This window comes from Strix uralensis, chromosome 1, assembly GCF_047716275.1.
Source record: "Strix uralensis isolate ZFMK-TIS-50842 chromosome 1, bStrUra1, whole genome shotgun sequence".
NCBI classification, from domain to species: Eukaryota; Metazoa; Chordata; class Aves; order Strigiformes; family Strigidae; genus Strix; species Strix uralensis.
Window position 1 is genome coordinate 13,348,447 of NC_133972.1, and position 71,509 is coordinate 13,419,955.

The 71,509-nt window shown below is 42.4% G+C and overlaps 3 protein-coding genes and 1 long non-coding RNA gene across 9 annotated transcripts; 2 read left to right on the forward strand and 2 right to left on the reverse strand.

The window, feature by feature from the left end:
* Window positions 1-25,825: 25,825 nt before the first annotated feature.
* On the reverse strand, window positions 25,826-30,550 carry C1H7orf25 (chromosome 1 C7orf25 homolog). 6 transcript variants are annotated; one of them, XM_074889265.1, is made up of 2 exons: window positions 29,716-30,550; window positions 25,826-27,390 (listed from the first exon to the last, which is right to left on the reverse strand). In XM_074889265.1, coding segments are annotated over exons 1-2 (1,284 nt in total). In that variant the 5' UTR covers window positions 29,718-30,550; the 3' UTR covers window positions 25,826-26,108. The 6 variants fall into 6 exon arrangements, with proteins under 6 accessions (XP_074745366.1, XP_074745453.1, XP_074745630.1 ...); XM_074889352.1 differs by lacking the exon at window positions 29,716-30,550 and adding an exon at window positions 29,505-29,702; XM_074889529.1 differs by lacking the exon at window positions 29,716-30,550 and adding an exon at window positions 29,334-29,459.
* Window positions 30,551-33,411: 2,861 nt separating this feature from the next.
* On the reverse strand, window positions 33,412-39,908 carry PSMA2 (proteasome 20S subunit alpha 2). The gene is made up of 8 exons (XM_074889807.1): window positions 39,796-39,908; window positions 37,410-37,486; window positions 36,643-36,775; window positions 36,103-36,225; window positions 35,611-35,692; window positions 34,415-34,488; window positions 33,910-33,967; window positions 33,412-33,827 (listed from the first exon to the last, which is right to left on the reverse strand). Exons 1-8 carry the CDS (start codon window positions 39,834-39,836, stop codon window positions 33,711-33,713), a joined length of 705 nt encoding a protein of 234 aa, XP_074745908.1. The 5' UTR covers window positions 39,837-39,908; the 3' UTR covers window positions 33,412-33,710.
* Window positions 39,909-40,098: 190 nt separating this feature from the next.
* MRPL32 (mitochondrial ribosomal protein L32) lies at window positions 40,099-42,619 on the forward strand. Its single transcript, XM_074889931.1, has 3 exons — window positions 40,099-40,268; window positions 41,195-41,376; window positions 41,993-42,619. The coding sequence occupies exons 1-3, from the start codon at window positions 40,142-40,144 to the stop codon at window positions 42,245-42,247; spliced, it is 564 nt and encodes a 187-aa protein (XP_074746032.1). The 5' UTR covers window positions 40,099-40,141; the 3' UTR covers window positions 42,248-42,619.
* A 6,087-nt stretch (window positions 42,620-48,706) lies between these two features.
* LOC141953023 (uncharacterized) lies at window positions 48,707-53,555 on the forward strand. Its single transcript, XR_012631835.1, has 3 exons — window positions 48,707-48,794; window positions 50,422-50,518; window positions 52,252-53,555. It is a non-coding gene; the product is annotated as an uncharacterized LOC141953023 (long non-coding RNA).
* The last annotated feature ends 17,954 nt before the right edge of the window (window positions 53,556-71,509 follow it).

Below are 71,509 nucleotides of genomic sequence, written 5' to 3' on the forward strand. Positions count from 1 at the left end.
TAATAATGTGGAAGGAGAAAAGTTGTGCTGTATACTAAATTCCTATTACTTAGCTGTGCCAGGAGAAAGATCACAGCAAATTTGACCAGGATTTTAAGAACATGGCTCTTGATTCTGAGAGAATAATTAAACAAAGAAATAAAAAGCCCTACTGTTTTCTTACCACAGTGCTGCAAATAAAGAAATAAGTTCGTTTTCAGACTCATATAACTTGGTGGTGTTACAACAGACTGTTTTTGAGAAACCAAAAAAAAAGTTTCTAGTCTCTCCCAGTGCACTCTATCTTTAGTAAGGCTTTGTGTTCATCTTTCATTGGAGCAGAGTGGCATAACACTACCAACCTTCACTAGGGCTTTGGGCTGCAGTCCTCCTGTGTTTAAGAGTATCGGTCTGCCTGGGATATGTGGACCCTACAGCAACGACAACTTTAACCATTTTACAAGTTCTGTGACACACGGTATTTAAAAAAAAATCCTATTAAAAACATTAGAACAAACTAAACAGACATCAGTCACGTGTTTAACTGTCTCTCAGAGAAAATCAGAGAGGACAGTCTGCATTTGCTTTCCCTCAGGATGTCTGAATCAATTTGTATCTCAGGTCAGCCTGTTTGCTGGCAATGCCTGGTAATACACGCCTTGCAATAGGAGTCAAGGCAATTCTTAATATTCAGTAGTCCTCTCTGCTGGTAACTCTGAGTTCTGAACAAACTGAGTTTGTGACAAGAAATAAGGTTTTCAAAAATAATACCCATCTCACATCACCTCTCTGGGAAGCTATTGTGCTGCTTTCCTCCTGCCCTTCCCCACAAATGGCCAAGGCACTGACATGGGAAAATCCATATTCATTAGACTGTTACCATTCAGGGGGTTTATCATAATTATTCCTGAGAGAAACACAGGAGCTCCATTCCATCACACCCATAAAAACCTCAGTCAAGAATACAGTATGAAGGGTTTGCTGGCAAAAAGTTTTAGGCTGGCAAAAAGGCCCCATTAGCTGCAAGAAGAGCTGTTGAGCTGTCCCTTATTCCTCGCAAGGTTCTCATTAGCTGTGAGAACAAGTGCCAGGGATAGGTTGTTATTGCTTCCTAATCTCTTCACATATCCTCCTACTTCCCTACAGCTATGAGTGGTGATGTCCATTCCCACACCTGCCCCCGAGTGGGCCCTCACTTGTTCCTGTGCTGTCCTTGTAACACCTACTTCCTTCGTTTCTTCTGTTGTACCCTCCTACGACAACCCTTACCAATAGCTCCTAATTTCCCATGCTCCTCTCCTCCACTCCCACCATCATCACCATCACCACCTCCTGGTCCCCACTACTTTGTGGCTATGTCTTCTCTTTTGCTTAGAGACCCCTTTCTGCTCTTGCCCTATTTACTTCAGCAGGGTAGAGCAGGGCACTGGGACAACAGAAAGCTGGACATCTGGGAAGACTTGCCATCTAATATACCCAGCATCATCAAAAGACACATCAAGTACCATCTACTACCATCTGTGTCCACAGCACAAGGGCTGTCATGGCCCCAGAGCATCATAGCAATGTCATTGCTTCAACTTTGTCACAAACATAGTGACCTGGAAAGTTTTTTCTAATTATTTTATTAAATGTGACAAAAACAGTAGCCAATTTGTAGGTTTTTTTCCTTATTCAAAATAGATGTCAATGCCACAGGAGCTGAAGAGTTGCTTCAAATTATTCACAAGAGGAAACAAAACTGGCTCTCACTTACTGCAATCCTATGGCCAGCAACATAGCTGCTATTTTATAGTCCAGGAGTAAACCTCGGACACAGGTGGAACACAGAAACTGATGGGAACAACCCTGACCCTGCAAAATGATAGAGTGCAAGGATATCAGGACACTGGCGAACAGGAGGCCAATTTAATGGGGATATGGGAATCAAATGGGGTCAGAGGTGGAAACAGTAAGAAGCCAGCACAATAGCTGCAAGTTGGAAAGTGTATATGAGGCTTGAGTTTAACCCAGAGAGCATCCACCCCGAAAAAAAAAAAAAAACCAACCAAACAAACAACATTAAAAACAAGGCACAACATGTGTTTTACTACATCTTTGGATTTTTGAAGGTCTGAGTCATGATCTCTGGATACAGAAAATTAGTACTCCTACACTCATGTACTACACATGCCATCCTTACTAGACCAGGTATCCACATGTTACCAGGTATCATGAAAATGTTTTAGTTAACAGATTCTTTTGTGATTGCAGGAGTAGTAGGTCAGCATCAACCTGACTTTCCCTACCATCTTTCATTAGACCTCAGCCAACACAGAACTCACTTAGCAATTCACCTCCAACACAGCAAAGAAAACTGAAAGACAAAAAGCTATGGACTATTGTATCATCTCCAGAACTGGGGAAATAAAGGCACACAAAAATGCAATGGGATTTGTTAAGATTCTTAAGAGAGATTCTTCAGCTCATGGTTTTGGAAACTTGAAACAAAGAATGTCCATGGACAAAATCCAGGCACGGGAGAAAGATCCAGAGTCACAAAACACAACATTTTGGAGACACATGCATTTTCCACTTCAGACATCAGCATTAGAAAACACTGGGCAGAAATCTCAATAGCAGGGTAGAACATGGAAATGTGCTTCCATTTCCCTCAGAGGAGTACATCTAATTCTGAAGATAAGGACTAGCTCTCTCATCCCTGCTGTGATCTTAATTTTGCAAAACCCTTCTACTGCTTGCAACAATTGAACTAGTTTCCAAAAAAAATGCATGCTCTCTCTCTTTCTTACAGTTGATGTATTGGTACAGTTGACTAATGGATGAATCCAGCATTCAACACCAGACCTGATCCCAGAAGAGGTGCCTAGCCTCTCTCATGGGGTATGAGAAGTTTCCCTTCCTGAACTGCCCTTTGCTCATATTTGTGTACATTCAGAACAAGTTCAGCCAGGGACGTCAGCACACTCTATAGAATCACAGAATCACAGAATCATCTAGGTTGGAAGGGACCTTGAAGATCATCTAGTCCAACCGTTAACCTAGCACTGACAGATCCCAACTCCACCAGATCCCTCAGCGCTATGTCAACCCGCCTCTTGCACACCTCCAGGGATGGGGACTCCACCACCTCCCTGGGCAGCCCATTCTAATGCCTAACTACCCATCCTGTAGTAGCTGAATAAGATTGGACTTATTGTTTTCAACCCTTGCCTGGTTGGCAAGGCTGGTGGTGCCATACTTTAATTCCCACTATAATGGAGACAAAGCAAAATTTCCTAGGCAAGGTGTTAAATGGAGAAGGTTCACCAGAATATTAATCACCTTAGTCACCCTTAATTCCCTTAAGGTGGCCTGCATCAATCCTACTGACCACACAAAATCTTGAGACTCGGTCTCTGAAACTTCCTAGCCATGCTGCTGCTTTCTGCCACCCTGCTGAAGCCCCTTTGGGACACCCAGGCCAGCCCATCTCCTCTAAGCTATGTTTCAATATCCCTGGTCACCTCACAGAGTCAGGCTTTGAGGTGGGAGTATGACTTAGCACTTAGAACAGAGATATTCACTCTTTACCATCTCTTTTATTTCCCCCATAGGCAGTTATCTACTCATTTCAGTAGAAAACTTTTTTCCTAATGAGCGAAATGGGGAAGTCACTTCAACAATACATGGTATAGTCAATAACAAAGCAGAAAACCTCTCCAACTTCCATTTTTCATCAGCATCTCTGTGTTTTGTGCCTTTCAGCTTTAAAACCAGCTTGTGGGAATGCTTCTGAACATCTGTTATACATCTGGACATCGATCATACACATAAAATTACATTCAAATATTACTGTAGACATTGCATAGTCAACTACTCCATCTTTAGGCAGTGTCAGATCTATGATTTTCCTGTGCAGTGTTTATACAGGTTGTCTGAGCCACAGGATGATATTACATAAGTCCCCTGCTTCATCCAGGGCCCATGACGGACTGCTGAACTAGAGAATGGCTATTTTACCATTATTATTCAGTTTGTGGTGTTAAAAGCACACCTTTCCCCCTGCTGATCTAAGCATAGAATTATGAATCCTAACAGGCTTTTCTACAGTACTCATCACTTCTTTGTGGGAGTCCTCCGGCACATCGTGAACTTACCTAAAATACTTGTAACGTGCGCGTTCATCTCTCAATTCCACAGCTGAAGAAATAGGAAGGTGTTGAAAATGTACAAGTTATTACAGAGATCCAGAGTTGTGAGTACTGGATACAAAGCACAGAGCCCTTTCATTTCAAGCGCTTCTTTAAATGCACTTTCTGTGCACTCGAGGGCTTTCTGTGGATCAGCCCTCAAAGGTACCTTTGGTAGAGGCAAGGAAAGACCCTTAGTTTTCAAGATAGATTTAGCTGCGCAGTCATGACACCAAATCTTTGTCTTCCTCATGTATGAAATTAAACAAATTTCATACAGGTTGCAAACAACAAAATTATTATTCACCCCCTTCCTTCCCATCATGCAGCAAATGAGGTCGATATCCCACAGTAAAAATAACACGTGTCATGTATTTCAACGATAGCATTACAATCAGGAGTCAAAGTAAAGTTGCAAGGATAAATTCTGACATCTCATATCTTTTAACTTTGCAAACATGTTAATGCTCTATGAACACAGGTTTTTCTTTATAAGTTTCCTACAAAATGAGCCAGCCAAAAATGCCAAAGCTTCCTTATGTGGCATCATACCAGCGCCTATAAAAGCATAAAATTCAGATGCCCTATAAGTCACTCTCACTTGAGCTACCCAAGGGAGAGAGCAGCAGTAAGGAATCACCTCCTGCTAGTGCTACAGGAGAATGAGAATGTGAGTTCCTCTGCCATTTCCAAAAGTCGAAGGCAGGAGTTCTAGGTTCTGCCCTGGGGGCTAATATAAGAGTTCACAGACCTCCTACCTGGGGTCTCCTACCACCCAGTTCAGCTCTTCCACAGGGTTACCTCCAACCTGTCCCTGTCTCACTCTTTTCTGAGACAGGGATACAGATTATTTTTCTGGAGGTGAAGGTCTTTTCTTTGCCAACCCATACCCTTTCTTTGATATTTTTCACAATTCTGATTCAAATTTCTCCTCCAAACGCTCAGCCAATTGCTATGAGTTCACTTCCCTGGACCTCCAGCAGGTGAAATCAAAAGATGGAGACAAGAGACACATCAGTGAATCTCTGACTTGAGAACAGAGTGAAGTTCAACTGATTCACGTTGCTCAATACTGCCCACATAACCATGAGATAGTCTTTCAAAAGGAGAGTGACAGCAAAGATAAAGCCTGGGATTTGGGCCCCTTCTGGAGAGTGAAACAGGGAATGAACTGGAGACCAAAAAAACGCAGTCAAAACAGATTCTAATAAACCTGAAAGGGGATGGACAGAAAGTCTCCACTGCTGTGGATAAATCAGATGCTTACAAATCAGATAAGAACTACAAGCACACCAGGATATCTTTTTTTAGATATTTATTTCAGAATTTGTCTCCAGAAAGCCCCTAAAAACTGTTTCCCAGATACAAGGCCTCTTATCCACATGGAGCTGCTGTTTGTGAAAGGCAACTCTATACAAGCAGCATGTCTGTGGTGTTGAATGCAAACCAACAAGAGCAAGAAAACAGTCTTATTCTGAAACCTACCCCTCGCTCATATTTGCTTGATGGAGCGTGTGATTTGACAGTACAGCTACAGCAACTTCATGGCTGGCTGCTGCCTCTTTTGGCAGATACAGTCCTACCTGCTCCCACCATCTCACTGGCACTGGCAGTCTTCTGTCTGTTTAGCTCCCTGAACAGTTTCAATAGAGGATCAGACAGCCTTGCACTAAGGCAAGAGTAGAAACACACCTGTGATGATGGGAAACAGGGGAAACAGGACTGCACCATTTGGGAGCACCTTCTTGTTGCATCTGTTTGCAAACAAACAATCAGACCAAACCCTGAGTTCCATTACAGTGCCTGAGTGCTTGTCCTATATTTTGTGAAACCAATAATGTAGGATTACTTCAAACTATATTTTATAGAGATGGGGCTTTTAGAGCTCTACTAGTATGCAAACTGTTTAAACTAATTAAAACCCCTTGGAAGTCCTACATCCAAACCTTCAGTTCCACTTCCTAAATGGTTACCAAGCTTACCCTCTCCAAAGGTCAGCACAGTATCAGAAATAAGGAAAAAAAAAAATCCTTGTTTGTTCTATGTATACAGTGGACTTCACTGAGAAATGCTGGAACAACCTTATTGTTGGCAAATTTTCTACAGAAAAAGCCTTTTTTATGTAATACAAAAAAAGGCTGAAGGGATGGTGCCATAATTCCCACCATATGATATTGTAGAGAAAGTGACATTCGTAAAGCATTTGTTCATACACATGAATTAACAGTGCCCATAATGTCCTGTTTGCCTGACTTAAGTGTCCTTTTCTGTTAAAATACTGGTGCCATTAACACATAATCAGGACTTGTCAAGGAGTCAGATCCTGAAGCCCTTATTCCCCTTTCTTTTTTTCACATTCAGGGATGTTTCCCAATGAATTTTCCAAGTTCCAAGAATTTTGTTTCAGCATAATTGCAGCAAATCACAGAATCATAGAATGGTTTGGGTTGAAAGAGACTTTAAAGACCATCTAGTTCCAACCCCTCTCCCATGGACAGGGACACCTTCCACTAGCCCAGGTTGCCCAAAGCCCCGTCCAACCTGACCTTGAACACTGCCAGGGAGGGGGCAGCCACAGCTTCTCTGGGAAACCTGTGCCAGTGTCTCACCACCCTCACAGGAAAGTTGCTTCCTTATATCTAATCTAAATCTACCCTCTTCCAGTTTAAAGCCATTACTCCTCGTCCTATCCCTACACCCCCTGATCAAGAGTCCCTCCCCAGCTTTCCTGTAGCCCCTTTAAGTACTGGAAGGCCGCTATAAGGTGTCCCCAGAGCCTTCTCTTCTCCAGGCTGAACAACCCCAACTCTCTCAGCCTGTCCTCACAGGGAAGGTGCTCCAGCCCTCTGGTCATCTTCCAGGTCCGTATCTTTACGTTGGGGACCCCAGAGCTGGACACAGCACTGCAGGGGGGGTCTCACAAGAGCGAAGTTGAAGAAGAGGATCCCCTCCCTTGACCTGCTGGCCACACTTCTCTTGATGCAGCCCAGGACACGGTTGGCTTTCTGGGCTGCGAGCACACATTGCTGGCTCACAGTCAGTTTTCCATCACCAACACCTCCAAGTCCTTCTCCACAGGGCTGCTCTCAATCCACTCCTCGCCCAGCCTGTATTTGTGCTTGGGATTGCCCCAACCCATGTGCAGGACCTTGCACTTGGCCTTGTTGAACTTCATGAGGTTTGCACGGTCCCACCTCTCCAGCCTGTCCAGGTCCCTCTGGATGGCACATCCCTTCCCTCCAGCGTGTCGACCGCACCACACAGCTTGGTATTGTCAGTGAACTTACTGAGGGTGCGCTCAATCCCACTGTCCATGTCACCAACAAAGATGTTAAACAGCGCCGGTCCCAACACCAACCCCTGAGGAACACCACTTGTCACTGCTCTCCACTTGGACACTGAGCCCTTGTCCGCAACTCTTTGAGTGAGGCCATCCAGCCAATTCCTTATCCACCGAATGGTCCATCCATCAAATCCTTGTCTCTCCAATTCAGAGACAAGGATGTTGTGCAGGACGGTGTTGAATGGTTTGCACAAGTCCAGGTAGATGACATCAGTTGCCCTTCTCTTATCCACCAGCTCTGTAACCCTGTTGTAGAAGGCCGCCAAATTTGTCAGGCAGGATTTGCCCTTAGTGAAGCCATGTTGGCTGTCACCAATCACCTCCTTATTTTCCATGTGCCCCAGCATAGTTTTCAGGAAGATCCACTCCATGATCTTGCCAGGCACAGAGGTGAGACTGACTGGCCTAGAGTCCCCTGGGTCTTCCTTTACTGTGTAACAAATTGCCCTATAGCCATATTAGGAAAAGATTCAGTAAAACTAGATTAATATCCATGTTTTGGCCCAAAAAGAACAGGTCTGAGTATGGACAAGAAAGTATTCCTGTAGAGTTGCAAGGAAAAAAATAAAAATAAATCTAAGAGTTTAGCCAATTAAACATTTACGTGACAAATCTGACTTCATGGGGGACTCCAGGTCTCCCACTGATGTCAGTGAAGCAGGCAAAGCTACTAGGCTGGGACCTTCCAGAAGCAAATGCTGTGCACAATTTTTGCGTCAGTATTCATTTGTTCTACAAATTTATTGAAAGTGGCTGGAGTTTTACATTTCCTCTGGTACTTCTGAGAAAGAAAAAAGGGATTCATAGTTTTCCAGCAGAGACAGGATTCACAGGTTTTTAAGCATGTAAAGTAATTCATGCTTTCCAAAAAATGGTAGAAGTCAGGGAAACACATAAACTGTACTCCACATCTAAGTGCAAGCTACAGCTAGCTACAGTATTTAGCTCCTAATCAAGAGGTCTCTAACAAATCATAACAGATGTAGCCAGGACTGCCAAGTTTGAACCTAAGCGTCAGAGCTGAGCCATGACACATTGACTCATCGTGTTACCTAAAGGATCATCCTTATAAACAGCTTTAGACTGTCTTTTATGTACATGTGGCCAAGTGTAACGGAGTGTCAGTAGAGCAAATGCAAACAGCACGGTCTTCCATTAAAGCAATCACATACCCAGACGCAAAACCCAGGACTCTGAGACCTCATGCGAATCTGAGAGTCCCTGGGGAATTTGGGTTTGATGAGAAATACATATAAATATTATAATCTGTGACAGATATAATCTTGCTCCAATATTTTCCACTTTATTTAAAAGGAAAGCTGCCTATTTTGTTCAGCCCCACAGTCTGGAAGTTACAAAGATAAAAGGACCTCTCAGCATGAGCAAACTGCAAAACGTATTCGAAAATAAATTTGTAATGACAATTGGCATTAAAGAATTTATTTTCAAATACATTTTGCAGCCTTTACATGCTGAGGGGTGCTTTTATCTTTTGAACTGGATGCTGCTAGGCTGAGCAGAGACGAAGAGTTTCCTCTTAACTCTTTCAGCACCGCACAAGCAGCAGAATCCATCAGGATTTTCTTATAAAGTACTTACCCCTGCATTAGACAAACATTGCATTACAGGGGCTCAGTTTCTAGTCCCAAGAAAAGAAGCAGATAACCACAGTTCTCCTAGCTGATCATCTGACACGTACTTTTAAGTCCAAGAGTATTTCTTTCTTAATAAAGTCCCTTAATGCTTTTTCTCAACAGGAATCCTGATGGCTGTGCTAACAGTGCCTTTCTGGTTAGCCACAAATCACAACAGCTTTACCTACTAAGTATCAGGCACACTGCGTAGACCAGAATTTCCCGTCTCCCCGGTGGGAGTCAGCACCTTGCGTTACAAATAGCTCCTTTGTTGACAAGGGAAAGGCAAGCTCTGCTTCCATTTCTGGCATCCATTCTGCTTTGTGCGCCTCGATCTTCATTGCAACTCAGTTGCTTTTAAGGTCATAAAATAAACCCAGATCGCTGCTGAACACTGTGGTCCGTCCTCCACACCTCTGCCTTCCTACAGTCATTACTATCCTTTCACTTTGGGCGCAGCTGCACAATGAGCCAGGACGGGAAGCAAATCCAGCAGAAATCAACCTTTTTGTTTTGAGTCCTTTTTCAGCAAATAGTTCCCCTGGCTTGTCTGGCTGCACAGCCAGACAAATGTCACAGAGGGAAAAGTTAGAGAGTGGGAACAAGAAGCCAGGCATAGGCATGTGCTGGAGAGCTATTCGCAGCATTGTGAATTTATGTTGGATTTAAAAAGTAACCGCATAACCACAGACTAAAATACAGGTATAATAGAAGCTTTAGGCTCAAATTCTAAGAGCCTAAAGAAAGTTGGGATGTTGAGGAATATACATTACTGAGGAGCACGAACCACCTAGAGGCTGCGCCGCGGTGCAAACCTCCCCAGTATTTCCATTCCTGGCCTCACGCTGTTAAATAGGGAAACTGGATGTAACCAAACAATGAAGAACATGAAGGGCCTAGCGAGACAGACCCCGCTCAATGTCACTGCAGTTTAGATCAGGCTGTAAAATGTACTCCTGCCTCTGTGAAAACACCATTTCTCTTCCTCTGTGGGCAAAATGAGGAGAAAGGGAATCATCCAAAGACAGGATGTAAGCAGTAAAAATTACAAGAGGAAGAAATTCCAAAATACTCATTTTTGCCCAGCTTGCTCTGTCTCAGGGAGGGGCGGGTGGGGGGGGAAGTCAGAAGAGGTATTTTGGATCACTCTATACAGACCCCAGTTATCCCCATCAGATCACATACTCCGTTTCAAACACCTACCATGTCTCATCTTAAAAAAAAACATTTGTTCTTTTGCTTCACTATTCCCCTCTGAACGCTCTTGCAAACTCCTTTTCCAATCTAAATGTACGTAAAGCTTTTTGTCCCTGTGCCAACGCCTGAAACAGCTCTTCAACTGCAGCATTTACCCTCCTGACGTGTTCATGAGTAGCAAAACAGGTCACTCCCTGCCCTGTATTTGTTAGCCTGAACAAGCCAACCTCTCCTAGTCCCTTCTCACAAGATGGCCCCTTCAGCCCCGTGATTTACCAGGACAATCAGGAAACTGAGGGAGCTGGTCTAGGGAGGCTGTAAGTCAGCAGCAGGTTATCTGAGTGCTGAGGCAGAAAGGCTCTTCCAGGGAGCCAACAGGGCGCAGGCTGGCAGGAAACCATGCGAGCTGCCCAGCCCCTCTCCCTGGTTTCTATCAAATGTTTTGACACTGTAGCACAGCAACGTTGAATGTTTCAGTGCTGGCAAATTAATATTTTCCAGCAGGAAAGTATTCCACCCAAAAAACTCAACTGGCTCCACAAAAATTTAAAGATGTCTTAATCCCAAAGGGAAGTCAGATAAGAGGGAGTGAATTTTATGAGCTCTACAACCCACCTCTCTACTGATGGTAGGCAAATAGTGATAGAAGCATTTAAAGAATCAAGACTGACACAACCAATAAGTACATTTAAGGCAGGAACAAGCAACAGCAATCCCACTGAAAACCTTACGACCAGCCAGACCAAAGCCAGAGTGAAACAGATAGATCTCAACACTGTACAGAACCTATTATTGCCTTAGCATGGTCTTTTTGGTAAACATCCCAAAAGAGATGATCATTGACTTCTTTACTGAAACACCCCTCCTCTTTCCAAATAAAAAAGTCTTTCTTGAAATATAGTACAAATCAGGGCAGTGATTTGAAGATGAATGACCTGCTCTTACATCTGGTGCTGATATGCTGATAGTGGCAAATGTTTAAAGTAACCCTGTTCTTCCAACAGGCTCGCTATGGACTAACAAGGTTTCACAAAACACATGTTGAATATGTGCAAGCTATCCCTTTGACTGGTTAAACATCTTTCACACCCATCCAGTCCTGCATTCACAACAGCACTTACCATAACTGCAAACTGAGCAGGATCCATGGGTATCTAAGCCCACATGTAAGAGCATAATCAAGACGCTAAAGAAAGCTCTTGCTTGATCCAACAGCTGCTGTGCTCAAGGGCTGTTGAGGTGGGAAACTTATCAAGAGTGATACAAATGATGAAGTCAGGAAGTTGGAGCAAAGAACATATGAAAAAGGTATTCCCGGGAAGCCAAAAATGCTGGATGAACCCAATTTGCTGGTGAGGTATTTACCTCAAGAAATGTATTCTAGAAGGGGAGGAAGATGACCTGTTTCCTCATGTAAGATTAAAAAAGGCAGAAAATATGATCTCTGGCACTCCTCACAGCTGCTCTTATTGAAGTCAATAACATGTCTTCCACTAGCATTTCTTCCTAAAAAAAGGTAAACGAATTCATAATAGAGCATGCATCCCTGGTACAAGAAAGATCTTCCTGTACATGAAATCTGATTCTATTATGCTACTCACAAACCATTTTTAAAGCTTACAGTACATTTCTGAGCAACATTTCTGTTTGTTCCTCTCAGGAGCGGAAGTGATATTCTTGCAGGCAATGTTGTTGTGTTCTGTTAATGTTGCCAGCACTTGGTGTGCCACACAAAAGCTTAAAAATTATCAATAGCTACAGAAACTTGAAACATTTTGAAAAAGTGATAGAAGAAAATAACAAAATCATTTTGCACTGCATCTTTCACATTCAACTGAGATGTGTCCTCTGTGGCTCCTCCAGAAGAGCTGAGGTGCCTCTGCTAAGCATTTTCTCAGAACCTGCTGGAATTAGGATACTACAGTGAACACCCTTTACAGAGCAGGAGAGCTCTGGTATCCGTGCTGCTATGGCACTTGTTTTTCCATAGATCCTTCCCTACACGAAGCACTCCATTTCAGAAAAGCTCCCAAAGGCAGTGGGAAGCCATGACATTATGGGGTCAAATATGCTGTTTGGTAAGCCAAAGATTTCACAGTTGAGTAGGGTCACATTATCTCTGAGTAAGCATTTTTGCCCTCTGGCAGAAAGCTGAGAGCCTGAAGCTTTACAGATAAGAAAATACTTCTATCCACTCCATCCTGGCAAAGTTCAGGTGAGCTCCTTCCCTTCTGACCTCTCTCAGATGACTCTCTGTGGAAGGGAAACTAAAGCTGTCTTATGAAACAGTGACAAACGTGCATTTTAGGAGAAAAGGCTGAATGGACATGATGCTGTTGGGACATGAAAGGATGGGGGACAAGAATACAAAGTAGAGCATGGAAATTATTGTGTTGATAAAAGCAGGAAAAATACCCAAGCCTGCATCTCCTACTAAACACACTACCAAATCGATGCCTCAGCTAACCCCATTTGTCTGTCTTTCTCCAGCAGAATACCGCTGCAAATTGCACATCTGCTCTGCTAGCTCACACTCTTCTGCCTGCTCCCAAATGCCAGTCCCTGGCACTGTCGGTAACTACGGACAAGGCTGGGGTAGCCTGAGAGCTTCCACTAAAACAGGGAGGCTCAGGGGGGAGTCCCGAGGGCACTTCTGAGCTGTAACCCTGCAATCCACAGCTCTGGTGTTGCCGAGCCCACTAGTGCCAGGCCCTGCACAGGGGCTCTTCTGAGACAGCGTTATTGTGTGTGGCCTAAAACTGCCACCGCCAGCTCTATTTGGACTAATTACTACCAATTCATCCTCAGATGGACAAAGAAAAGAGTAACTACAACCATTTCAATTTGTCTTTCCAGTGAGTTATGGAATAACCAGATGAGCTCAGCTGAGGTGACCAAGGACCTCACTGCCACGACTCTGTTCTTGGCCATGTGCTCCCACTGCTTCCCTACATCAGCTCCAGTACTCATCTGACCTCTACCGAGGGGCTTTAATTCTTCAGTCTAGCAGGAAAAGAAAGTTTTCCGCCACATCAGCAAGTTGAATCAGCTCCCCAGGAGGCAGTTGAGCACCACTGGTAACAGAAAAGAAAGCACAGAGGCACAGAACAGAAGGGGAGAGGGAATCAAGACTGTCCTTTTGGGTGGCATCTCTGATTTGTTAGTTAAGCTGGTTGAATCATCTTTTATTATTTTCCCCAGGTTCAACCCATGGAAGTCACAACCCAATCCAATTTAATATGTAACAAATCACACCTCTCAAAATTAAATAAGAGCTTCTGTAAAGGCTTTTATATCAGTTCAGATGTAAGAAATCAAATTTACGTTGCCAAAACTAGAATACCGCCCCAATAAAGGGCAGGAAAAGTAAAGAATCACATGCTCAGTCTTTTACTTTTCTTCACTCCTTCAGTTGTTACAATTAACAGGAAGTCAAAGTGAAGTGCTCAAGCAACGGGGAAGCTTTCTACAGAGGAATCAAGGGCTACACAGCTTCATATTGCTCCCAGTTTACCATGTTCTTCTAAACTGAAAGACTGAGCAGAAAAGGCAAGGTATAAACCATCTTCTCTGTCCTTACAGCTTTCGAGGAGCTGCCTCGTATTTATCTACAGTATTTTCATTACATTCATCTAATAACGTAACATTAGGTTACATTGCCTAATCACTAGGTGTTTCATTACCTTGTTGTTAAATAGATAGCACACAACTCTCTTTGGAAGTTGCACAAACCACACCTAGGAGATGACCGTTTAAAGTAAAAGAGAATCAGATCATTCTCTTCTACATACTGAAGGGGCTTAAAGCTGCCTTGCTTGAGCAGTTGGATATTCTCCTTACACAGTGGGTTGATTTAGCCAGCCAAACACCAAAGCCAGCTCTGAAATGTCTTTACAAATGAAGACACATAAAACAGGTGACTTCTCACAGCTTTTCTGCAAAGATCAACTCTCCACCTTGCTACTGGCCATGAATCACGGGTTAATTTCTCAACCATTTCATTCATTTTTCCATCATTAGCTCATGGAAATCACTGTTAACAGATTTTAATAAGGCAAAAAATGTAACAGCATTCCAAAAGCATTTAATGCTACTGGAGACAATGAGACAAACCAAATAACGACTCCAATGCCCAGAAACAAACATGGGATTTGGGCCTTCCCAAACACCTCATGAATGACAGCTAGAAAGAAGGGCTCTCTGTGGGCAAACTGTCCAATAACAGCTTACTACGTGGTCTCTTTACCCTTCCTGTGATAAAAGTGGACCTCAACTTTGCACAGGGCTCAAGTGAGGAGAGCAGAACCTGCTTCAACTTTGCCATTCCTAAATTATTCTACATTGAAGTGTAGACATGGCCTACAAAGAAAACACACCCAAAACACCAATTCCTTCTGACCTACCACAGGTATCTTAACTTTCCATAACATCTTTCTTTCTCTCATGACCTCCTTCAACTCCTCTTTATGGTTTCCCCCCCTCCCTGCCGTCTTTGGAAAAATGTAGATAAATTCTTTATTTTGTGACATCCCTGAGAAGCAGTAGGTTATCATTCATTCAGTCTTGTAGTCTTGTCTGTGCCCCAGCTGTGAAGTGATAAAAAGTTATTCACCTTTATAAATTACATTGGACTTCTGGGGAAAAAAGTGGCTGAGTCCCAAGTAGTGCTGAAAGTCTGGCCTGAATCACAAAACATTATTTCAAACAGTTATATTTAGAGCTTCTGATATGTAACAGCCTATCCTTATCTATATGCAAACGATCCTGACTTTATATTTTTTCCCAGATTCTCCAGAAAAGGTCAAGATTTGCCTACTGACAAACCAAAACAAAAAAGACAATTAGCTCCATGAAGCTCGGCTGGAACATTAAGCACTAAGTACAGTCCACAAATCTCTCCTTCTTCCTGTGGAATTTGACTCTGAAGAAACAGAAACTTTGACTTTCCTTTTCTCCCAAGCTCATCTCCATGAAAAATAAGAAAACTCTTCGCAAAATATAAATAAAGTACCTGAAGGGACACTACCACAGATCCTTTTCCCAAAACATAAATAGTTATGTCTGACACAAGATGCCCTAGAGCACTTACAACTCTCAGCTCACAAGAAAAGAATGAAACAGCCTTAGCATCCTTCACCTTTCCAGAAAATCTGGTCTTTGCTGCTAACAAAAAAATATCTTGTTTTTAAACAGACAGTAGTTTCTGTCTGTTGTGCAATCTAATCTCACAGGTCTTTAGCACTGAGTCTACTTCTGTAAATTAAACAATTTCCCAAATGACCTCCTTTGGTAAGATCACAAAGCTAAAAATTATTCTGCCTAAAAAGTATTCTGCAACAACTTAAAAAAAGCAAACCAAAAACCCAAACACAACAGTATAAGAATTTGCTTATTGTTCAAACAGCAATGAAAATAACCAGCTACATTTGGTTTTAAGTGTTCTGCAGCTGTTTCAGATACCCAAATTAGGATCAACAGGTTTTCCTCCTACACTAGTCCAACAAAGGATACTAGTCAGTATGTTTGACATAACCCAGTCTGACCAAGGATCCATCTAGCCTAGTGCCCTGTTTGCAAAGGTGGCCATAAGCTGATGCCCAAAGAAAAGCAAGAATTTAGAAGTCTTTATATTATATGCACATAAACACATGTAATATGTCAGCCTCTCTCAGTTTCTAGCTACTTATGAAGGTTATCAAAAGCCAGGCTTGACAGTGGTACCCAATGGGAGGGTGAGACAACAAGCTTAAGCTGAAACAAGGGAAGTTCAGGCTGAATATAAGGAAACACTTTTTCACCATGAGGACTATAAAGCACTGGAGCAGGTTGCCCAGAGAGGTTGTGCAGGCTCTGTCCTTGCAGGCTTTCAAAACCAGAGTGAATGAAGCTCTGAGTAAACTGGTCTGAGCTAGATGACTCTGCTTTCAGCAGGATATTGGACTAAAGACCTCCCAAGACCCCTTCCAAGCTGAATTCTCCTATGATTCTATTTTTCATAAGAGGACCTCTTGGGCTGCATGTTGCTTCCATGTATTTAGTTATTCTCAGTTTTGCTTTTATATGCAGCCTTCTCTTGAGCCTGTGTAAACTTCTGACAACTAGTTCCTCCGCCATCTGACAAACAACATCCCTTGCTCTGATCCTAGCTCCACTGAGCTTCATTTCATGGCCCCAGCTTGCTTTCAGGTGAAAGAAATTTAAAAACCATCAACTGAGGAAGAAAAGAAATACATTTTTTAAAAAATATTTTAGTATCATTTATTCACAATATTCTTAGCACATGAAACCCCTTTTAATAAATACCCTGCACTACACTTCCCAGTTTGGAGGTGAGGGGGAAGGGAGGCTACATATCACAACTTGCTTTGGTTACTGTTACTTGCTGTCAGAACCTCTCAGCACTGTGCCTGCCTGCACAGCACACCTTTGGAATACTTGCACTGGATTGTTAAAATGCCAAATAAGATTCACCTCCAGCCCTTGCACAGGCAGAGAATCGCTTGTCTCACACCTACTGGAGCTCCAAGTGCCAGTCTCAGTCAAGGCACCTGGACCCAATGGGTACAGAGAATGAGTGAAGTCGTCCCTCCACAGAGATGGTGTCAGACAGCACCATCACAACCTATCCCACTGCAGGGATTAACAAACAGCTTCAGTCACTATCAGGTTTCTATCAGGTATCCTTCAAAACTCTAATGCAGTTAAGGCAGAGTTCACTTTTATTCTCCTGACTAGATGCTCTGTGGATACTTGCACAGGTTTCCATTTTCTGCACGAGTGAGCCGAAAGCTGTGTATGAATGGTCTGTACAAATGTGCCTGGTATGCTGCAACCTTCTGCATTTCAACAGTGAGACCAAACCTCTTCCACCACCCCACAGAGGAAGGTGGTGATCCATCTCTGCAGTACTAAAGTCATATTTGCTTCTCCCTAACAGTCCAACGTCAGTGCATGATCTGGGCAACTGAGACTCAAGAGACCACAGGGCTAAGAGGAACCACTGGATAATCACACCTAGGGGTTTTTTAATCCATCAGGTTTTTAAATATCACTCAGTTCCTTCATAGTAAGTCCAGTGATTAGTAACTACATGATTAATTTTGTTTTGGCATCGAGCCACAGCCTGGTTATGCCTCTGGTGCTTTAGGACTTAGCTTTTTTTTTTTTTTTTCCTATGAAACTACAAACCATAAGTCACTGCTGTATCCTTCTTTTTGATAAAATAAACAGATTTGCTGTATGAAAGGATTTCTCCCTTTATAGGGAGGGATCTTTTCCAGCAGTAAACATTTATGGTTTATTTCTTTACCCTCTCTGACTTGGTTATATTCTATAATGGATGTTAATATTTGGTCTGAGGGCCACATTCAGGAATTTGGGGAAGGGAACAGTTGGAGAAAGACTGTTTTATAGGATGCAGCCTCCATTGCTTAAGTATGTTTTTTATTCCCTTACCCTGTACACATAACTTGCCTTGTTGGCTGGGGCCTGTTGAAAAAAAATGTAGCTAAATGCAATAAACCTGTAACACACCTTTGTCATCACCGTTATTTATTCTTCAGGAAGCTCATCTTATTTTTTGATTCTTTCAGCAATGTTAGCAGTATTTACTTTCAGATCACTGAAGATGTGGAATAGTGAAAGGTTCTGTACTAATTCTAAAAAAAAAAACCAAAACCACAAAACTCCAAACGGTAAGAGCTCCTACTCAAAATTTATCCCTTGATTACTACTTCTTCAGATTTCTCCTTCACACTTCTTAATAATATGACTAGCAGCAGTGAAAAACCAGTGAATCTAACTTTGTTTCCAGACGAACAACTAACCTGCAACCCTGTCTTAAAATGCTCGAACTCACTGCTTCCAGTTAAGAAAGTGTAACAATGACACAAGCAGAAGAGATCTGAGAAGAGCAAGATGGGCAACTGTTCAGTGAGCCTCACGAGAAGGGAACATAAATACTTCAGAAACAAATTTGAGATCCACTGAGAGACTAACATGACAATTCCTCTTTCCTTGCACGGAGTAACAGAATCTGCGGCATATTTGTTTGCTCTTCCTTCACAAATAGCAAGTCCGCCACTTCATGAAAACAACTGTGTATTAGAAAAACATTTTCAAGAATGAAAAACAAGAGTTCTTAGTCTATACTGAGGAATCTTGCTCATTGCTCAATGCAGATACTTATCTGCAGTTTTCTGATCTGTGCATCATGCTGTTACCTTTTACAGGCAAGTCGGTGACAAATTCTTCCATTCACATTTGGAAAAAAGATGTTACACATCAACCTTCAATTGAAACTAGTAACACAGGAGAAATCTACTACAGCACCATGTAGGTGTTCATGAGCATGAGCTTTTCTTTTTCACTTCAAGAAGAAAATAAAATCCTTCTATTGCACCATAGAAAGCTTGATTAGAAGACTAATGCCTCAGGCAAACCCTAGAGGTAGAAGCAACTTGAAAGAAACACTGTGCTGAAAAACTAAGTTGATGCAATATTAAAGAAGTGAAATCAGGGAAACGAGAAAAAAAAAAAAAAATCTTAGAGAGCCAGGTTCTGAATTCCTTTATGTTGATTTGGCATTAACCTCATTCTGCTAATTATTGCAGAATTGCTAGTTATAGCAATTACAACTCACTCATACAAATGTAATATACAGAATCAGGCCCACAGTTCTCTATCTGCCTCACAGAGAGCTGAACATACAGACCTGCCCCAGCAGACCTTCAAACATAACTAACCTAGTTACATTTGCCACAAACTCCGAGTGTCTTCCCATGACCCACTTCCCTGGTTAGTGGTGAGCGGTGATGGGGAAGGTCATGGGGAACTGCATCCATGCAAACAAAGCATCTTTTCTGCATCAGAAATGGGCCTTGGTACAACGATTGTGCTTTGCTGATTAAACCACACAAAGGAGCTGGCTCCTCTCCGGAGATTTGTCTGGTCCTGTCCAAACCTTTCGAATGCATCGCTCTGGGGCTGAGACATTGCCTGAGATATCACAGGCTAGATACATGCATGCACAAACACACAAGTTTTCAACAAAGAAAAAGGAAGGCTTCCCAATGAAATGCTCATCCAGCCTTGACCAAAACATCACAGTTCTTTCACACTGTTATTATTTTCTTACAACACAGAGGACAGCTGCACATTTTTCTGTCACACCTCACCTTTCACCTGTTACCGTGAGGCACGTTCAATTTGTCAAGTGTCATATCAAAGGATTTTTGAAGATCCTCATTCAAAACCAACAGGATCAATTGCCTTGAGAAACCAGCATTGTCAGAGGCACGCAGTGACACCACTATCGGTGCTAGTGCAGTCTGGGGCCACCACTGTCCCACCTCTCTGCCCCCAACGCCCTTTACTGCTTGTGGTAAAGGTTATCTCTTTTTTTGCCCTGTAGCAAGGGGCAGGAACTGATTGATTACAGTCCCCCACAGGTCCTAAATTCATTTTGAGAATGTAATTCGGATGTTGTTTTTGAAAGATGTTATTTTCAGGAAGATGCCAAAGCGCACAGAGGTATGAGCTTGCCTTTAAATACCCAGGGCTTTCTGTCCGCTACGTACTTCAAGTTTCGCTCCAAACGCTCGTGCTTAACGAGGTGTTTAGGAACCATGCTGAAAAACATGACAATCCTTTCAGCACTGCTGGCTCTGATTCTGGTTGATCTGCTAAAGGCACAAGGTGAGTCAAAAACACATTGGCAAATCAATCTTTGTCAATTTGAAATAAGATTCATGTTACAGAGTGTACTTATTCCCAGATTATTTTTTTTTCCCCTCTCAAACTCCTGCTTGGGCTCTCTGATCCATAAAAGCAACTATGTACATGTTTAGATAGCCCTAGAAGTAACTTGGCTTTTCAAACCATCCTCCTCATCCATGTCAATTCCTTTTATTTTATTTGGAGGTACCCCTGTTACCCCTGTGCTTGAGGCAACGAGTGTGGAGCAAAGCGGAGATGCCAGCATGCAACCAAGCACAGAGCTTCCCCTGGACTACAGCAGAGACCCACACAAGGAGGAAGGCACAGAGCAAGTGGGGAACACTGGAGTGCAAGAAGGTGAACAGGTCACTTGGGAGCTGAGCGGAGAGCCAAGCACTGAATCTACCCCTAAGCCGAGTGTGGAGCCGAGCAAAGAACCAACCCAGGAGTCAACCACAGAAATATCTGGTAAGACCCATTTGGCCGTTGGTTGTCCACGTTATTGTCATCTCAGTTTTGTTACTCCAGTGCTCCTACCTTTCCTGCACTAATGGGGCAAGATGTAAAAATACTGCTTTTCCTTGTAGTCTATTTCTGGCAGGGTATCTGGCATGCCAGAGACCTAGTCACCTTCTGCTCCTCTCCTCCTTCCAAACACATAAATAATTTGCTAGTAACAGAGAGGAAGGTGAGAGTCCTTAAGATGATTTGTGTTATTATGGGTGAGCACATTTTACAGCTGTATGTGAAGTAAGGAGGTTGCACCTCCCCTCTCAATGAAAGAGCCTTCTCTTGTGGATTTTATAATGTCCATTGTTAATGTGGGAAAAAAAAAGCCACCAAAAACCAACCAAAAACCAAAAGCAGATCTATATGGTGGAGTTTCATTGTTATGAAGGCCTATGGTCTGCCTGAGTGACATGCCACTCTGGTGAATCTCATCTCCATAAAGATAGACCAAATTATCCCCTACAGAAGAAAAACCTGAAGAGGAGTCAGAAATTCAGTGACTCAAACCAGCAGAGGGTCTGTCATATCATCCATCCATAGAGAGCTCTCACCTGAAAGGAGGTTGTGTGATACATCACCCAAAGATCTCATCTTGAACAGTGTTAGAACTTAAAGGCCCTTTGTCCCTTAGAGCTATCAGCACTTCTCCAGAGCTCACAGCAGGGCACAGAGCATGGAAGGGGATGTATCACAGAATTACTTTTCCCCCATCCTCACCAATTCCTGCCACGCTTCCAGTCTGGCTGGAGAGACAATCTGACACTGACTGAACCTTCCATATTCCTTTACTCTTGTTCACATCAGCTGCCTCATCCTTTGAGAGTGTTTTCCCTTGAAAACATTGCCTTTGAAATGTTTTTGCTTTGTTTCTCCCACTTACTACAACAGCATTTAGAACTATGTCTGTGCTAGGAAAACTGGAAATTATAGTATCATATCCAGTGTGGTTTCACAAAGTGGTTTCTCAAAATGGAGCAACCCCTGAAATCAGTCAGCACTACTACCACCAACAGAACATGGAAGCACTACGGTAGAATTTCCTGAGCTCGCTGTAAGCTATCATCTTCACCACTGTTACCCCCAGGGCAGACCCCAAATGCTTCAGTAAATGGAGGTGATGAACCTCAGCAAAAAGATGCTATCAAGCACTCACATTACTCACTGCTCTAGCTGCTGGATTTTGGTACCTACACTGCAGTTTAAACTTCTGTGCCCTGTACCTCCATGTTTCTCATTACCACAGTAAGCTGCTTTATCATGCTCTCAGCCTCATTAATGAATAAAGGGACACAGCTTCATTATCAGATGTTGCTAATTCCTTTGGTTTTCTTTTGTTTGGGTGGGGGTTTTTTTGTTGGTTTTGTTGTTTTGGTTTTTGGGGGGTTTGGGGGGGTATTTTTTTTTTTTTTTAAGAGAGTAGTGTCTTATGGAAGACTTTATAAGTGAGGATCTTTTAAATGGACAGAAGGATCTTCTGAACAATGAAGGCTTGAGGAGGGTTGGTATTTTTTGTTTACTTGTTCTTTACAATAGTTTACGTAGGAACAATCTTAATTTCCATGGTGTTCATAGGAAACAATTTGCAAAGCCCCAAAGTCGCAATTCCAAGCAGTTCTGTCACTCAGTGTAGTAGTTTTACATTCACTCTCTTTGTTTTTACTCCAGAATAAACTGCAACATTAAATCCTGATGAAGAAGCAACAGCCCTATGTACCTACAGAGTTGAAAAGAACACACGTGCAGAGCCTGCAGCAAGCTGGATGGCGGATCAGTTCCTAAAACTACAGCTTGCAGGAAAACTGTAACCATAGCCTTTAGTTCAAGAATCCCATCTAATTCTTGCTTACTTTACCAGGTTAATTAGATAACAGGTGACCTGTGCTGTTTTGCTTGCATAATAACCTGAAGTAAAGAATTTTATTGCAACAACGTGCTTTGTCATTATTATAAATAATTTCCTTGCTCCACTTAAACAAAAAAGATTTTAGGATATTTTTTCCTAGGTGGCCTCTCAAACTTACTTCACACAACTGATGCTTGTGTTTTCTTGTTTTATAACTGTTGTGACCAAGCCTACGTTCAGTGTTCAGGGACTAGGAACAGGGCTGTGGAATTATTTTCAGACAGGCTCCAGAAGACTTCAGCAGACTACTGTAAGTCTGCTGAAGGCATCATCAGAGGACGGGGACAGTTTGAAACACAAACCACTATTTAGCCCATTAACCTACCAAAGAATAACACTTTTACACAGTTGTGGCTGCAACACGCAAAACTACCTCTGAGTGTTTTCATGACTTGCAGGTACAACAACAGACAAGTCATTTACCTTCAAATTTTGTCAGCCAGAACAACAGTAAGTAAAGGAGGACACACAGCTGTGTCCAAAAATAAGTTTGCTTTTGACAGAACTGTAGAAGACAAATTAGAAACATTAGAAACAACTTAACTTACCTATTTATTTCTTGTATAATATCCAAGTGCTTTCTACTGCCTGGCATCAATCACAGAATTCCTTGTTTGGTATTCTTACTGTTGGAGCAAAGAGAGCATGCTGAGCACTGCACAGCACGGAGATGCTGGCTCTCCTCGCAGACTGTGGAACCACACAGAGATAATGTAAAAGAAATTAAAAGTGCCAGAAGAACAAGGTTCTCCAAAACAGTTTAGGAATCCATCTTTGCCAAGGAACTTAATGCTGAAAAATTTCATGAAAAAAATAACCAAACAAAATCCATTGCAGCAAGCGAGATGTCTCCATGTCCTCAAGTGCCTGGTGCAGTGCAGACAAAGCAGTTGTGTGATATTGCAAGAAAGAGTAAGCAGTCTTGGATCTCCACTTTTTTCAACGTAATTTCAAACATAATTTGGTATCTTCTAATTACTCATTTGTAAAGTCATAAATAAGGGAAGTCCAACATCTAATGCCCCATTTGTAAAACTAAGTAGAAGCTATCCAAATGCACTAAACCAGAACACTGGTTTATATATGTAGATCACCAATATCTTGGAAGGCAATACAAAGGCCACCAAATATTGCAATCAAAACACATTTTGGTTCCAAGCCACCATTCAGTTTCAGGTTCTATCTTATAAAGCAGTTCTTACAGTCTGTCAGCACTGCACTGCTGCTCAACCAATAAACCAGAAAAACACTGAAGGTAAAAATAGTTTTTTAAAAAAAAACAACAAAACTAACAAAAAAAAAATCCCAGAACAGCCACAGTCTGAGCTTGTTATTGCACCATGCAACAGGGACACACAAAATAACAATAAAAAACCCTCAAGTTGCACAGAGGCACACAGATAATTTCTAGTTTCATATTCCTAAAATATTGTTATATGATTGGTAGAAATTGTAAGAGAAAGAAAATGGGTTCAATAACAAATTCTGTGTTGGGCAAAAATGACTGGTAATGAAGAAAATCACCACACGATGGCTCTAGATACAGAGGCTTTGAAAGGGAGTCGAGTTTCATGTTCATACAAAACTATCACTACAAAACAAGTCAGCTAGCTCTGCAGCAGGAGCAAAGAAATATAGCAAACAGAGCTCACCCACTTCTAACCTAGGCAATACAGAGGTTGTTTGCTTTTCATGACCTTCTCTGGGTCACTGACCATATAAGAATGCTGCGTTTCATTGCGTTGGTCTTCCTTTCCCTTCAGAACTTTTAGGAAAATTAAAAGGATACAGTGGGGGATGTATCCTGCCATGAGGTTTCATTACACCGCGTCAGACTGTAGGAACAAGCTAGATGTTTTGTTAGAACAACTCACCAAGGGAGAACTGTGAAACTGGCAGGTAGAAGAGTGGATGCTGAAGCGACAAAACCCAAAACCCAGTTCCACCCATCTTAACTGAACTCCATGAACGACCTCAGTGACCAGCAGAAACAAGGGGCCAGCGGAGAGCAGACTGCTCTCTGCATAGTTAAAAGTTACAGGTAAAGATGTGCAGCACGTGGATACTGGTGATACTTAACTCCTAACAGGTTACTCCACAGGCATAGTAAGAACAGAGCAGAGCAAGAGTCGTACCTACAAAACGTATGCTTTTTGCTCCTTGGAGTTAAGCTTACCCAGCTGGAAGGGGTGTGCAGAGTGGTTTTGCTGGCATGCCAGTATCTTTAGACCAGTGCTGGAGTATACCAGAGTACTGGAGACAGAAAGAAATAGGTAGAGACTAAGGCTAAGGGCAGCACTGCAGCTACTTTGCACTGTAGGAAGAAATTTAGAGTGGAGTGGCAAGAGGCAAGAGAATGTTCTTTGCCTGAACTACAAGCTGCATAATAATGCTTTCTTGTTGAACAACAGCCTATAAAATATTCAGTGGGTATCTCTTTCACTGACCTGATAAAACGTACAGCTTAGGGCCGAGAGGTTCATTCTGACATGCCAAAATTTTCCGCTAGGAACCTGATGCAAATTAATACCAAACAGCAAGTGCTGTCATTACAGCACACAGAAAAACGTTAGAAAGACTTCTAAAACAGCAACTCTCTCCTGGAAAAGAAAAAAAAAAAAAAGAAGAAATTGTTGTTTATTCTACACTTTGAGTAAAACCAGCAGCTACACCACCAGTGAAAAAGCTTCTCTCTACTATATGGCAAAGTAGCATTTAACAACATACCCCACAAACCTCTTCCCCCTGCCCGCCCAACACTCAGGACCTCAGTGAGGCTTTGTTTCAGGTAATCAAGCCACAAAACTAAATTCAAGTTCACCATGAGTCCTCAGCAGAGAACTTGATAGTATCAAAAACTACCTGGGTGCTGGCTCAGTTTAGGAGGATTCTAGTATCCAAAGCCTTAAGCTGGGTTTTGTACCCAGCAAGACTTTGTACTTGGGCAAAAGCTAAGAGAAAATGGAAGATTTGCCTCCTTGGTCTGCTACCACTGGCTGTCCAGTTTGGCCCAAGATCACAACATATTAGTGCCACTAAACTCCAATTTCAACTGATTTTTTCTGGGAATTTTAAAGCTGTTGCCCAACTCAGTCTAACATGATATACATACAGAGGATCCCTTCAGTAAAAGGAGGAAGGCTTACGTCTGTTTTTATTCATGGGTACTAATCACGCCTTCAGGAAGCAGCATACACACAAAAAGGCACAGGTCTCTACACAAGGTACCTCTGAACCGACAAACAATTCAGTTGGATAGGATAGGGGAAAGAAAGATTTAAGTTCCACACCAGTCAAGCCTGAAGTCCACCTAAGGTGCCGAAGTTAATCTCTCTGAAAAGGACAAAAACGACAAGGGCACAAAGACAGCTGTGCTTTAACTGAACTTTTTAATAGGGATGGATACAATTAATATACTGTATGATAGTTAATTATCACTGAAATCTTATTACCTTAGTGAATAAATTAACAGTCAGCTGAACAACAAAAGCAAGAACTAAGTAAAGATATTGCAAATTCCTTGAGGAACCCTTCCACTGCTACAGTTACCATTTTCACTGATACACACCCAAAACTGTGTTATGACGACTCATTTCTCCAAATGCCTCCACTGCAGCACCTGCAATATTTCAATGACTAACTCATTTAATGACTTATAGTCCATCAGGTGGGCAGCTCTTTGGTAAAGGTGTGGCAACAGATTCTTTGCTTTCTGTCAACGCTCGCGGCTGATGGACAAAAACACTGAACTTGACACCTTGGTTAGCCGCTGCCCTCACAAAACCACTATTTGCAGTCATGGTGACGGCTTTTAAAGTGTCTCCTGTCCCAAAAATGGTAAGAGAACGGCTGTTGATTTTTGAACTAGCCACTAGTCCTAAGGCACGGTCAGACGGCTGATCTGGCACCACATGAATTCTTTGAACAAGTAACGCAGCTCGCTCTTTCTCTCCCGGTCCTCCCAGCGTTTCCAAGATGGACTGAAAATCTCTCACAGCAGATTGACAGGCAAAAAGCTCCTTCCCCTCCATGAACTCCTCCAGCTGAGGCAGGACTCTCTCCCTCCTTTCCTGAGCTGCTTGCTCTGTTAGCACTTTTTCTTTGAAGATGAAGTAGCAGCCACCGTAGCTCAGAGCAGAGACGTAAGTTATCAAGGTAGTGATGTCCAGGTTAACTCTATTGCACACGTTTACTTTGATCTGGGTAGGAAAAGCAATGCTGGCCACTAAATTCTCCCGGTCAACTCTGGTCACCTGCAGGAGTTCAGGGCCTTCTTCATCTGATTCACTGGCACTAAGGCGCCGGTTCTCGGTAGATGGCTCCGCCAGCGAGTTCACAGCCACGATGTCTCCTCGCACAGATATTCCCATCTCCTTGAGCCTCTCTGCCATAGGACTGGACACGCTGTTGTAGAACGCAAAGATGATGTGGGGGTTGCTGTACTCCACCGGCTGCTGACGGCTGGCTTGCAGGAAGTCCTCTGCCTGCTCAATGACGCTTTTGTCACCATACTGGCCTCTCCCCAGCCAGATGTTATGCAGGGCCTCAGCCTTCCGGCCGATGGCCTTCACCCACGTGTGACCTCCGTTTGCAACAACGTCTACCACCAGCGTCTGCTTGTCTCCAAACCTGTCCTCGTAAGCAAAGACACGGAGGACACTGACAACATCCTCCAGGTTCTCTGCTGACTGAATAATGGCTTGGAGATGGGTAAGGTTTGTACTTTGCAGATGGGATTCTTTAATGGCCACCTTCCCTGCCTCCACCTTGTGTAAGAAGTTTAGCTCAGCCCTCAGTTTCCCACATAGTTTTGCCCCGCCTTCTATTTTCCTCTTCTGGGACTTGGAAAGGGCTTCCGCTCTCTTGATCAATTCTTTGGCAACAGCAATTCTTTCACAAAGCAGCGACTGCACAGACATGTTGGAAACATTATTCCTATCAAGTGAAAGCAAAAGAGAAGATTGTTATTAAATGGTCAGGAATAGAGACAGTCAAAAAAGGTCTTTGCAGCAGTATACATTGGAGTTTGCAGTAGACTTAGTGCAACAGCTACCAGTATTGTAAAGTGCAAGCATCAAGAGCCTCACCGCAAGTCCCACCAAAGAGTTCAATTCCTTTCCTTCGCCTCTGGAGACGCAACCTATGGCCTCAGAAGATCTCAGTTCTCAGCAAGGGAGAACAGCAGTGTTCAAGTCTCCACACACACCTTGCAAGTTTGTGGTTTTTTCCCCTGACATGCGAGCCCTTCACTGAGCTAGTCACTTAGAGAGATCTCAACTCTCACAGTGTATTTTTAGAAGTTGTCGTCCAGAACAAAATTAGAAATCGTGTTAATGCCATAAGCAAATCTCCCTCTCACCACCACGGTTACCATTAAAATATAAAAGCTACCCACCATGCTTACAGACATCCACAAAAACTGTGAAGTCTGGCTCCCAGCAAGTATTTTAACACAGGAAGCCCGATGTATTTTACAATTATGGGTAGCACAACTCTGTCCTTTCCAGCTTCCAACTTATACTGCACAACTCAGTAAACGAGGCCCTAACAATCCCCTGGCAAAGCTTCAACGTTACACAGCATCATGACAAACTATGATTCATAATTCTAGAGCCAGGAGGATCTGGAAATCTCTGTTTTCTAGTTCCACCAGAGATTTACTGTGTTGCATCTGGTAAGACTATTCCTTTAGTATATAGATGCTTTCCCCAAGGAAAGTATGATAGGAATTGCTTAATAGAATGCAGGCTGGCTTTGAAAAATGTAAGATTCACTACCACAGCAAACAATACCATTTTTTATGACACACAGTAAATAGCCATTATGAATAGAGAAATTAATCCATTTTGACTCCAACTACAAGTATAAACACGTGCTCCTGTAATTTTTACTTAAGCTGCATGTTGAAGCAAACTGCTATTAAAGGGAAGACAAATGCAGCTTCAGCTGAAAATGAGCAACAGGATACAGCCTGGCTCCTACAAGAGGCTCTGCCAGTGCTCCTGTGGAGCCTGGCTTCATCAAGCAGTTGAAGTCACACTTGCACTATGCACAAGTTTAAATGCAGTTACTATTAATTGCTCCTGGCTCGGACAATACTCAACATCACAAAACCCTTCCCCGTTTTCTCCACCAAAAGGCAGAATGTCCTCCAACACGACCTGCTGACTCTCTTCAGGGCTAGGCCAGTGAAATCAGCCCTTCCTCCCAACAGTACTCACCATTGCCACAAGTTTATTCTTATATGTAAAGCAGTGAGTGAAACCTGACAGTTACTACTTCAGCACCTCTCACCACAGCAGCTTCAACTTCTACAGATATAAAAAGTCCTCAAGATGAAGCTTACTTCAAGCTTTTCAGTGTGAAAGTAAGCCCACAAGCCGAACTACTTTTTCATCACATCAACCGCGAGTAACAGGCGGCCCCACTATCAACCACAAAGGCGTCAGAAGAATAACTACTCCTTAAATTGAGGTGGGGAAAAAAAAATAAGACCCTTCACACAAAAGTTTGCTGGTACAAGTTGCCCCGGGAGGCCGCTCGCTGAGGCGTAGGCGCCTCGCCCCAGCACAGCCTTAGGCCCAACACTTGAGAGGGCCCCCCAGGGCCCGCCCTCCCTCAGCAGCCGCGCACAGGCGCCGCTTTGCCCCGCTCCGCTGCTGTCAGAGCCCGCGGCGGGGAGCGGCCGCCTCCCCCTCTCCCGTCTGCGGCCCGGCCCGGCCCTGGCCGCCCGCTCCGCGATCACGTGAGAGCGGCGCCGGGGAGGCCGCGGCGCCATCTTGGGTGAGGGCAAGGTGCCCTGCGCTTGCCCCAGCCCCTCTCGGCGGCGCCGGCGGGGAGCCGGCCGCGCCCGCTCGCCTCTCCCTCAGCCCACACACCTTCCCCGGAGCGGGGCAGCGGGACGCGGGCGGCGGCGGGACGCGGGCCCTTTCTCCCCTTGCCGACCCCGGTCACTATCGGAGCACGACAAGCCCGGGCCCGCCTCGCCTCTCCGGGCGCTGCCGGGCCGCTCTCCCTCCCCACCGCCTTCCCCCGCAGCCCGTACTCACCCCCCGGCGGCACCAGCCTTCTCCCCGGGCGGCGGCAGGACGCGGCCCGGGCCGGCACCTCCCCCGGGGCCGCCGGGCGGGGACAACCGCCCCACCCGCCTCGCCGAGCCGGCGGCCCCAGCCCTCCCGTCCTGGCTCTGCTCCCCGGCCGGCCTCAACTAAGTACGTGTTTTATCCCGAAAAGCCTTTATTTAAGGAGCAAAGACCTTACATTAGATCAGACAGGCCAGAGGCGAGTCACAAGGGTGTAACTTCAGCGGGGAAGCAGCAGCCGTGGCTTGACGCACGTTGGGTGGATGGAGTCCAGCCAACAAAGAGGGGCCGCCTTCACCCGTCGGTGCTAAAGGCGAGAAAGCGTCCTCCTCGCTTGCCCCGAGGTGCTGCCTACTTCCGAGGAGTAGCCCTCGCCCTGGTCTCTAGGTTCTATCCCTGCTGCAGCAATACTCCTGACAGGGCTCAAATGTATTTCTGACAATTATTAAGACTAAACTGTGATGTGATGTATGAAAGCTTTGCTTGTGCTTTGCTTCGTTTCTTTCTCAAGGACTCCTGACTCCTCAACTGTTTCCTGAGGTCCCTTTGTTTAGGTAAGATTGGAACGCTCGTTAGGCTCCCTACGGAAATCACCGACAGCAGACTCAAGGCCTTCAGTGGACACTTGGGCAACTCCTAGAACGGGAAAACTAAGATAAGGGGGACTCAGACACAGAGACCCTATTACAGGGAGGATGATTCTGCTGATTTAGGAAGGAGGCACCTGGACTTTACTTCCCAGCACATGCTCTGGAAAGAAGGTCAACTAGCAAACCCTGTGAAGACGAACGCTTACTTCCCCCTCGACCACCAAAGACCCTCACCCTATTTTCACTAGGCATGCTCGGACTATGTAAATGAATTCCGGGAAGTCATTATCATAAGACACCCCTTTCCGGGAAATCTAATGAATATGTGTGATTTGCGTGTATGTGAACTGATGTCCCTTGCTAATTCTTGGGAGCCCTTATGGTGGAGAATAGCCAGGGCGACCCCAGCGCTGCTAATAAAGAGTACCTGCTTAACAGTAAAAAAAACAACTTTACTGTTGACTCAATTTCTTTGTTTCACTCCCCAACAGCATGGGGGAGACTTCCCTTCTCCTCACCTACTACTGACAGCTGGCTCCTACTGTAATTTACTTGTCTAAACGATTTCACAAGATCTGTAAAGCAACAGTAAGCCAGAGCGAGGTTGAAGGGGCTTAGTGCACCTGCATCGTCCATCACTGGAACCTACTTGAAGTAATAACCCCATGAAAGGGTGATGCTGTTCTCAGATCCCGATCCTACTAGTTAAATAAAGCCCAAGGAAATTCTGTTCTGGTAGGTGTCACAGCGAGTTCCTCGGAGCAGATCACCTTCCAGGACATGCAAATCAAGAACATGACCTACCTTCAGTGACCAGTGTCTCTTTTTCTGCTTTCAGATGGCTGCATTAGGAACAAGATAAATGAAGCAAAGTCATTCTTCATGGCCAGCTTAAATAATCAAGCTTGTAATTTGTCATTTCTCACAAACAAACAGTGTTTGTACACTTTATTCCCCCTTGACCCCACTTTATGCACTGTATTGTTTTACAGAATATAAACAAAACAAAACTAGTATCATGTAACAAAAAAAAATTATTTTTTGAAAATGACCACAACCACCATATAATTTGCTGCTCCATTGCACTGATATCTCTCACTCCTGAAGTGATTTGATTATTTGAGAAATACATCTCAAAACTACTATTTCCTTAAATTCCAAGCATTCTGAATGGAAAAAGGTATAAATTAGTTCCCTGCAGTTCAAAGTTTCCCTTTAAATACCAGATAAAATTTAGTTATTCTAGACAAGCAGTCATCCGAGTATGGCAATTACTTTCTTCAGTGTAGGATTAACAGTTTAAAAACACCCCCACACTTCAAATCACACCACCTTCCTGATTAGAACAGCGCAATATCAAGGTCTATCTGCCTACCACTAAGAAAATTAACCAATACTCTAAATAAAGCCCGAATTCAAAATATTATGCATTCTTTCCAAATTACACCAAGTCCCATGAACTCTGATTCTCTGCAGGGCCTAAGTATATCAGGGGTGGGAGGAACTGGGCAAAACCCCCTCCCAACGTTTACACCAATTATCGGGTATCTGAAAGGCAGCACTTTCCTTGGAGCACAACAGTTTTCATAGAATACACAGAACAGTTACTACATTTAAATCATTAAACCACAGGAAAAGTTGGAAGATACCATTTTTTCACTTCATCACTTGTAAAAAATGAGTAAAATTCTAGAAATCGAAGTTGTTGAATTATTTAAAAAAAAACACCACCAAAAAGCAAACCACACCCCCAAGTCTTAAAATATTTTTTTTGCTTGCCATATTGTTACCACCTGGGGAGTGAGACAGTACAATTTATTTGGAATTGCTTTGGTTTCAACTACCTTCCCTAGGGTGTTCTTTGCTATCAACTGCTTCTAGTACAGGAAGCAACTAAGCTACTACAGGTCACGCTAACCCTTTCTGACGTACCTAGCTGCATCTTTTCATATACAAAATTCCTTTACTTACTTATCTAGCATTAAAAACTGACTGAATATGTATGAATATTCAAGTACCATTCTGCTTTTCTGAATGATTCTGAAAGCTTAAAGATCTAGCAACATAAAAATCTCCAGTTTCACTTCCAAGTGGTTCTCTAGAAGAAGAATCAGAGCATGGATTGGTTTTCAGAGTAAAATACTCAAAAAGTGATCTGGACTAAGTCTTAATGGACCATTTGGACACAGCTTTTATTTCTGACATTAGGAAATAAAACTTCATTTATGGCATGCTTCAGAAATTCTTACTTACCTAATGATAACATAAAACATTGGAAGACAGACATTGGAAAGAACCGATCAATTAGCTTATACACTACTTTCTGCAGACTAACTCATACTTTATTTTCTTCATTAGTTATGGCTGGCTAACATGTAAGCTGTCAGGCTGCTCCCATACATGCTCAGCGTTATGTACAAGCAAAGCGATCCAGCTGTCGCTCCCAGTTCACTATCAACATTTGAACAATCACGATGCTTTAAAAAAATAAAATCTGAAAACGGTAACTTACGTGGCTGCAGATAAGATTATTTCTGCTGGAAAAAGTACATACATTTATTCTGTTTCGTTTACGGTACATTTTGTGTTTCTATATAACCTGTGTGACTCTACACATGTAACAAGTGTATCAATACATGCACCCACACAGAATGATAGTCAAGCATCTGGTTCTGCACCTGTAAAAGTTGTGATGCAATTAAGTGCTCTTTTTATTTCTGCACCTTTAGAGTCATCTTGCACATTGGGGAACACTTTAGCACAATTCAAGGGATAAAGTAACTGCATTACATATTCTCATTTTGCTTCATTACTCCTGTTGATTTTTATTGATGGTGATAAATGCATTTAGTTTTCAGTAAGAGTTACTACTTCCATTATTTCTACAATATTTCAGGGTTGAAAAAGTGCAATTTCTAGGGCCAGGAAAATAACCCAAGTAATAGAAAACAAGCTCTTAAGACACAAAGACCAAGAGTCAAGAGCAAAGATGCTCAAGTAGATCACAGTTCACACCTGAAATGGAAGACTGTTCTACCTCTTTGTGAAAGTACATGATCTTTTACACCAGATAAAACCATTTTTGGAAGTTACTTAATATTTGAATAATACTCCAAAGTGAAAAAATTATCCTGTCCACTCAAAATTTAAATTCTTTAAAAGAAGGTCTAACATGAGTTCACCATGGCTCTACGTGGAAAATTCTGTTTCCTCAACAATAAAGATAGTGAAATCTCAGCCTTATGCAGATAAACAAGCTGTGATTAAAAAGACACACAGACACCTTCCCCCAAAACAGTGGCCTTCAAATTTTATTCTTTAGCCTTTTTCAAGCTGTCATTATAACTTCACATTTTGTACACTATTTTGTGTACAAAGATTCCATGTATCAAGGGAAAGAATTACCTATAATGATTCCATGTATTACAATATTAGGACCGTTGCATTTGCACCGATGATATTTTAAAAAATCTCTCTGACATACCATGTAGAAATAAGTATGCAAAAACTGCAAACAAAAACATTTAAGTAGCCAAAATTAAAAAGACCTTTGTGTGAATCACACAGTCTTGCTCGGTTTCTACTAGGCTATTGCAGCCAAGTAGTCCTTAACCTCAGTTGGAGTGAGCCTCCTAAAACCAGCTTCATTACAGATGCCAACTTCAATGTTGTCTTCTGTCATTTGCCCTTCAAAGCTCTCCTATTAAAGAAAACACAGTTCAGTGAATCATATCAATGGTGTCACAACAGTAAGAAACTTATTTCTTAAATATTTTGCTAACCTTTAGTGTTAAGATAGCTGTATGAATGGCATCTTCAAGCTCCAAATCTTCATTGTATCTGTAAACAGAAGTTCACATATTTCAGCATGGGACAAAGATCTTTCCAAATCCTAATAATCCTAGAGTCTCTAAAAACCCAAACGCTACTAAAATCTTCCTATTTCTCATACAAATATTATTTGACAGCACTGTGGTATTAGTAGTCAAAATTTATTATTAGTAAAAAGATTCACTACTTTCCCTACTGACACCATATAGAACAATATCTCTGCCAATAGGTTGAATGTAATGTTTATTGCACTGAAATAATTCTCCATAAAAGCTGGAGTTTAAATAAGGCAAATTTCCTGTGCACGTGTAAGCAAGTGAACTGGAAGCATCCTATCTTAAACATTTTAAACCTTCGTTCTGATAATCCAAAATTGTGCATTTTTTGTCTGGCTATTTTACATGGAACCTAAACAAAAAAGAAAGTATCCTTTCAGACAAGTATCAAACACATTACCTTTTCTCAAGGAATGTTTTCCCATTGACGTAATTTTTTCCCATTGCTGTTGCTTTCCACGCAAAATAAGCTCCCTGGAAAAGCAACAACATATCGAATTGTTTTGTGTAACTTGGTCAAACATTACATATTCAATCACTTGGTAAAAAGTACAGGAATAATTATGAAGATAGTGAATGTTCTGAGAATATAGAAGACTATTTTGCATCACATTAGGACTAATTTGATACGGAAACATACGCTGTGAAAACGTACAAACCATTTGTATAGGGCCCCACCTATTTTCATCCTCCCGCTACTTTGAAAGATGAATTTATTAAGTCATTCACATAGTTTTGATTTGGGATTCCTTAAACAGAAATAGTATGTCGGCCCTTAAGAATGAATACAGTCAGATCTTTCCTGAGGTTCACTCCACATAGTCTCCTTTTTTAAGATTAAGTAATAATATAAACAACTTGTTGCAAATCAGCCATCTGATTTATCTTAGCTACTAACAGGCTATTTATCCATCATTTCTGTTCTCTCTTCTGGCATGAAGATCATCAGCAGTTCTACTCCTCAATCAAGCTGCCTTACACAAGACATCTGCATTTTGTTTTTTACATTTGAGCATCAGGTAGTAATTAAAATTTCTGAGGCTTATCAACGATACACTACGGTAACCACGTTTTTTTGTTTGATATAAAGCATTACAACTCACACAGGTCAAAGGGTAGTTTTTCAGAAGTGCAGTGCAAACACAGCAAACTCACTTAAATTAACCCCGTCATTAAATTCTAAAGCATATGCATTATATTTCACAATTAAACAGATTTTTGCCTAACTTCCATCCAGTTTAGGGAACAACTCTTTGAGCAGCATAAGCAGTCAAATTTTCTTTTTTCCTGGTACCTGTGCAGAATGCTACTCCTGCTACGGCTACCAACTAGGTGGGAAGGCATGAAAAGGGATGGCAATCTCCCTCAAAAACAGCTGGCATCCCTCAAGCAATACAGGAACACGTAGGCACAGAATGATCCAGGCTTGCTCCAAGCACCTGCTTCATGGAAACTGGCTCATTCTGACTTCTGAAGTCAAGGGATCTTTTGTTCTAGCTCCACATTCCTCTTCTCATCACAAAGTATTTCATGAGTGCATATAAAGTTTTAGATGTTTTATAAAAGCAGTAGAATTTACAGACCTAAGATACTTACAGATGGATCCGACTGAAATAAATACGGCCGCCCTTCATTCCAGCCACATATTAGCAGTGATACACCAAATGGACGAACACCACTACAGGGGGGGGAAAAAAAAAAAAAAAAAAAAGAAAAAACAAACTACAGAAAAAAATCACAGTTGATATGGGAAATTTATTCAGAGAAAACCAAAGATGACTAAACTGTTTTGGATGTGTTAACCTTCCCCCAAACACTTCCCACCAGCCCAGAGCTGTGATCAGGAATGACTAGTCAACCAACAGTACAACACCAAAAGTACGCTGCCTTGTCTCACACCTTTGTTTGCAAGATATGAAGACCCTGTCTCACCCGCCCCTCCTGCTGGCCCACTTTCTGTGGACATTCTCCACTGAAAAACTTACTGCCATTTTGACACAAAAAATTCCATCACCAGGTAGGTGTTGTTCCTTACATTTAAACACCATAATCTTTCTAAGCAACTTCAAAAATCAGAAAACCACGTACCCAGATTGCGTGTATTCCTGCATCACAGAAGCAATTCTCTGTACTAACTGAGCCGTTGGAATGGGCTCATGATAAACCAAGTAATATTGCTGGGCCAGCTTCCGAGCTCTGTGCACAAGTACTCTAAAAACAAAGACAAAATTAGTATGTCAAAGGTATTCCAACTAGTGGTTACAACTAGAAATGAAAACTCCTAATAAATACTACGTTAAGGAATTATACATCTGGCATAACACTGATGTAAGAAAACACAGATTGTGCTGGGTTATCTTTATCAACTGAGTAATCTCTGAAATACTTAAATTGAAACTAAGGTTGAACTACACTGCTTTTCATTCCCCTCCTCATTCTTTAGATAGAAAGTCATTTGACAAGTTATTGAATATATTAAGAAGAACTTAAAAGTGAATTTGTTATACAGTGTAATACAATGCAATATTATGCCATATACTTTGAAAGAAACAGCTAATTTCTATCTGTTTCTTACATTTCTTGTATGAAAATGCGTCTAAATGGCGACCAAACAAAAATTTTTAATACCTGTAATCTGGACCCATACCACTGTACACTAAACCTATGTGTTTGGTAATTGGTTCTACTTTGTGGACACTCCTTTCATCATAAAGAATGGATTTCTGCTTCTTCTCCGTTGCCAACACCACTCCATTTGCAGCTGGAAAGGAACAAGGTTTTTTTATATTAAATTTTTTTATATTAAATTACAATTATGGAAAGCAGTCAAAACACAGAACAAGTTTGTCAGCCTGTAAAGAATGTTGCTCCTTCCTCTTTTAAAAACCTTTCAAGTTTACAATCACGTTAAACAGAGATATTTTGATGAACCTACCCAACATATTGTTTCTCATTTTAAATAATCATACAGCTCCCATAATCCCATTCTAAAGATCCTGAAGCACGTATTAATAATTGAGCAGTTGAAGTAACTTTTTGTATCATTTCTATACACATGGACACACAGCTGGAGTTATTTACTTAAGACACAGGAACACTCAAAAAAAAAGATGTCTAATTTTACCAACTGAGTGTCTCCAGAATCACCCAAGCAATTTTCTTCTCCTAGCATGGAGCTCTATGCTCCCTTCCTTCTTTATAAAAAATTACTGAGTTGCAGAAAAAAATAGGAAACATTAAACCCACTAAAACATGCGAAAATCCACCGAAAGACAAAAATATGTAATAGAAGGCAAATGAAGAAAGACCCAGTACACAGTTCAAACTGTTTTAGTTCTCTGAAATGATACTCAGAATCTGAATCCTTCACTAAAGCAGTTATTTTCTGAACATACCTTTAATCCCAACCGATGGAGCTCCTGCAGCCACTGCAGCCAAAGCATATTCAATCTGAACAAGCTTTCCAGAAGGACTAAAAATGAAAATGCAAAAGTCAGCCTAACATAATTCCAATATGCTGAAATCTTTCCTACAACAATCTTATGCTAACTTGCTTTTTTAAACCTCTTTACACCTAGCATCAGCATGTTCTAGTAAGAATTTTTTTTAAAAAACCCCAAAACACCACAAGTCTGAAGATTCATAACATTTTCTAGAAGAACTGGACTGGCTCAGCACAGAACTCACTGCTACACATTGCTACTGGGATACTCACACAGCACCTGCCTACAACCCTGGTGAAAGCTAATGTGTCTCGGATAGGGAGCAGTGCCTGGGATGCAGATTGAAGGACAAATCCGTTCTCCAAGTTTATACTATTTCAAATAAGCTTTCTACTCACTGGGAAAATTCTTCAGAGCGCGTTATGACTTTCTATTGAAACGGCATTATACGTGTGGCTTGCAAAATTTTTCGGGACATTGATGCTCTCTGCTGAAAGGTACAAGCAAAACACCCCTACTCTTTCTGACTGACAAGCACACATCAGGTCAGTGGCACAAGACAGAAACAGCTCCCATTCCATCCCCAGGTAGCCCTGCATTTTGTTTTAATGATCCATGTTGTGCTGGTAATGGACACAGAATCAACAGAGCAGAGCAGCAGGTGTCAGGCTGACAAAGTACCTCATCCAGAATGAGGGGGATCAAGGGGTCCATTCTTGATCCCCAGGGAGAAGGACAGCACTGAGCCAGTCACTCATTGAACAAGTGATTTTGCAAGTGGGATCTATTCTCTAGGCTGTATTTCAGACACTGCTGGTTTAACAGGTGCAGAAATAAAATAGAAAATTATGTAACTCAGTACTTAAAGGAGTTAGAAAAAATAAAGCAAGCAATAATTAATGTATTTATACACTGAGTAAACAGTGTATAAAGGTAACAAAAGTAGTAATACTAGCCACTCCACTACAAAATACTAACAAACCAGAACAATAGTTTCCTATGCCAGCAATTAAAATGTACAGAACATTTGCAAAATATTTTCAATGTAAGTACAAACTAAAATAAATAATTCTCAGTACAAGGAACAGGTGAATGAGGGAGAGCGTAAGGAGCTGTATTCTATGCAAACTGCTCCAAGTTTCAGAGCATGTAGTGCTCCTGTACAGTACAAAACGTTGGTAACTCCCTTAGGAAACCATTTCCAAGAGCTAAGTAAGAATTCAACCCACTTGAGTAAAGCAGGCATGTTTGGCTGCATCCATCCATGAAGAAGATTCTTTTCCTAGTTTTAGATTGTGAACTGCTTCATTTGCTTAACTGCAACATGACTTTAGTAACTCTGTTTGCAATTACACAGCATTACTCTTCTGAGATTACAGAGGCACTTTACCAAAAGCAGCACAAAGATTCTTGCATTTAGTGTTTCTTTTTATGTGTATAATATAATGCTGGATAACTTAATAGTTTCATCAAAAAAAGGATGGAAAGTCAGTTCCTTTTCTCTGAATTCACCTTAAGTGTACATATTAGAGCAAGACTTTAAACAGATACCACTTCAACAGCATATTCATTCTGTGCATGCAATCATCCCACACCTAGGCAGTGCACAACACAAAGCACAAGGAGAGCACCGCCTGCAAAGTGCAGCAGGAAGGGAAATAAACTATTTAAAACTCATCTGAAGGCTTCTCTCATTCCCACATCTGCAAAGTTTGTCGTGAAGCAAGCTTTCAAGATACCATACCTCAGCTATCACCACGCGTTTCCAATTAGCTCCGAATTACAGAATTACTACCCAGCCTGAAGTGTGTACATGCGTGTGGGGACCTTAAGTTTGCTAAACTGTTTCACCAAGCACTCGCTATACGGGACTACCAGTGACGAGACAGATCTTAGGCTGGCCCCACAGTGACTCTGACTGACAGCAACGAGAGAAAACACAAGCAGCGGCTGCACTTGGGCCCGAGGTCAGCGACAGAGATCAGGTGGGACCCGGGACTCTCGCCTCAGCCCCCGCCCCTATCCCCGGCTGCGCCTGCAGTCGTTCGGCTCACCAAGACTCCCGGCAGCCGCATGCCCCCCACAGGCGAAGGCGCCTGATCCCCGTCGCTTTTCCCACGCTCGCCCTTCTGCCCGGGTCCGGCAGCCCACCGCCCCCCAGCGCTCGCAGGCCCGGTTCCGCGGACCCGCCGGGGTCGCGATGACTCTGCAAAGTCCCCACTCCGTCCTGCCCCGCCGCCAGAAGACCGCTCCGCGTAGGCTGCGAGCCACCCTCCCCTCGTCGCCCACCGGCCTGCCCGCCGAACACCTAGGCCTGCCGCCCTCTCCCCTCCAGTACCTGAACGTAGTGAGGGAGAAGCTGTAGCCACGCTCCGCCATCTTGGCTCAAGCCCCTCCGCTCCCCTCAGCCGCTCCCCCTGCGCAGGCGCCGCCGCTCCTCCCGCTTCCTGCACGAGGCCGCAGCTGGCGCGCTGATTGGACAGGAGGCGGAGGGGAGCGGAGCATGCCGGGAAGTAGCGCCGGGCCCGCGAGGCACGTGATTGGCGGAGGGGCGCGCGGCGCGGCGTGCTGGGCGGGGCCGGGGAGGGGCTGGCGGCACTCGGTTTCCCAGAAGGCTCCGCGGCAGGTGCGCATGCGCCCTGCGCCATTGGGCCTGGCCCGTCTCTGCGGCCTCGGCGCGGCAGATGGCGGCCCTGGTGGTGCTGGGCCTCCCGCCGCTGCCGCGGCTTCGCGGGCTCCTTCAGCGCTGCTGGGGGCAGCTGGAACGCGGCCTCTTGCCGGGTTTCTCTGGGAGCCAGAGCCCGCCCTGGGGTAAGTACCGTCCTCCTTCCCTGCCAGCTGAAGGAGAAGGCGGCACCAGGGCCCGCTTTTACCGATGGGCGGCAGAGGGAGGAGGCTGAGCAGGAGAGTAGGCAGTGAGGGTAGGGGGTGGGAGGCGTCGCTGGCCGCTCTTACCCCCTCGCTCTGGGTGTGTTGATACAAGGAAATGGTTGCCTGCTTTGCAATTTATTTACTTATAGCAACTTATAATGATTTCTGAATATTGCTTAATAACCCTGCTTGCCCTCACTGTTCTGTGGAAACTTACCAAGGACTACTGTGTTCATCAAAACAAAGCAGTTTTCTGTGGAAACTTACCAAGAACTACGATGTTCAGCAAAAATAAGAGACATGTCCTTGGAAAGCAGATGTGCTCGAACAAGTTGAGTCTTTGTAGAGTATATATGGACAGTAGAAACTAATAAGCTAGTGCTTTTAGATAAGATAAAGGTGGTAAACTGGCTGGAACCACTCTTGTTGCTCAAGAAATTGGCTAAGAGAATCTGCGCATGCTCTGAGGAAAAGTACAAGGTGAAGAAGACTGCAAGCCTTCCTCCAAAAGACCCCCGAAGACACCCACCAGGAGGCAATGCGCAGGCTCAAAGAGAACATAAACTGCTGACACTAGCCTTTCGAACTAACCCAGCCTCACTTATGCATATGTGTATTTGTGTTATGTAATGCAATGAATATGTATATCCACATTGTTAAAATGTGCTGTTGGTGTGCAAGCATTGTGGAGAAATCCCCTTGCACCCTGGAGCTGGAATAAACACACCTGCTTTACAACTCTCTCAGAGTTGTAGAGTTTGTTTCCACGCATCAGTGCCAGTAGCATCCATATCTTATTTCCTTGGCTGCACGTGAAAATGGGGCTTGGCTGTAATGAATTACTTTTTTTTTTTTTTTCCGTTCAGGGCCAGCATTAGCTGTCCAAGCTCCAGCTTTTCTCCCAGAGCCAGTAAGAGACAGTAGAGAAAGTAATGAGGGACCCAGCCTCTTAGACAGCATCCTGTGGATGGCAGCGCCAAAGAAAAGGCGCACCATTGAAGTGAACCGCTGCAGGCGAAGAAATCCCAATAAGCTTATAAAAGTAAAGGTAATGGCCGAATTTCCACCTTATTCACTGCAAGTAATTTTGTTAATAGCAAACAAGCCTGCTGGAGTAAGACCTATGCCAATCATTTTTCATCTCACTTTATTTTAGAGAATTATTATAGTGGTCAATACTGACTGAAAAAGCTTTCCAGAATTTGTTTATATACAAGCTTAAAAGACATTGTAATCTTTGGAATATTTTGTAACAGGTGCACTCATCATGTGTGACAGTAGTCTGTGGTTAAATAAACAGTGACAGTTTAGGTGCAAGCCAAAAAAATGTGAATTTTAGCTAAACAGCTGGTATAAATGGAAAAGGGCTATATTTTCTGTGCATCTAATTGAGTTAATAGGTCTTTAGTCTTCCAGACATCAGTAGGCATAATGATTTAGGTATTGACTTCACAGGTTGTTTCTAGTAGTGAGCATCTGACATAGCAATACATTACAGAGAAATTACTTAGAAGAAAAATTACATAGAAGAGTGAATTTTGAAAAGACAATTGAATTTCTCTGGTATTTCATTTAACATTTTTAGTAGTTTGTGATTGTTTCCTGTTTCTTTTGTTGCTGTTGTTCAGATTACAAAATTTCCTATTTTCCGCTATCCTTTTTAGAATAACATAGATGTGTGTCCTGAGTGTGGAAACTTGAAGCAGAAACACGTCCTTTGTGGCTATTGTTATGCAAAAGTCAAAGCAGAAACTCGCCTGATAAGGATGGAAATGGGTAAAAAGGAAGGAGGACCATTTAATGCTCCAACTGTAGAGACTGTCGTCCTCTATGATGGAGAAAAGCCTACAGAAAAGGATGAAGGCAAGAGGATCATTGAAAGAGCCAGAAAGCGTCCGTCTTGGTTTGTTCAAAATTGATGCTGTGGAACTAATGCTGACAAAAACAGCTGCTACAGCAAGAAAGATCATGATTTTGAAGAATGTTTTCCTCATTTTGTTCACTCAATGTTGATGCAGAAAACTTGTGAGCTTTTGGGAAGCCTGCTTGAGTTGCATGTCATGCCATAGGTTCTGCAGTGAGGCGTTGTTTCTGTGCCATGCAGTGGGACATGCTTCTCAGTGATACACCATAGCAGGCAACAGTTATAAAGAGAAATCAGGATCTACCTTGGGTTTGGGCATCTGCGTACAGTATACTGAATAATTTGTATGCTAATGGTCTGTGCTGGGTTTTTAACAAAGGGAAAACATTCACAGATGTAAAATAAAGTATTCTGAGTCTCCCAGGGAGATCTGCTTTCTGGTTTTGGCTGTTACTCTTTTGGAGGGAGGGAAAAAAAAGGGAGACAAAAAAAGAGGGGGGGCGGGGGGCGGAAGTCCAAAACCAATAATGATTAGATACAAAGGGTGTTTACAAGGAAAGATACAGTTATCTGGTTACTTCCATGGCTCTTAACAGAATCTGCCTGGTCTTTTCACAGCGCTGCTCTTTGAAATACTTGGTGACATTCGTGGTTTTGAGCAAAATAGTGTTTGCCACCTAGTATTCACACTTTTTTGGTACCAGACTGAAGGTTAACTGTTTCTTGATGTTGTCAGTATACAAAATAATTTTGTCTTAAAGGGATATGGAAAGCCTTTTTTTTCCTCTCAAGGTGCACTTGATTTCTCGAGTGAAATAACGAATTGAAATGTAATGACTGGAAATCTGTAGCTTTGACAAGGGTCAAAGCTGATTCTTTGCAGCCGTTGCCATTAAGTAGTTGGGTGGTCAGTGTGTGCTTGGAAAGCCGCAAATAACAGCGGTGCCTTCCTGGCTGGAGTCTTCTGCAGAGAGGGGGCAGCTCTGCCCTCTCCTGTCCGCTGGTACCCTTCAGCGGTGCAGTCACAGCACCTAGCTGTGGATTTACACTTCGCTTTTAGCCACGCAGAAGCACCACTGCATTTAAGATTAAGACTGTTCAATTTTAGGTTGGGACTTCAACGTGCAAACGGCACTGTTTGATATTATGGCTCAGCCAGTCTTAACAGCTATTTGCTGCCAAAAAACACACGCCGGCCCCTAACCCTAGGTAGGGTGCCCCTGTGTTTCCTTGGCACTCGAGTGTATCTGCTCCTGTGCTGTCCTGGTTGAGGGAGCTGTGCTGACAGAGAACTGTTCCCTGGCTTTCTACAGCTTGGTTTTTAGTGGGTGCCTCCCTGTATCTTGGCTCGTGTCAGGATCAGGAAAGCGGCAATGTGGACAGTAGGAATATAAAAATGGAGGACGCGCTTTCTAGAACAGCCTTCGTTTGTACGTGGCTGAGCCAACTACGCCTGCTTAAGGAGTGGGCTCGTGTGTGGTGTAACACTTCGCTGCTTTCCTCGCTCTGGATTCCATGTTCTGAAACTGAACTGGTAGGAACAGATGTTAGCGGAGGTGTTACACTTCCTCCATAGTCTAAGGGAATAATGAAAGCTCGTAAGTCTAAATTGATGCTGTTTAGTTGACAGTATCCAAGCAAACAAGGTAAGTTCTTTCTGATTTGTCCAAACAGGATTTATTCCAGTCGTTTCTGTTTCTCACTTACTCAGAACTGAATAAAAGGTGGCAAGCAGGATGCAGAATGGAAGGCTTACTTTTGAGAGACTGATATATTGGGGGTGAGGTTAGCCAAGCAATAAGACAGATCTATTATCCCAAGGCAGAGGTGTGTATATATTTTAGGGAGAGGTGGGGGTTTTTTTGTTTCTTTGTCCACATATTATAGGACCAGTTACACCTTACTGTCTTAGCTGATTTTTATATATTTTTGACCAAGTTTCTGTAGAGAAATAAGCTAAATTAGCCTGGGATGTTGAGAGTCACGGGTTAATTTCTCAGAAACACAGAGGTATTATTTTTTTAAAAAAGACCATTTTTCTCTAAACATGAGAGAACATGTGTGGTTTCTGCTAATGGAGTAATAATCATAACTGGCAGTATATTGCAATAGTTTTTTGAATTACAGTATTAGTGAAGCAATAAAGATGCTTTACAAATAGAGCTCTTATGAAATATGAGTGAAGTTAGGCTGTGACAACACGAGACATTTTAAGATACTTGCTAGGTAATGACTCATTTCACAGCGGTACTGCTCATGTTACTACTGCATTTGTGCAATCTAGATGAGATGTTTGATAATGTTTCATAGTGGTTTCTGAGTAATGTGGGGGGGAAGAAGTCATTAAAATACCTGGTTACCATGTCTCTAAAAGAAAAATTAGAAACAACTGACAAATATTGAAGAATATGCAATTGATATAGTACCAGTTAATTTTACAAAAAAGAAAATATCTTCAGAGAGAGTCAGAACAGTTTAGTTTGAATGACTTTTCCTTCAAAAGAAAAGCTCACTTTCATAGCTTCGTTTTATTAGCACTGACAATACGAAGCTCCATTGCTTTTTAAGAAAATAAAAATTTTAAAAAATTTCCAGAATTCCTTTAAAACGTGGCATATCTGTTACTTGAAATAAACCCTGTTTATATGTATTTTGGAAAGAAAAATTGCAGTAGTGTTAATATATAAACATACACTTTTTGAAGCAATGTAAATTAAAACTAACAAAAAGCAAGCTGGTTGTTACAAATGCTGTACTCCAGAATCCATTTTAAAACAAAAATTATATGCCTTAGGGGAATTTCACTTTGCTACATTGGGAACCTGCTGTTGAAAAAGACATTACTTTTTGTCTGAAAATTTCATATGGTTAAATACACATTATATTTGATTATGTTTTCTTCTATAAAGATTTTATGTAAAAATTATTTTATTTTATATTTTAGAAAGAACCAGGAAGATGATGTAACGTCCTAAAATAAAAGGTTGCAAGTTGCTGAATTATTTTGTACTGTACTAAGATCTGCAGAGATAGAGGTGATCTCTGGCAATGATCAATTACAATATCCATAGAGGTTGATAAATCAAGTTGCTCTTTAATCTCCCATTTAGCAAGGAAATATTAATAAAAGGTTTTTGCACAGACCCCATCTGTTGTGTTGAACACACTATGCCAGGATGAGCTGGCAGTTGATACCAAATATACTTCTTTAAAGCACTAGGTGGCAGAGGAGTGTAGCTTTCTGGTAGGTGCAAAACAAAAGCCAAAGATCACTAGTGAGATAGGAAACAGTGAGTGTCAGATTCAAGAAATTTGCACCTGTGTAAGCAAAAGATCTGCAAAAAGGCTATATTTGCTAAGTACGAAGAAAAATGCAATAGTTTTTATGAGACATAAACTAATCTATTGTAATTCATTGGTCCAACTACATTTAATTACATCTATACTGAGAACTAATGCGCTGTCTTTTGTGCATGTTTACACACTTCTGCTCTTTGCCAGGCAAATTATTTGAAATTGCAGTTGTATCTATCACTTTTCCCTAACAAGATGGTGGAGCCCTTTTATGCCTCTTAATTAGAGATGGCTTTCTATGCCTAGTATATTCAGTTAGTTGACATTTTATTTATGCAGCTGGAAAGTCCTGCAAATAATAGGTCTGTTGGCATTCCCATGAATTTCAAGGTATAACTGACTTGAATTTATGGCCTCATAAGAATCAATTTGCAAACAGCAGACATGAAGTGGAAAGAAAAGAAAACCAATGTGTGTTTAAATGAATATTAGTTGCTTAGAAGGGAATAGAAGATTGTGTGTTCCATCACAGTTTTAAAATGTTTTGGAAGCACATGAGTGATAAAGGTGCCTGTATCTTTAGTACTTACTTGTTAATTAGTATTTAAATAAGATATTAGCAAAAATCCTTTTACCTCACGTGACTACATTGTGTAATTTACACAGTGAATGAGGATCAGTAGATACAAGTTGTTTCTAAATAATTTGCTTAACTCTTAACCTGCCAAAGACTTTAAGAATGGGGCCAAATGGGAGGAAAATCAGTGAAAGGAATGAGAAGGAAGTAGGCTATGCAGCAGTGGTGGATCTAGTTTTGCCTACTCTATGTATATTCCTAGGAAATTCTGTTCAAGGCAGGGCAGTATAATTCAGGGCAGAATTTGGTCCAATGTACTGAAACCCTGGACATACAGACATATGCAAGTATGTATGTTTTTAATGCAGAGCATATACCTGTGAAACTACTGCTGGATACCGACAGGATTAGGTTTACAGCTAAAAACTAAGACTGCATTTGATGAATGTAGTAAATTAGGTCTAATCAGTTGGTACTTGAATTTCTTTCAAACATCCTATATTTCAGTTTCCCCTGGTTGAGGACAATATACATATTTAAAAGAAAGGGTATAGGGATTTGTTTCATATTGAATGTGCTGGATAAACATATGAAAAGCAAAACTGAAACTGCTCTGGAGCAGAAGACCCAAACAAAAGCTTTTGTGGAGTTGTCAATGTACAATATTTGGCTGGGATTTCTCTAAAGATTCACTCCTGGATCATGTGATTTTTTTAAAAAAATATTTTTTAAAATAAAGTAGATTTTGTGGTTCTAAGATGGTGAGTCAAAGATGAAGAAGAAAAGATTGGGGAAATCACTAGGCAGAAAACCAATCCTACATCATTATTTTCTGAAGTGTCATACCTTCTAAACCCATCCTATGATTTTGAAAATTTGGGATACACTTAGTGTGTTCTGCTCATCAAATACACAAGCATCTACTGTTTCCCTTGGTTTCTTGAAAGGGCACAGACTCTTCTCTATACAAGGTGGTTCTGCTGGAGTTGTCCTCACTACACAAGCATATAGAAATGTTCTGTCTGACATGTCCTGGGTATAAGCTTGATTAACCCTTTATGTGTCCTAAATTTGGGACCAGTTCACAAAGCTCAAGAGGCATAGGCATATTAAATGGAGAGTATATCATGGGGCAGGAAGGACAATCAGTCCCTACTTACACAGCTGACATGGCTTTTCCATCCATTCCCAGGGAATACTAATGCTGTTTCTATTCCCAGCTCCACCACATAGGCTCATCGGCTTGTCTAGCAATATGGCTTACAGCTCTATTTTCCGCTATGGTGTAGCTCTAGAGCACATTATGTGAAATACTTCCAATGGAACTAAGGATTTTGAGCTATTGGAAAGATGTATGTTTCATTTTATAATCTGAGATTAATATTAAATATGAAGAATAGTGGTTTTAAAGGAGCTATACTGAGTAGTTTAAGGCTCAGAATTGACAGATCAGTCTTGTAGGATTGTAGGTTTGTTCTAAGTATATTGGGTTTGGAAGTTCCTGCTCATTCGTCTTTTGACTGTTCCTACTCAGTCATAATCAGATCAAGCAAAGTATCTAAAGTGTTTTGAAGAATAACATCAGGATTTGGCCCAATTAAAGATACATAATTCTGTCACTCTTGAACAGGATAAATGATACCTTGATCTTCAAGAGCCATTGATTTCAGTAGGATGTCTTTTAAAGGAAATTATAATTGCAAGTGACTGAGAGGCAGGCTGTAAAGCATCAAGCTGTTGTGTTACGAAGTCACGTAATGAGATCATGAAAGCATTTTTTAACTGAAAACAAGGAAATAAAAATTAAGCGTGTCAGTTGCCAAGACCCATCATGATACATCACTTGAGCGCATGAGTCCAGCTCTGCCATAGTCCTTTGGATAAGGTCATTTATGAACAAAGAACATAATCTTTTAGGAGTTCAGGAGAATGCCGAGACATTTTAATTTCTCCTGTCCCAAATAAATCCTTCTCAGATACTTTTGTCCAGCACAGAGTAGATTACCACAAAGTTACTTTGAAAAAGGAATGGAGGAAGGGTTGAAGACCAAGCAGGTACAGTCATTGGCAAGTATGTAGAAGTAAGAGGCATCCTGTTGCTGTGTATGTAATATGAGGAGTACAATAGGAGTTACTGCAAGAAACATACCTGCATTGTGCAACTGGGTGAATAACTACAAAGCACTCGCGTGTGTGGCACTGCAGAAACGGATGGCCTAGCAAATACCGCTCCATCATGCATCACTTTCATGTTAGCAATTGGTATTGGAAACTAAATGACATGATTCCTGCTTGACAGGTGGCAAACTGAGGTGCAGAAAGAGCAAGTGAATTCCGCAAAATTGTTCCCTCAGTCAGTGGCAGAGGAAGGAACTGGAGCTGCTTGAGGATTATCAGCCTGTTGTATTCTCTGCTGTGTCACAGATTAGGGAATAATAGCAGTTATCACTTGTGGTAGCCATTAATCTAGCTAGATTTGTGTTTTGATCAAGTAAACTGCTGCAAAGATACCATATATCTAAACATCTGTTAGGACATAGGTCCATGAGGGCCTTTATCCGGAGCTCTTCAGATAAGCTGGAAATCTTGTTTGTTACTAAATGATACCTTCTTATTTTCTCCTTTCACTTGAGAACAGGAGGAAAAACAGTGTGATTTTTGCAGGAAGCTTCCAAGAACCAGACTCAATCACTTCTCATCTGCAGAAGAGTGTCTTGCTCTAAAAGAAAAGGTATTCTGTGCGGTGGGGTTATTTATAAACCTGCTTATTGGATGAGGGAAAGGCTGTGGATGTAGTTTACCTTGACTTCAGTAAGGCCTTTGACGCCATTTCCCACAGCATTCTCCTGGCAAAACTGGCTGCTTGAGGCTTGGATGATCTCATGCTTTACTGGGTAAAAAACTGGCTGGATGGCCGGGCCCAAAGAGTGGTGGTGAACGGAGTTAAATCCAGTTGGCGGCCGGTCACGAGTGGTGTCCCCCAGGGCTCAGTTTTGGGGCCACTCCTGTTTAACATCTTTATTGATGATCTCGACGAGGGGATCGAGTGCACCCTCAGTAAGTTTGCAGATGACACCAAGTTGGGTGGGAGTGTTGATCGGCTCGAGCGTAGGGAGGCTCAGCAGAGAGACCTGGACAGGCTGGAGCAATGGGCTGTGGCCAACTGTAGGAGTTTCAATAAGGCCAAATGCCAGGTGCTGCACTTGGGCCACAACAACCCCCAGCAGCGCTACAGGCTTGGGGAGGAGTGGCTGGAGAGCTGCCAGTCAGAGAGGGACTTGGGGGGGGTGATTGAGAGCCAGCTGAACATGAGCCAGCAGTGTGCCCAGGTGGCCAAGAAGGCCAATGGTATCCTGGCTTGTATCAGCAATAGCGTGGCCAGCAGGGACAGGGAAGGGATCTTACCCCTGTACTCGGCACTGGTGACGCCGCACCTCAATTACTGTGTTCAGTTTTGGGCCCCTCACTACAAAAAGGACATTGAATGACTCGAGCGTGTCCAGAGAAGGGCAACGAAGCTGGTGCAGGGTCTGGAGCACAGGTCTGATGAGGAGCAGCTGAGGGAACTGGGGGTGTTTAGTCTGGAGAAGAGGAGGCTGAGGGGAGACCTCATCGCCCTCTACAGCTACCTGAAAGGAGGGTGCAGAGAGCTGGGGATGAGTCTCTTTAACCAAGTAATGAGCGATAAGACAAGAGGTAATGGCCTCAAGCTGCACCAGGGAAGGTTTAGACTAGATATTAGGAAGCATTTCTTTACAGAAGGGGTTGCTGGGCGTTGGAATGGGCTGCCCAGGGAGGTGGTGGAGTCCCCATCCCTGGAGGTGTTCAAGAGTAGGGTCAACATAGCGCTTAGGGATATGGTGCAGTTGGAAACTGCCAATGCTAGGTTAACGGTTGGACTAGATGATCTTCAAGGTCCTTTCCAACCTAGATGATCCTGTGATTCTGTGATTCTGTGACTCAGCTGGACAACAATGACAGAATCTGTCCCCAGGAATTTTTTAATGTATGAATCTAAAAATAAGTCTAGTCCTAGAAGTAAAAGATTTGTCCTCCACAGATTAGATTCCTTTGGTCCAAGAATAAGGTGCCTTCTTTATCTGCTGTATACAAGACATTCTGTCTAATAGGAAAATATGCCCAATCCAAACAATACAAACAATTAAATTATTTTTTAAAACCCAAGAACGTAAGATCACCAGCAGAGATCACCAGATCACCAGCAAAACCAGCAGTACCGATGTACAAAAAATTGGTTTAGATCAATTCTCAAATAAAATATTTTTCCTCTGAGACTCTTCGTGCTGAAAAATATGAAGCAACAGAATTTGTGATCATTTTTTCCCTTTTCTTTCCAGTCAAAGGGATGTACTTCACTTTCAAGCCACCAGGGTGTATCTTCCGCATCCTGCTGACGGCAGATGCTGGGATCCCTGAATCTGTTGCTTAGGTTATGTGAGTATCAGATTCAACAGGCAACCAACTGAGAATAGGTGGTCTTGATCAAAAGTAATTTAATTCTTTTCAGTTTATTGATGTTATAATGACCCTGATTGCAATGACTGTATTGTCCCAAGAGCATAGACGTTGGTTTTGTTAGTATGATTTTCAAGAATGCTACCTGTATCAGGAACATAGCACCTGAAGGAGCAAAAAACAGCACTCCATATCCTCCTTTGGCAGATCTTACAGCCACATTTGGGTCTGAGAATTATAAAAGAAACTCTGAGACTTTAAGCAAGATTCCTTTCTTTCCAAAGATAAAACTGAAATGATGACCAGTGATAAACATGTTTCACCGAGTTTTCCCAGCCTGTGAAGGTAAAAAAATTAAAAAATTAAAGTTCCTTGCTGAATTCAAAGCTGTAGAGAGCATTGTCAGGCAGGCTGCTTTTTGTGCATATTATATCTGTGTCCCAACAGATTTCCTCTTATATGTCTCCAGTTGGTGTTAATCATGACCACAAGTAGATCTCATTTATAGAGCAAGCAGCAGAAAAAGCCCTAAGAAAAATGTGAGTTACAAGCCCCCTATTTCAACAGTAAAATCCATAGTTATTTGGTCAAATAATAGACTTTAACATTTCACCACTGAGCATCTTCCCTTAAGTGGTTATCATAAGCCATGGTCCTTAGAGGTCCTTATTGCCAACAATTGGAGAAAATTGTCCCCATCTCTCTGTGCTTCTCTTCTCTGTCTACAAAATGGGGATAATACTAATTTCATGACACTCCCAGGAGCTCTGTCAGGAATCTCTTTTCCTAAGCCAGCTATGCTCTGAAGATCACCAGAATGTGTACTCAACAGCAAAGCCAGATGCACACAGAAGTCTACCTTACTGGTGGACTGGGTATTGCTTGCAAAGCCTGTGTTCAAAATGTCAGCCACTGGGCACTGGTGCCTACTTCAGCTTCTGAGAAAGGCTGAGGAGTCCCCTATATAGAAATAACCATGCTTATGCCCATTTCTCAGGCTCTTCACACTCACACCACTAGATGCAGTGTGCCCATTACAGAAAACCATCTCTTCCCGCTCTCTAGACTACACAGCACAGCCTCACTGCCCTGCGCAGAAGCACTGTCAGCAGCTCTGCACTGACAGTCTCAGAGGAGTAGTTGTGGAAAATAATCATTCCTGCTGATTGCTGGGGAACAACAAGCAAGTACAAAGCCTCATGGAGACGGCACAAGCCACATCTTGGTTTGGTTGTATGCAGCCAGCACACGGGCCTGTGTGAGGTCTGTGTGTTCTCCTGACTGTGCCATGCACTGTGGCCCCTAAAGGGTAAGGCACAGATGCTGCCATACCTGGTGGCCAAAGGAAGCATGGACTATTTGACCTTTTCAGGTCCTGAGGAGACAGGAGGAAGCAGAGGCAGTCCCTGGCTGAGAACAGTTGAACCTTGCGGTGCCTTTTTTCCACACATCAACCACAACCATCCACAGTGGGCTGGGATTAAACATCGCATAAAGATTCCTGGACCTGTGCCGAGATCAGGATGGAGTGCAGCAGGAAGCAATTCTCCCTTACCCACTCTTGCTACCCTTACTGGAGAGAATATGGAGCTGAGTTTTTTAAATTTAAATTGTTTTAAGTGTACCATAGTTCTCCCGTCAATGAAATGGACAGATGTATGTGGAATATTTGATAGGCCAGGCACCAACTTTTAGTCTTGTTCCTGCTGCAGGAACTGCTGGCTGTTGTTTTCCATGGACTTCTTGGTGATCTGCTTTCCTGGACTCCATCCACAAGGCAATTCTTGCTGCAGTGCCTGAATATTTAGACATTTGCATTATAATTTGGCCATGGTGGACTTCCCTGTGCTGCTTACCCCACTGCCAAAATATGCATAGCTTTGGCATGTCTTGTGATTTCCCAACCTAATCACTATTTTCCACATTTTAAGAAAACACTAACTCTCAGACACCTTTCTTAAAAGAAGATCTTACATTTTATACAGCCCAATTTTCTTAGTACCCTCCTCCTACTTTCTGCATATGGCCTTTAATTTAATCTTCGGTGAACTACTGATCTAAGCAGTGTACATGGGGCTCCATGTTTCCACCCAACCCACTGCTGGGGTCTGCATTAGTCCCTCTGGATTCTTCAATAAATTAATTCATGCAGGGCAAAAGTTCAGCAGTATTTTCAGGCTTCCTCCATTTGAAATTTGAAATCCTGGACTGGCACAATTCCTGCTCTCTTCCTCTGTCATTTTCCAGTAAAGCAAAATATTGAGCCAAAGCTCAAGAACTGGTGAACAACTCGGTGAAAATTACTTTCAGCATTCAGTCCCCAAGATAGTCAATAAACATGAAGGACTCTATGTACCTTGTTGACTTCTTCTTTCCAGTTTGCATTTTCCTTTCAAGAAAAGGACATTGTGCTTTTGTGAAATTCAGCTCCTACAAAAGAGTGGTTTGTGTCTGCACAGCTCCAGTGGCAGCAATATGTAACACTAATAACAATGAAGAGCTTGTGCTGAGGAGGATCCTCCATTTGCTCACCCAGAGATATGTGTATCCATTTTTTTCTGTTTCTGATCAGCTGGAGAGACAGTGGCAGCACATAGAAGTAAGGTCTGATTCATCACTCATTATGCAGAGACTAATATGGCTTCATATCTTATTTTAGCTACAGAGGAAGTCCCGAGGCCATGGGGGATTATCAGAAAAGCAGCAGTATGGAAATGTGTATGGAGGGGGAAGGGGAATGAACAGCTGGAGAGTACTCAGTGCTGGAACTCTATAGGGAAAGCAGAGGTCTTGTTATAAGAACGTTGATCTCATAGGGTCATGCAAAGAGAACACAGATTGTTAGTTGTGGACCACCACCAGTTGTGGATTTTATATCCCGTAATGACCAGCATGGTTTTGATTTGCTTGCCAGGTAGTGTATCTGGCAACAATACCTTTCAACTAATTTATGCACTGGTTTTCTCAAAGCCATCAGAAAGCCACATTTTGTAATTAATTAGTTTTTTAATATTGAATCAGCGTATGAGAAGTGCTTTAATTAGCCCACCACTTTCCTTCAGGGGTAAGGTTTTTTCTACTACTTATTCACACATATTCCATATATTCTTCTAAGTAGGGAAAAATTGTCTTAAAATATTAAGAACTGTTATTGGCTAAACAAGTTCTCTAACGGAGAAATTAATTACTTCGTTGCCTTGTTCAGAAATTCTTTTCAAGTAGCTGACCTTGTCGCAATTTAATAACCAGAAGTGTGGATCAATATGGGAAGCATATATGCAAATTCAGCAGCTGAAAGAAAGCTTCAGTAAGGATAGTTAATTATATCATTAAAAAGTACCATTTTACTTTCTCTCTGCCATTTCATGTATAATCCCAAATCCGTTCTCCCTCATGCTTTCCATGTTCCTTTGTCTCAGTGAAGCTATCATCAGCTTTCTTTCGCTATTCCCACATCTCTGACCCATCTGTTAGGTGTTCCTTCTTCCCATATTTTCTTCTGAGGATTTCTCTTTTTCATCTTTAGCTATTGTATGAAACCCTTACCTTTAGTCCTATTGAAGTTTGAGATACCTTATGCTCTTCCCTAGCTCCTGAAAATAAAACATTTCCTTGTTCTTCTGAGGTCTCGCCTTGAAGTGTGTTTGGGACCTGACATTTTCATTCATCGTATAAAAAGACAGTTTACTGGGGAAGCCACAAGGACACCCAAAAGCTTTTTTCAGGAAAGGTGATGGGAAATGTTAATAAAGAAAAACACAAAGGCAGAGAGGGAGGGAAGCAGGGAGGGAAGAAGGGAAATCCTGTGTGTTTGGAGATGTGAGATTAGGCTCAGATGGAGGATCACTCCAGACCTTGCTCTCCCAGATGTTGTGTGTGCCCAACCCTAGCTGCATTCCTAGAGTGCTCCGTCTCACATGCTCAGTTGTGGGTTTTTCTACTCTTCTACTTAATAATTTAACTAGGAAGATTGAGCAACTACTGACTGAATTATTGAAGGTGTATTTAAACTGGCAAGAGTTGAGGGGAGCATGTGAGCATTTTCTTAGCAAAAAAAATAATCCGTTTCTCTATGAAATTAAATGTCACAGCCTAATTCAGTTACTACCTAGAACCTGCTCCTACTCTCTCTGTTAAATAGCTGATGCACCAGCGCAGTAGTTGTGAATATGGGTAGTGAGCCTTCAGCAAAGCCACCCAGCTGTTTGGAAGGTGACTGACTTCTGACACTACTGGGAAAAAAAAGCTCTCATCTTCCACTTCTTTATCTTCTGTAGTAGCAGTGGTGAGTCCTGTTTAAAGGCAAGGTCATGCCCCTACATACAGCTCTGGGTAAATACCGAGCAAAATATAGCAGCCTCTGTACTGCAAAGATTGATACAGACAGTGAAACTGCTTCCTGGTTGCCTGGAGTTCCTCTAAGGTAGAGATAAGGAGCTCAGAATTTTGTCCTGTGTGTAGCACAGTTCTTCAGGGTGTGACTTTAGTTGTGACAAACATATAATTCACCTCGGTAAGATTAGGCCTGTTAATGAAGCGAAGGTTGTTTTAGGTGGGCTTCCTTTTTGAAAGTCTTTGGCTAATCTTGACTGTCTTGCTGCAGCCTAAACCTGTGGAAATCAGGTTTGACAGGCCTTTATTTAGACTAGTGAATGCTTGCTTTAATTCTGGGATTTAATCATTCCACAGCTGAGAGCTATGTTGTGACAAAGTTGTGATGGGTGCCTCTATTGTTCAGGTTATTCAAGCTCCTATGGGACAAAACCTTAAACTGAAAGATGCATCTTCTCCTGCTTTGCCTCCTTAAATTTGAGTTTATGACTATAGTTAACAGACGGCATTTCCCAGGGAATTACCTTTTTTTTTCCTTACATCATATTTTGCTGCTTATCTGGTTTTGGTTGGATCTTTTTTAGTTTTGCCATCTTTTTTTCCCGTGGAGAGGAGCAAAGATTGTATTAATAAGGTACTGTTGGTATAACCTTCCTTTCACAAAACACTGGGTCAGAGAAGCAGAACAAGGACCATCCATTCTGTCTCCACTTGCTCCAGTACAGAAGTAGCCTTCTCTCTGCCAGTGTGATTGAAGCAGACTCCAAGTAGCATTTGATCTGGTCTCATAGTATGGCTGGTCCAAGTCACAGTCTAGCTCCTAGTTTTATTTAATAGCCAAAGAAACCCCTATGTTGGGCAGAACCCGTGGAGAAACCTGTAGTCATGGGAGGAAGGCAGAGTTTAAAGGATGTGGAGAAGCTGAGAAAACTTAATGAAATAAGATACTCTGGAATTTTAAAAAAACCACAACAGTCTAAGCACATTAAAATAAACAGGAATATATCTTCACAGGCATAGGCTGCTTTGAAAATTTCACTTATATTCTCCAGTTGCCTCTTTCAGTTGTTTTTTTTGTTCTGAGTTAACTTTTTTGAACAGCTTATGGCAACTGAGCATTCAACAGATTGTTTATGCCCAGTCCAGGTCCTCTTGGAAAAGTGGTGAAGTTAATTTATTGAGCAATTATACCATGGTCTGAGATACGCCAGTAATACAGTTTGGTAATGAAAAAACAAGTGTTGCCAAAGACAGTTAAAAGGCAGGTGAAATATGGTTTATTTTGTGATTGTGTCAGTTGGTAAGGAATGGGACACATGACATACACCCCACATGACATACACATCCTTCATTCTACCCAAGATATATAAAGACAAACACCGTATTGTCTATGCTAGCAAGGGTTTCGGAAACTTCTTTAAACAGAGAATAAAGTGGAGAAGTTAAACTCTCATGAGATTCCTTAAGTCATTTCTGACCAATTGGCGAGCTAAAATTGCCCCTGCAGAGGACATCTGACCCACAAAAGTCTTGAAATCAAATATTCTCAGTGCTTCAGGCAATTATGCAGGTTTCCCAAATAAACTATATCATTTCCTCATCTCTCTTCCAGAAGTCTCCTTCCCTGCTTCTTTTGTGATGGACTCACGGTCTTTACCTCTCCCACTTGAGATAAAACAGAGGCAAGCTGCATTTACATAGGGCACTGTACTTTGTTATGTTCCAGCTAGTTACTGGACTACTGACCTTCCCCTCAAAACTAGACTAGACTAAACTTCTTCAGTAAAATCATGTATGAAGCTGTGCTGAGCCAGCTGCCAAATATATTGCAGGTCACCAAGGCTGCCAGACTTGTGAGAAAAGCAAGCACTGGGAATAAGAAAACTTGTGTTGAATCATGAAAAATGGGTAAGCCAAAAAAGGATGCTGAATGAAACAGGGAGAATGAACACAGAGGAGGTGAAGGCAGATACCGACAGAGACCTAAGTCACTTCCCACTTTGCTGAACTCACATCCAGCAGCCTTACTGGTGTGTGACAGTGAAGTCTGGGAAGGTTCCCTTCTACTGTCATCGAGGCTGGGATGCAGGCACCTCACGCCAAACTGCGCACTGGCAGATTTTGCAGGGAAACTGCAGCATTTTGAGGGAGACATTTACAAGAAACAGCAGCTCCCACTGAGAGACAAACTCGGCAGAAGGGAGAGGTGCTGTTCTCCACAGAGGCACATCACACAGCAGCATGTCTCCCACTGAGCTTTTGTCAGCGTGTTAATTTGGGAAAGAAAGATATGGTCTGGCACACCAGCCTTGCAAGCTGCTGAACCCTTGATGAAACTGTTACCAGATGTAACGAGAAAAGCTTCAGAACTTTTTCCTTTTATCCAGGTTGCAACAATCCCACAGCCACAGCTCCAGATCACATTATGCCTCTTCTGATCTCTTGTGCTGTGCCTCTAAGACGGAGAACTCTACTGCAAAATCTGCCAGCAGGGTTTCAGATGATTTCCCTTCTTGCAGACACTTATGCAGACACTTGCTAGGTTTTCAGCTTTGGTTGTCCTTAGTCTCTTAGCCCAGTTGTCCTTTGCTTAAAAAAAAAGGCTAATAATAACTCTGTGTGATTTTGTAGGTTCTACTGCTTGATGCCAGCTTTTGTCTCCATCTCTCCCAGTGTCTCCTCAGTGCTGCTTTTGCATTCTGCAGACCATGGATTGAGTAAGACGTGGTGTGGATGACCACCTCAGATACAAGAGGAGTCCCTTGACTGGTCTCCACAGGCTTGAGAGAGGTCTGTTCTAGTGACCTGTTAGAAGACAAACAAGAAAGCATGTTTAGTTAGGCAGGTACTTTTAACCTGAATGTACAAACTAATGTCTGAGAGTTCAGGGATAATCTCTCCCTCCACCAGGGTCAAAAAGCAGATCCTACAGCCAATGTGACTTTCACATCTAGTAGAAACCGGTTGCTCAGGACAAAGATAATAACATCCAGTTTAAAATTATTCTCTCCTTGAACGAGGAAAGAAAGCAGACTCTTTTAATTCAATTTCAGATATCCAGGGTGGTATTTCTGCTGCATCCATTTTGTGGATGCTTCCAGAAATATTCATTTAAACTCAAACTTGATTTTCCTAGAGGAAATAATCCAAAAGAAAACATTTGCCTCGTCTCCCTCTCCCTCTCTTTGTACCCTGCTCAATGAAGATGTATGATGAGTGGGAATACAGAACATATCCCTTTATCTCTGCTCCCCCCATTTTGCAGTAATATTTTCAAGTCTTAGGTCTCCACTGAGATTTCGTTCTGTTTTTAAAAAATGGAAAAAAGGAAAAACAAAATGTAGCTTCCAGCCAGTCCTCTTTCAATATAACAAGGTAGAGCTCTCATCTCTTATCCAGATTTAGTGAACTTTTCCCACAGGTGCCAGCATCATGAAAACTCAGAATCGCAAAATCAAAACAACTAAGTTACTTGTACAGCTTGCATGAGAAATTGATCTTCTTTGGAAGAAGGATGAAGGGGTTGGGGAGGAGAAGCTGGGGAACAAAAAAAGAAAAAGACATCTTCACTCTTAGAAAATTCTGTTGTCAGATTTTCAGATGTGCAAAGATGTGGAAATAATGTGATTGTCTGAAACTCTGGTTTAATAATTTATTGTGCTGTGTTTTGTGTTGGGAAAGCAAACATTTTTCTAGAATAATGTGTGTGTATCTGCTAATTATGGGATTTATACGAGGTCTTCTATACTGTCATTTCCCCTGTATCCCAGGAAAGTATATAGTGATGGTGCAGGCTTCTTCATCACGGTCTAGGTAACAGTCCTCAAGGTGGGTTTGGGGCAGTGCCTCGAGGGGTGAGAAGCAAGTTCATCTTCAAGGCCACTCAGGCAGTAACCTCTGCACTGAGGCAGGCAACAGAAGCACTAGTTAGCTTAATTTGGGTTATAACAGCAGATCTGCTTGGAAATAGAGACCACTGCTTCTTTGCAGCTTGCCCCCCTTCGAGTGATTGACTTGTTGCTGAAGTGGCTGGATGCACTCATGGTAACTTCCAAGGGAGGTGAAGAGATCGATGGCAGCGTGCGTGCCACCACAACCGAGGGAAATCCTGTTCTGAACTCAGGAAGCTGTGGGTGTCCATCAAGAGGACTGCCTTGTGTTTGTTTATAGAACTGCCAAAGCATTAAGATTTATCCAAGTGACCTGCTTATCAAGAACGCTGCACAGGAATGGGGCCAGGTTAAGCCAAAATGGTGAAATCCCTGATTTTAGTTTCTACAGAATTTCTACAACTGCTCAAAATTTGGGTGTGGCTGTCTAGATGAGAAATCCACAGGGTTTAGCTTTTTTTCAAAGGGATTTTTATAGCGAGATTTCAAACTCAAAACACCCCAAATTAATTAACTATATGTATATATAGTAAAGTTTTAAAGATGATGCATTTACTTGTGTTGAGGCTGAACAGAATGGGTTCCCAGGACACCTACAATTTCAGATTCCTGTAATAGCATTATTTGAAATAAAAGCACAGATGATTCCTGAGACCCAGAAGCATTCACTGTTGCCTGCAAACAGTGTTGTAAAAGGGCATAAGCAGCAGGGTGTTATTAAACATGGCTCTCCTTAAAAGGTCTGAATTGACACGTTACCTGCTTCTGGATTTGCACATTTTTGCAGGGTGCTCCTGATTTTTGTCTTGGTCTTGCATTTTTATGAAATATTGGCCTAGAACAGCAGAGAAGTCAACCTAAGCTGTTAGTCTGTAATCAGCTGGGAGAGACAGAGGGAGCTGCCAACATAGGGCTTTGCGTTTGGGGTTGTTCAGCCTGGAGAAGAGCAGGCTCCAGGGAGACGTTATTGGGGCCTTTCATTATATAAAGGAGGCTTATAAGGAAGATGGAGAGAGACTTTTTACCAAGGCCTGTAGTGACAGGACAAGGCACAATGGTTTTAAACTGAAAGAGGATGGATTTAGATTGGACATAAGGAAGACACTTTTTATGGTGGAGGTGGCAAGACACTGGCACAGGTTGCCCAGAGCAGCTGTGGCTGCCCCCTCCCTGGCAGTGTTCAAGGCCAGGTTGGACGGGGCTTTGAGCAACCTGGGCTAGTGGAAGGTGTCCCTGCCCATGGCAGGGGGGTTGGAACTAGATGATCTTTAAGGTCCCTTCCAACCCAAAACATTCTGTGGTTTTACTTCCTCTCCCATGGGGACCTGGGGGCACTTTCCTGTGCAGATGAATAACAGAACTTGTGAAAATGTACATGCTTACTGGAAATAATAGGAAGTCATCTTTGGAAGGCCCTGTTCTCTGATCCCCAGGCGCTATTTTGCACAGGGTCCCTGATGCTAAAGGAAATGTAAATTTGGTGGGTTGCAGCAGCTGCCTAAGGACTCCTCCAGCTGAGGGGACTCCTCATATAGTATATGTTACAGCAGCTGTAGCGACTCCTGCACCAGCTCTGTGATGGGTTGCTGGATGGTATATGTTCCAAATAGCCTGAAAAAAATCAGAAAAAATGAGCAGTGAGTTTGGGTGAGACACTGTTCCATTCTCTAGGCTTGGTGTGGGGATCTAAGACTGTGCCATGCAGCTGAACAGTCCTGGCTTTGATGTGATGCTCCCTGGGAGTCCCCAGCCTTCAGCTCTCTAGCAGTGCAGTTGAGGGGACCGCCGGCATGTCAGCTGGCTTTTCTGGAGGAGGTTACAGCTCCTGCAGCACCCAACAGAGGACAAATGCCCCCAGCTTCTAGCTGGAGCTTGGGGCCACCCTGCTGAGCAATGGCCAGGCCCACATCAGCATCAGGCACTGGTTTCCACAGTTCATGAAGCAAATAGAAATTATCACTGTTTTGAAAACTGTCCCGCAGAAAACAATTTACCCAATCATTCTTAACATCACAATCTCGGAAGCCAGTCTTCGCTGGAATGAAGAAAGAGGCATTCATTTAATAAATTATGAGGAGCAGCCTGACTCAATGCACAGCTTCTTAATAATACTTGGCAGTGCTGCTGCTTGTGATGATATCCTTAATGCATTTGCTACTGAATAAGTAATAGGTTTTCCCGATGCGATTGTACATTCTGCTCAATTCATTTTTCTTGAATATTCAGGCATTCGCTTTCAGATTGTAGGGTTATTTCATTGAAATGACCAATATTGTAGCCTATATTTCTTTTTAGTTTCTATTAATTACCATGGTGTTATTTGTTTGCAAGAGGAAACTTCAGTCCCTGATGCCGAGAAGCATTTGTGTAATGTTAAGCACAAACAAAGCCACATTGATTCTTACAGATATTTGTATATGTTCAAGGGCTATGCTGGATCCTTGCACATTAGGCTCGCTAATTTAAAATGGACCTTTTTTTATTTTTGGTATTGTATGTGGAGCCAGTTTTGCTTGACTGTGTATTATAGAGGAAATGTCAGTCCTTGTACAAATTAGGATTGCAGCATATGTTTTCTTTTGTTCGCTGTAAACAACTAGCTCCACTCGAGCCTATGTAAGTCATGAGTCTGCTCTCTGAGTAAGCTTCACCCCAGTAGCTGACCAGAGGAGGAATCAGCACTGCCTCTTCTCCTTGTAGCCAACAGGTTGTTTGCTAGTGCATTCACCTGTACAGGAGACCTCAGTTCAAAACCTCCCTCTGCCTAAAAAACTTGACCTATATCTCCCAAAGCCCAAGAGACTGCATGTCCTGAGCCACTGAGCGGAAGAAAGCGGCGCTGTCCTCTGCACGCTTCCTTGGCAGAGCAGGGGGATCAGTGCATGGAGAGCACACCCACTGGTTTGAGCCTGGGAGATGAAATCGGCAATTTCACAGTGTTTTGTGGCTCATGATGGGGCCTAGATGTGTACTACATACCTAACGACTCGGTGCTGGGGGCTTTTGGACAGTGGTGCAAACATCTGAGCAGTGGTGTCCTGTGAAGACATCTGAGCTATTGCTGAATACATTAACTCAGTCTTGAAAGCAGCCTGGACGTGTGACTGTGGCATTTCACTTTGCTTCTTTTGGCCTTCTGGAGAAGCATCATATATTGGCCTGGGAGTCCCCACACTTTGCTGTACATCTTCCATTTCCAAGTTTATCTTACTTAGAGATAGCTATTATAAATAGCATAAGGCATTACTCTAGCATACCATTATGCACCTACAGGGTTAGTTGTCACTTGAGGGGTGACTTTGTGAATGTCAGTGACATCTCAGCAGTGTATCTAAGCATCCAAAGCCCCTTTGAAAGCCAGTTTTGCTGCTTCTAAGCACCTTTCATTCATTCTTTCAATATGCAGGAGAGCTCTTCAAGTGAGAAATATAGTTATTTGCACTGTACAAGCAAGAAGTTTAGTGACTGCCAGTCAGCTTTAAGAATCAGGAAAGTTTTAGTCCCTTGTGTAAAACCACAGACAAAAGTACTCCCTTTGATTCTGTGCTCTTGTATTGCTCTTTTATGTTGGAGCTGACTGATGCCTACAAGGAAATGCATTCAGCTAACTTGGGCTCTAAGAGCTAGCAAGGGAGATGCTCACATTCCGTATAAATGTGCATCCCGTTTGCCTGCTGATGAATTATTTAAATCTCTGCTATTTATGGAAGCTGTCAGCATGCTTTGCTCTGTGCTTTGACAGGAGAAGCAAAGGAATCTGAGTGAAGGAACCAACTAAGAGTTAAAATTTATTATTAATAGTTGCACTGCACTCGGTTGCGTTTTGCTCAGTATTTGGCAGTCCTCAGAGATATTACCTGTTTCTATAAATAAAACACATGCTGCCAGGATAACTGTTCTTCTTCACTTGTCTGGCAAAATGAGCGATTTTTTATTTTACTTTTAAAATCTGTATTATTAAGGCTTGTGTGTGTATTTGGGCTCTCAGCACAGACAGCTTTTACACTAGTCTCATGTTGCTGTTCCTCCATGTGGTATCTGTACTCAGAGATGGATTTCATATAGTAATGCGGAAAGCTCCCACACACCACAGAGAAATGCGGACTGGGCTGCTACTGAGCTGGCAGGCAGACCTGGTGCTGCTCAGAAGCTAGTGAGCAGAGGAGGGTTAGGAAATGGTTGGTGTGTTATTTCAGTGACTCCAGATCCCCTGTGCTCTGGTTCACAACCTCTGTCCTAGTCCTGAAGCCATCATACGAGATAGAGGTTGGCTTAGGGTTGACGTGGAGCCTTAACTTTCAAGCACTCCTGCTGTAATGCAACCACACAACCATGCAGAGGAACAGATCTGGCCGAAAAATTTCCAGGGGAAGGGAAAAAATAAAAAGACATTTCAAAGTGCGTAGGCATTACTGCCAGTATAAGGGTGTGTGCAGGAAAATATGGTAGGGGAGAGGATGAAACTACTTTTTTTTGGTGATGGCAGCCTGCATTAAGCCAATTTAAAGCGGTTATGGAACTGGCCCACTGCAAGATGATATAGTTGTCTTTTACATTGTTGTCATGTAGCTTAAAAGTGGTCCTGTAGATAAAAGTATGCTTAAATGTTTTCCTTTTTATTAGTAAAAACGTATATGCCATTAAAAAATAACATCAATAATTTATCTGGAGAGAAGAATGCCTGTCTATATATATAGATATTGATATCTATATATCCATATATATCACTTAATGTGTGCAATAATCATCAAGTAGTCTTGCCAAAGGATTGGAAAGTGTTCTGCAAAGCTTAATCAATTACTTTCTGGGAGTATTCAGTATCTCAGTTCTAGAGAGAGGTCAACTGAGCATACATAGAGGATGTTTAAGACTCTCACCCAAACACAGCTGAGTCAGAGAAACTTCTTCACTAACTTCCCTGCACTTGCCTGAGGCCAAATAATAAGTCAATAGCAGAGCAAAGGACTGACTGAATTGTCCAGATTTCCTATTTCTATTTTCTAGTCCCTAGGCACCTCCCTTCTGTGTGTGCCATTAACAGAATGATGGTGTTAGACTGCCTATTACTTCTGATGAAGGTCATCTTAGCTTCTTAAAAAAGTTTTTTTTTTTTTTTCCAAAAGGCACATAACAATAATAACTTTTCCCTGGGATGAAATTCAGTCAGGATGGTTACAACCTTAAATTAGCATATCCATTTCTTCCTAAATTAAAGAATGCCAAAAAAGCACTTCTGTGGTTTCACATTGTACTCTTAGCACTTCTCTCAAATAACGTACAGTGGCTTTGAAAATGTGATTGATAGCATGAACTCAGCTTTTCTAGTGTTGAAATGTAGTCTGCAAATGAACCAAGAAGGAATATTTCCTGCTGGAAAAACACCCCACACACGAGACGAAGGTGCTCCCCAGGCAGCATTAAGCAACCACTGGAGCATGTTGCAACAGCCTCTCTTAAAACTTTCAATCCTAATTGTTGTGTTTGCGGTGTTGGGAAAGGTATCTGTGAGCAGTTCTCAGCCCAACAGTTTACAGGAGTTATTGTCTTCCACACTTGCATTTGAAGATGGTGAGCTCAGGCGTTAGGATTGCAATATGTGACCAAGGGAAAGAGCTATCACAGCAGTGTGCAGGGTCACCACAATGCAGAGATCGTTGTGTGTAACACTTACATACCCTAACGTCTCGTATTGTGCAATTGCGTATCAACTCACCTCAGCACCTATGTGAATATCTCTACAGTTTGAGAAACACTTTTTAAAGTCAGTTCTTACATAGACAGTATCCTACCTCTTTTATGGGTTCCCCACTCTTAGCCTAGGAAAGAGAATTAGCTTACAAAATACGTAACTAAAAACCAAAGAGCAGAACAATGTAAATGGGAGGTTTCACTCAGTTATGCACACCAAGCTGTCGCTCTGCGATGGTGAGACAAGGAACTGGAAGACCAGACTGATCATCTTTTTTCCCAACTCTTCCAGTGACAATTTCTGTGACCTTTAGGGACCCCTGATTATTTCCAAGCCTGCGTGCCTGAAGTTTGGTCCAACAGGAGCTGAGTCAGGGCTTACTGATATGAAAGAAACAGTTTCCATGTGTTTCAGTGGGTGGTGAGGCAGCAGATCCTGAGTGAATATTCAGATTTTTTTAACATTATTTCTGAAGTGCAAGCTGAAGGCAGAAAGCAGGACACTCACTTTCATGCCAACCTGCAGATGCAGGCACTTAATGTCCATTAACTAAGTCCAAGAAAAAAAATCTTTGTGATTTTATATGCTTTTTAGTTAAACAGAGAGAAAAAATATCTAACGTACTCAAGGAGATGTGGAATTTAATCATGTGACTCCAGAATGCCACTTGCTTGTATGTTTGATCTCATGGAAACTGGTATTGTCTCGTATCTTCAGGGAACTCGCTTCTGATTTATTCTAGCAGAACATAAAGAGCAGAATTGTCAGTGTATATGAAAGGTCCTAATTTGGGGGTTTGGCTTACTCACTGTGAATAAGGGGGCAGAATGTGACATCTGGTGAATGATAACTTCATTTGCACTATACCATTTCTCAGTGCTATGGCAATTTTAAAATGCGTATACCTTATATTCATAGCTACACTCAATTTCAAGTTTTAATGTAACTAGAATGACTCTCACAGCTGCTTTTGTACAGCTGTTGAGAGTCCCTGAGATGGAAACTTTAGGAAAGGGGTTTTTTTTAAACAGCGACAGGAAATAATGGGTACCAAAGAGAAGCTTCTGGGTTTCTTACTCTTGTTTTGTATATCCAGTGCAGAGTGGTCACCTCACATTTGGGCCAGATCTGCAAGCAAGCTGAATATATAAAGAAATGAAATAAAGACATAGGCTTTGTCCTCCTACCTGTCAGCAAAACCTGGGGGTACAGTTGCAGTAATGAGTGAGAGTGATGAAACTTCTAGAAATAAAGGGAGGCAGTGGAGGAAAAACAACAAAACATGTGCCAGACCCGTGACAAAATAAGCTCATAGTTTGGGAGAAGCGAACGACCGTATTTGACATGGAGGAGGACTGTGTGGTAAGTGGAGAGAGGGAGTGGGGCAGGGAGGGTGAAGGGGGACCCATACCCTGGCCGCCCACTGTTGTGTCCTCCCAGTTCTCCTTCCCTCCTTGTCACTGATCCTCCTGAATAAAGAGATGTGAAAAATGAAGCATTCCAGCCCCTTTCACAAAGGAGATCTGCTTTTTTTGTGCAGCACCGGGGATAATAGATGTTGAAGAGTCTGTTAACAACAGAGATTTGTGCACCTAATTACTTCTGCACTGCACTAAGTGTTTGCCCACAGTGTCAGTGCCCCCCGACCTGTTTTCTAATTAAAACTCACGTTCTTTGTGTGTGCTCACTTTTGTGAGCCTCTTTCCCCTCCAACCCTCTCGTCCCCAAATTCTCTTTCATTGGTATAAAACAAGAGCTCAGGAAGCAGAGTGACACCAAGCACATTAAGTACTAACACGCCGTAGCTCTCCGGGGAGCACAGATGGGGGCTTCAGCTGCAGCAGGTGCCGAGAAGACAGATCCCAACTCATCCAGAGAATTATTGTGCCTCATCTGTATGGGCCTATTGTTTAGATGCATCCAGCTCGGTCACACGCTACGCGGGGCAGCGGTGATGCCGAGGGGGGCTAATTCAATCGCTGCTTTTAATTTAGGAAATGAAAAGGATGTTCTCCCATCACTCTCTTCCCAGAATGCAGCACATGCGGATTTCATGACAGTCAGGCTGTGTTTGCAGGAGTGGGGGGAGAAGGGGAGGACGAGCTGATTATTATGCTTACAAATATATTTTCTATCCTCTTTCTAAAGGAGCTGTGTTCATTTTGTTGTGGCTAAAGAAAAGGGTCAGGCACTAAGCTTAAAACTACTGCTCCACAAGCTGTAATCCAAACTGCATTTTTGGCAGTGTTGATGAAACACTGCGTTGCATGCAGTGCTGGCCAGCCATCGTGTGCTAGGCACAGCAAAAAGCTGCGATTTTTCAGCTGTAACCGACAGAGTTCCTTGGGCAAATTGTGAAAAGAGTCTGCAGCCTGTGTGTCCTGCAGTCCTCAGGGCATCGAGGGGTGTCACAGTTATGCCCCTGGCCCTAAGCAAACGGGCCTGGTTTAAGCCACAGGCTCTCTAACAGCTATTTTACAAATTGGCAAATTTATGTGTAAAATAAGAACAGAAGAATCAGCTCATCCATCTGCATCTCTGGAGATGCAGGTGAACTCTATGCTTTTGAAGATCTTCACAACAGCAGTGTTTTCAGTCCGTTCGGTAGCCAAAGGCAGAGTGGATGATAGAAAACATGCTTTCTAGACCAAGCTTCGGGTTCCAGGATTCTTACTGGTACAGACTGGAAAAGAAAGCCAAATAGATTATATTGCCTCATTGTGACCCTTTTTGTGTGAGATGAGGGAAAGAGGGTTAAAAAATTTTAGGCTTGAGAGAGAGGGTGGTGCTGCCAGCATGGTTGGGAAAGGGAGGAGGTATCAGGGCAGGTGAGTTAAATTCCTGCTAGGAGAGGGAATCATAGGGTATCCAGGGGGAAACAACAGAAAGGGGGAAAAAATTAGGTGAAGACGTAGATACAAGTCAATACAGAGGTTCTATTTCAGAGACAGTAATATTAACACTGGTATGCATTTAGTGCATACTAATTATATACTTTATATTCTTATATTTTATACTATATACTTTATTAGTTACTTTAAGCAGTTACATTTGTTAAAAGCTGCAGGAGAAAGCAGTATTGTTAAAGGACTTTATATTTTTTCCATAAACTACATTACTGTGAACCTGCTATTTGTGAATGTCTGCCTTCACTTTTCATTCAGAAATCTTAATGATCAAAGTGATAATTAAAAAAGATGCGACACAAATCTTGCTGCATGAGAGGTGATCACTGAACGAGTGGAGACAGTAGTAAATCAGTACTTCTAAAAAAAATGTCTTTAACTCAGGTAGCCTATACTCTAGCAGGATACAGGGATGTCATTAGTTTATATGGTAGGGCTGTGCCAGAGAAGCGAGAAGTGCAAACTCCACGAGTATTAGGCTATTCTATATAGGTTTTAGAGAGTTTACTTAATCTTGTGACTCTTTTTTGACCCTAGGCTGCTCTTCTTTTATGGGTTTGTGGCATGAAAGTAATAGCACTTGGCCTGCGTTAGGACAATGTTAAGATGTTAAGCCTTCCACTTCCCACTGGCACTGCCCTAATTATAGCTGTAAAAGCATTTAGGGAAGAAATGGGAGAGGAAGGAAAGGGGAAGGAATTAAGTGATTTAGCTGAATTTATGCCACAAGCACTTGTGGCCCCGTAGTTCTCTCCTCAGCACTGGAGGAGGGAGGTGTGTTTGCCTGGAGTGGGGAGGAGGTCCCCTGCTTCTCTGCTGCCCAGCCTGTCCCTTCCTCTGCCAGGACACAGACCTCCTTGATTGCAGGACCTGTTTGAACAGCAGGAGCCAAAAGCAGCTGTCCTAATGTTGTGTCCACTCTCAGGATTGCACTAGCGCTAGCCAAGAGCCACGGTCCTGGCCTGTTCCCAGCACAGCCAAAGCAATAACACAGTGCCCCTCCTTTCTGCAGCAGCAAAGCTAATGCAACCGTTCCCTTTCTGATGCAGAAGTAATGCTCTTCCCCACCAACTCTTTTGGAATGGAGATGGGATTTGGACATTTCCTTGGATGCCAGAAATGGGCTGTCTACACAAACCAGCATATAATTTGCACTGACGTGGCTGCCAGCAGGGACATTTTGCATCTGTTGGGTGAGGTGTGGCTGCAGGGCTGCTGATGTTGTGTTTCTCCTGGCAACATTCCCTTTATTTACGGGCATGAATGCTGTGAAGGCCTGGCATCTGTGACTGAGCTCACACACTTGGGTACATCCTCCTCTACCACAGGATTCATGGTCTGTTCACAGAAAGTGTCCCTGCAGCTGCGAGAAGGACTTCTGCTCCTAGCAGGAGTAGACCTTGGTCCCACTGCTTTTTAAGCAAAGTGATCTAGGGTGTTCCTTCCAGCACTGCTACCTTTTTAATTGCCTCCTGCAGCTCACTTAGAACACTCACCATAGTACAGTGTGATCTATGTATTTCCAGTTTAAAAATAGTATTTAAATGTTCTGCCATTTAAACACAGTATCTCCATAAATAGTCAAGTTCTGGAAGTTTCAGAATCTTGTTCTAATCCAGAAGTGTAATTCCCAATATGTGTTTGCACTGGTCATCTCTATAAATTTCCCTCGGAAGTTGAAGCACCTCTGTCATTAATACTCTGTACCATCATGTTACCTGATCATGGCTGGAGTTAATAAATAATGTTAATAAATCTGTCCCATGGAATACTCTTAAAAGATTTGGCAGAAGTTAATCACTGATTTTTAAGACTACTGTCAGTCTACTTAAGTTCACTGCAGAGGGTCATTCTTTGAATTGAATCAAAATGGTTGGTAACCAGTGTCCTTAATAACTAACTGGATGGTACAAAACCTGGAGACTGTTTTACACAGCGGGGTCCTAGAGTTGCTAACGTTGTAGGCCTGCACCGCAAGTAGACAGAAAGTGGGTCAGAGATTTTTCAAAAACTCATACCTGGGTAAGATCTTCTAAAGAAGAATTGCAGGAATGGAAGACTGATTAAATCCCTTCATTGCTGTGCCACAACTCAAGTACTAATTATAATGCAAGAGGAACTAAGCTATATGTGAAATATTTCAGGAACTGGGTGGTCTTTGCCGAGGCAGTGCTCCTTTTTTTCTAAAACACTAACTTGAATTGGTCTCACCATAGTAGCAACCAGATTCAAGTAAGTATCTGTGAAATTCAAGGTCAGCCAAAAAAATTAAACATTAAAAAAATCTTTAGTGATTTAAGATAATTGGTTGATGAGCTTACTGGGCTAGTGCCAATTGCAAAGTCATGGAGATTTTGTGAAAGGATCCGAAAATTATAAAAAAAGAGTAGCATTCTTTGATTTTTTCTCAAGTGGAGAAAATTTTCCTCTTAATGATTATCTCCTGTCTTTGGATCCCTATGGACCATCTCTAAGGAGGATGTAACAAATATTATTGGACATATATATCTTTATTTTAACAGAGTATGTAAGTGAGTAAACTGTGTGCACTTGTCTTGGGAGTCATAAATATTTTCTCATGGATGGAATGGAACAATGTTATGTGGAGTGAAACTTATTTTGTTTTATAGTTCATATGTAGAAATAAGTGACAACTACTAGGTGGAGGAAGGTGATTGGTGGGATTAAACCCCCATAGTTTTGCAGGAATAGCTCATGCTCTGAGTTATGAGTTAGCTCATAACATAAAGAAATGAAAAACATAAAAACAGAGAGCATTGAGAGTAAGAGACAAAAGCAAACATCTCCTGAGTTGTTACCCTCACTGGCATTCGGCAGTGGGGAAAGTTGCAAGGCAGAAGGTTGGTTGTTTCAAACAGCCCACTTGGTTATGCATAGTGAAAATACAGTATGTGCTCCTAACATAAAGGTAGTATAACAGTATAACACTAACATAAAAGTATAACACTGCAGGACCACAAAATATTTGGGTTTTGGGCATCAGTTGTCAATAATATCCCTCTTGGAAACCTTATACCAGATGACTGTAACACAGGAATAGAAGAGCTAATGCATGGGCTCATTCATGGGTCTGGCAAACTGTCACTTCGATCTGCTTGTACATATTTATAACCAAAACCTCTAAATGGTTTAAGAAAATCCTAACAAAATCTTTGTAATGAGAAGTGTATGTTTCACCAGAAACTGTATATGTGATGGTATGAATTACCCAGACGCTTGGCCAGGAGGAGGTAAAGCACAGTTAAGAAATTTTTATGGGGTTGAAAGTGACGGTCAGGTAGACCTTTTCTTACAGAGTAAAACCAACTGAAGCAAAGCCTTGCGCCTGGCTGGGGAGCCTGTGTCATCTCTCCTAGCTGGTGACTAGAGTTCATCGTTATCTGACTTTAGAAATGACCTAAGAAGATCCAAAGTTGTGGTTACGATTGATGGGGCGCAAGGGGAGGGAGGGAGATACTTTTATTCTTTGCATTACCATGCTGAAGCGCTGCTTTTAAAAATAAATGAAAGGCAAAAGTAAATTTGGAGACCAGTCAATAAATAATCCACTGCATTTATTCCCGAAAAATAGCTTGTCTACAAGGAAGACAACTCAAGACAGTATTAATGAAGCTATTGAAAGACAGGAGTTCATAAAGGAGGCACCAGGATAATCTTATTAAATTACTTTGGCTATCTCGTATATCATCCCTCCTCAGGACTTGAATTCTTGGTTATGAATGGCATCAGGAGGATTTGAAAGGACTGAATTTTCTTACTTAAGATTAGTTCAAGATATTTATGAAGGATTTAGGCAAATTACTGGTTCTTAACCTCCTCAACAGTTCAGAGGCTGATAATGAAGGATGGGTACTGACAGCACAACCTGGGTGCCTGCCAGATGTTGACTGTCGCCTAGAAGATAATCTTTGTCTGATGGGTATGTGGAAGGTGTTAAATTTGGCAGAGAGTTGTAACACATGGTACTGAGAACGACAGAGATGGACGTCTGAGCCCACATGCTTCTTTGTGCAGATTGGAGCGTAATAGTATTCCACGTGAGCCTTTGTAGAAAAATAAATCAGTAGCCTCTTTAATTTTAGCTTCCTGGAAGTGTTTGGCTGGGGAGCAGCATCTTCTTCAAGTTGAGAAA

Bases quoted from the DNA above. Each gene is read 5' to 3' on its own strand.
- PSMA2 (XM_074889807.1), bottom strand. From the start codon at position 39,836: ATGGCGGAGCGTGGCTACAGCTTCTCCCTCACTACGTTCAG. The intron at 36,776-37,409 runs GTATGTTCAGAA...GTTCCTTTCCAG, and splicing joins TCCATCGGTTGGGATTAAAG to CTGCAAATGGAGTGGTGTTG. The intron at 33,968-34,414 runs GTAATGTGTTTG...TTCTGTTTACAG, and splicing joins AAAACATTCCTTGAGAAAAG to ATACAATGAAGATTTGGAGC.
- MRPL32 (XM_074889931.1), top strand. From the start codon at position 40,142: ATGGCGGCCCTGGTGGTGCTGGGCCTCCCGCCGCTGCCGCGGCTTCGC. The intron at 40,269-41,194 runs GTAAGTACCGTC...TTTTCCGTTCAG, and splicing joins GAGCCAGAGCCCGCCCTGGG to GGCCAGCATTAGCTGTCCAA. The intron at 41,377-41,992 runs GTAATGGCCGAA...TATCCTTTTTAG, and splicing joins ATAAGCTTATAAAAGTAAAG to AATAACATAGATGTGTGTCC.